Raw genomic sequence first — 72,089 nt, forward strand, 5'->3', positions numbered from 1 at the left:
TCAGGGTATGGCAGAGAGTACTCGCCTCCCTTTGGCTGGCTGCTTTTTCTTCTCACCACACAGCAGATTGGCCATTAATTTAGAGAATTTAACTGGCGTCTCTTCATATGTGGGGAATATGTGTGGAATGAGAGGCTAGGAAAGCGGAGACATAATTGAGAAGGAAGTGCTCTGGAGAACATGCAAGGACAGAACCAATAACAAATGCGTGATGCTTTCCTCACAAGACTTCCATGTATGTAAAAAGGCACAAACAAGATTTGTCTAATAGCAGAAATATGGAAACTATTGAAATGATCACAGAGAGTGATTAATCCATTAAAGAGAATGAAATGTTATGCAGCTCTGAAAAGAGATGGGGTGAATCCATATATGCAGATGTGGAAATGTGCCCAAGACAGGATAATAAATGAGAATTTTTAGAGCAGGATAACAAATGAAGCATTTTTCCATTTGAGAGAGAAAAACAGTGGGGTAAAGGGAGCAGCACCTGAGAGGCTGGAATAAGTACAACGTGAGAAGAGAGAAACTTTCACGAGGTCTTGTAGCAGCGGGACCAAACGTCCTGAATGTACCCACGGGAGTTGAATTCATGTTCAAAATCCTTGCATGGGTGTATTTCCCACCTCCATAATTATACAAATATAGATCTGGTGAAGTAGGATATTTACACTTCGCTATAATGAGACACTAGTGCACACATTAAAATGGCTACAATTAAAAATACTGATCATATCAAGTGTTGGTGAGGATATGGGGGAACTGGAATTCTCATACACTCTTGGTGGGAATACAAAATTGTACAATCACTTTGGTAAATAACTTGGCAGTCTCTTAAAAACCCGATCATATGCCTGTCACATGACTCAGGCATTCCACTGGTAGGTATTTAACCAAGAACAATGACAGCACATGTCCATACAAAGACTTGTATACAAATATATATGGCAGTTTTATTTCAAAGCATCAAAAATTGGACAGGTACTCAAATTTTTGTAAGTAGGTGAATGGATAAACAAACTGTAATATATCCATATAATAGGATACTACTCAGCAGTAAAAAAGGGAACTTTATAACATGAATGAATCTCAAAATAATTATGCTGTGAGAAAGAACCCAGACAAAAATAAATTACATACTATATTATTCCAATTATATAAAATTCTAGAAATTGCAAACTAATCATCAGGGACAGAGAACAGATTAGAGGCTGCCTCAGGACAGGGAGGAACATAGTAAGGAAGAAGGGAGGAATTGAAAAGACATGTGGTAACTTTGAGGGGGAATAGGAATTTTCACTATTGTGATTTTGGTGATGGTTTTATTTGTGTATACATATCTGAAAACTTGTCAAATTATATTTTGTATGTAGTTGATTGATTGTATGCCTACTATATCTCAATAAAGCTGTGTTTAAAGGTAAAAAATAGCAGAATTTAAGAGGATTCTAGATTATCTTTTGGCAGAGAATGGGACCACCATATACTTTTCCGTAAATTTATAAGTATAAAGTGGGGGTTTAGGATGAGGATGGAGGGCTACAGGATATTTTCAAAGTCTCTTAGAGATCTGAATCTGGATAGGTCAATCAAACAAAGAGGGCCTCAATGGATATCAAAGGCCCCAATTATTTTATTAAAATCCTGCCTTTGCTCTTACTGACATGTCTTTGAGTGAATGTCTGAGAACATTCTGCTTGTTATTGGATAATTACAAGCACGGTCTGAATTGGTACTTGAGGAAGGATGTGGCCATTGGATCTCTGAGGAACATTTTAAAGATTATTTATGACATGATTTCTTCAAGTTTGATAAATATAGAAAAGGAGCTTATAAGTTTTAGGAGCCCCTTCCTCTTCATAGGATTGCATTTTATCATACTCAGCTTTTTTGAGAAGGATTCTGTAATGTCTTACCACCAGTGGAGCCAGATGGTGTCTCAAAGCTTTGGTTGGGATAATTGGATCATTTCTTAATCTCAAACTCATTGTTTAGGAGCTTTACCGAAAGAATAGCCCCTCAACATATTAGCCTGTTTCAAAGCATCATCAGCAGAAAGCTGAGCTCTACTTAATTTTTTAATTTTTAATTTTTTCCAGAAAATTTCAGAGAGAAAAAGATCAGTTTCTTTCCTGTGTCATTTTTCCTCTTCCTCTAGATTGTTCTCTCAGAAATGGCATGAATTTGTTGCAACTTTTGTGATATCAGTGAGACCTCAAACACATGCTTGTAGCAAAGGTGATGTGGAATACAGCCTTGCAAAATTCCAAAAGTCAACGTGGCTTCCATAGTAGTGAGACTGTATTCTTTGATTTCGTGTCTGAGAGTTTCCCTAATGGGATCCCATACAGAAAAATAATGCGGAATTCAGGATCATGGTGTGTAAGGTTGGTAGCAATGGACAGTATTTACACAGGTTGCAGGACTGATAAATGGGACAGTTAAGCCATCTTGGTTACTTTGCACTTTTATCTCCAGAGATTTCACCTCTGCTAATCTTGTAAAAAAATGAATTAATTTTCATCGGAGCATAGAATGAAGGTTTAGTCATTGGCTACCAGTCTAAGTCAATTTCACAGCTTTTAGCCTTGCAGAGTGGCTTCTGAAAGTCCTTATTAAACATCTTGGCTCTCAACGAGAGAATATTTTCATTCCCTATTCACACCTTGAAGCAATGACGTACAGCTTTCTCAATGACCTCACAGCCAGAACAAATAGGGAAATAACTTCAAGGTGAAATTTTCAAAGAAGAGGAAATTCCTTGATGCACAAAGTCAACTTTATAAAGATTACTAGTATGTTAAGAAAGTCTGTCACAGTTTTACTTTTGCAAAAAATAATTGTGTTCTTGCTACCCCAGAAGACTTTAAGACACAAAATCTAGGCAAACAGCTTAACACTGGTGCTTTGCTGAAGTTCCAGCTCAGAGATGTGTCATCAAAGCCATATTTTGGATGTAGGTAGCTGAGGGTAATTGGCCCTTTGCCTTTTCAGGTTAGAAGCATAATGAACAGAGTAAAGGGGAGTGGGAGAAGCCTAAAGAAAAGACCAAAATCTGGCCTCGGGACAATTATAACAAAATGAAGCTTCTTCACTCTAAGACTGAGCATGGTACCTTGTCACTTTGTAGAGCTGAGCCAGTGTTACTGTAACAAAAGACATTTTCTTTCCCCCAAATTTCTTCCCAAATGTCAGACGACAGGAAATAACTTCTATGTGTGCTTTACAACACAGAGAACTTTATTTTCATATATACTTGCCCTAAAACCTTGCAACTAGTTTGAGGCAGATGCCATTGTTATCCTAGACAGGTTTGCATAGGAGAGATCAGGTTCAAGGCTGTTACGTTGTTAAGTCAGGGCACATAGGTGGAGAGTGGAAGAGCATAAACCCGAGTCTGTTTTTCTGATGCCAATCAGATATCTTGTTAGTTGTTTGGTTTAACAGTACATCACTCTGGATAAATAGGTTCACTTTTAGAACTGATTACAGCAATTGGATACCAAGTAACGAGTGTTTACTCTAAGAAGAAGTTCAGCATGATGGTAAAGTGAGTAGATTCTGGGGTCAAAATGCTTGAGTCCAAACCCAAGTTCTACCACGCACAGCTGTGTGATCTTGGGCAGTATTCTAACCTCTTTGTTAATTGTGTTATTTATTCCATAGAGTTGCAGTGAGAGTTTATGAGTTAACAAGCATAAAGCACTCAGAATTCTGCCTGGCACCTTTTAAAACCTGCATATTAGTTCTCTCCACAGCAGCAAACACCATTGTTACCATAATTGATACTTATTATTATAGTAAGGGAAAGCATTTATTACATTTCTTCCATCTCTGTGGGAATAAAAATTAGATCCGAATGACATGCTTTTATGTTGATTTGAATCCTGCCAGGAATACACTAGGCATTAGAGAGCTGCATTGGCCTAATAAATTCCTGTTTCCATTCCCAGCCAATACTTTAAGTATCAGGAAATGAATGTTCATTTTCTACGATGTCTTATTTACATCTCTCAACCGTATATCTAGGGATTATTGGACTCATTCACATTATTTTGAGTTCTATATTCCTTGGGAAGGGTGGCAGTAGGAGTGATTACTCAATTGTAAGGATACACACATATGTGCTCGCTACTAGGAATTTTTTTCTGTATTTATCTTCTGCCTGTCTCAGAGTTCAGTTCTAGATGTCCATTCTCTAGCTACATCTACTTCCTTAAGGTTCTCATCTAGTCACATGGCTTTTGTTATGTTAACAATCCCAAATTTATATCCAGGTCCGATTTTTCTTCTGAGCTCCAGACTTGTATGTCCACCTGCCTGCTCCACATCACCTCTTGGAAGTCCCACAGATGACTCGAACTAAGCGTAAATGAAACCACTCCCAATCATCCCTTCAAAACTTTGTGCAACTTCTCTCATTTTAGGTGGTAACATCTCCATTCTTCCAATTGTTCAGGCCCAAATTCTAGAGTCACTAGTGACTCCGCTCTTTCATACATACATCCAATCTGTTAAGAAATCCTATTGCTCTTTCTTCAAAATCTAGCTGGAATCTGACTACTTCTCAGCATCTCCATTACCACCGCTCTGGTCTGCATCACCATCCTCTTAGGTGGTTCATTGCAATACCCTACTAATCGGTCTTCATTACAATACCTACTACCTTATTTTCCTATAACTTATTTTCAATACAGCAAGTAAAATGATGTTTTAAAGTATGTCATATCGTGTCACTCTTCTACCCAAAACCTTGAAATGCCTTAGTGATGCTGTGTCATCTGACCACCTTTCACTACCTTATCTTCTTTTCTCCTCTTCTCCTTCTTCTTGTCTTTGTGTTTCCTGACAGTTCCTTAGCTGACCCAGGTGTTTCCATGTTTCCTGGACCTTTGCTGTCCTGGTTCTTCTGTAGGACACACTCCTGCCAGGGATGTCTGCTTGGCTGACTCTCTCACATCTGTAAGTAAAGTTGCCTCCCCTTCCTGATGAGGCCCACCTGACCACCCTAGCTAATACTGCCCCAGCTCTCTTTCTGCCTCCCCATTCTCTGGATTTCCATGTCTTCTTTTCCCATGGCACTGTTCCTAACAACACTCAGAGAGCCACAATCTCCATCCCAAACCCTTGGGGGTCCCAGATGCATATCAGAACTTTAGCCTTTTTCAGATTTTAGTAGAGAAGGCAATGCATATACCATATATTATAGCTCATCTTTAACAAAATAATGTAATCAAATACATGAATATTTCTGAAGCAAAATCTAGAAATGTTCATACTAACTAGAGTAAAGTCTATGTACAGCTGTATGGTCTGGACCAGTTTTACGGACAAATTCAGGATGAAATTCCTATTTTTAAACATTTTTAGATCTTGTTTTGCCATTAAAGATTTGTGGACCTGCATATAGCTGTTAGGTTCATCCCTGCACTGGAGGGCAGAGTTCATGGTCTCCAACTGGCCCATCTACATCAGGCCCTGAGAGCAGGGTCTGGCATCTAACACATGTTCGATGTGTGTTGCTTTAATTAATTAATTTCCCCAAGAAACACTTCCTTTTCTTCTTTCCAGATTTAACCAGCTAATCGTCGTTTGTTGAACATGTCTTATATGTGTGCGTTTCCATCTGGACCTTTCCCTTGACTGATTTTTCAGTTTTTCCCTTGTTCTCTTTTTACTCAAATAGTCCAGATTTCACAATGTAGATGTAATCTCACCCCCATGGGAGCCACCTGGCTCCAATTTGTGATGCCTTTTGTCCCTATCAACTGCTATAGCAGTTTTTAAAAAAGTATTTAAAAAAATATCATTTGCATTTAATCCTGATGTATCTCATTTCTTTTATTAATGATTTTTTGGATGAATTATCATCACGCTAGCTAAATTATAAGCTCTTTGAGTTCTTGTATTATTATTTGATAATAATATCAGAGAGTAAAGTAAAGCCTATGAGAGTAAAGGCTATGTTACCATCTTTGAGATTAAGAGTAAAGGTTATGTTACCATCACTGTGAGCAGGACAGTAGGTAAAATTCTTCTTTTACAGCAGTAGGCTCACCATGTCATAAATTATTACATTTTTCCATTTTTGTATGAGATACATGCTGAGGCTATAATGACTTATTAGATGCACTTGTTATCTTGACTACGGAGAAGGAATGAAAAAGAAAAAGAAGAAAATAGGCCATTGTAATTGAACTGATTGCTGCAATTGAACTGATTGAGCTGTGGGCATTAAGTTGAACCTTAGAGGACCAGGGATTTTTCCCCAAGGCAATGGTGGCAGAGACAGAAAAAAAAGAAAAAGTAGAAACCACTCAAAGGAGGAGGGTGAAAGGGAAGAAAGTAGCAAGCCGAGCTGGCAGCATGTGTCAGGCCCTCGAGGTGGCGGTGAGGGGGGGGTACGTCATTCAATAAGGCAAACTAAAGGCATTTTGGTGTGATTGAGGTGCAGGTTGGAAGGGAGGTGGGATAGTGTATTGAAAGAGAAAACTGGTCTTGGAGGGAGGCAGGAGCCAGATCACAAAATGTGTTCTACATCTTGTGAAGGAATTTAGGCTTATGATGAGGGGTATGGAGAATTATCCAGGCATTTTAAGCCAGGGTCTCTGAAGTGCTCAGATTTGCACTTTTGAGAAATGACTCTAGCTGCATTGTGAGGAACAGATTGGAGAGGCAAGGCTGAAAACAGAGGCCAGGTTTTGTTTTTTTCCCGTATTTAGGGCAATGGGTTCTCGGAGAGTCTGGACGTGGGTGTACTTGCTGTTCATCTCCTGGAGGATGAAAAACACATCTTAATGATTCTTCCAAGGGGACCTATGGTAACATATTTATTGATGAAAATATATTAGCTTTTATTTTATAATCGTTAGGAAATGGATTTCCTCAAAATAAAAGAAAAAAAATGCATCTGTGAGATATTTGAGTGGCAGGTATGTGTTCTGGCCAATGGGATGTGATGGAGGCTGAGCCGTCCCTCTGGGAACAGCCGTGGGACTCCAGAGGGCAGCGAAAGGACAGATCAGAGAGGTGATGGAAAGACTGACGGTGACACATGGCGTGTGAGCTCCAGGAGATTGGAGAATGTGGTGCCCCCCACACTCTTTCCTGGTGAAAGCAGCCTTCACAGACCCTTAAAGAAATGAATCTGTTAAACAGATGTCTTCGGCATGTCACTTTCAGACAAAGCTTCCTTTGCTAAAACCCCCTCTCAGAAAGGTTGAGAATGGATAAGTCTGGTGAGAGGAATAATTTGTCAAACTAATTTATTATAGCCCAAGGAGGTCTCTGCATAATTCAGGACTCCAGGGAACAGAAGGCTGTCATCTACGGTGGTAGTGACTCTCCTCCCACAGGCTGGGGCCTCTGTTTGCTTATTTGTTTTTGGTTTTGTTACATGGAAGAGGCTAACATTGTTCCCAGGGCTTTGGTTCTGTTCATAATAGTCCATTTTATGTACATTTTGAAAATGAGAAAATGGGAGCCCGTGTGTGGGAATGCAGGGTTCAAACAGGACTTGCCGAGGAAAATTGAATCCAGGAGTGAAAGCTACGGATAAAACAGGAACTGGATCAGGCTGCTGTGCTTCTGCTGCTGGGCTGCGAATCGTCTGTGGGGTCTTCAGGGAAAGGACAAGCTACCCTGGGCTTCTAAGGCAGCAGCTTATGCCTCTGTATACTCCCCGGAAGAGCTCACAAACCAAACCCAAGCACTAAGCACTAAGCACTCTGGGAGAAATTTATTTACTGCTTTTATAAAATAAGGAAGAGAAATCTCCCAGCAACCCCGCCCCCCCGCAACCCACTATGCAATTTAGCAATAACTAGATCAGAAAATTATCACCATTCTGATAGAAATGGTCATTTTTCAAGGGAAAGTGTATACATTTCTCTTTCTAATATAATGGGTATCTGGCCACACATTTCTGAAAGAATAACTTTTCCTGGTTTGGTCACAACTGTTTCTGTCAAACTACCACAAAGGGAAACAAACAAACAAACAAACAAAAACAAAACAAAAAAGAAGAAAGAACATCACAAAAGGAGAAAGAAAGGGAGAAGAACCCCTGAGGTTCGTCTGGTACGGGAGCCCCCCGGGGGAGCCCTGTTTCCAGGGTAGGGCTGTTCACTTTGCACCATGCCGCTACTCAGTCCCTTTCGCTGGCCTCAGTTTTCCAACGTGAATCTCACGATCTCCATATTAGCATTTCGGGATTTAAAAAATGAATGCTCTACTAAATATATTACAGAAGAATGTAACAATTTCCAAAATTGATAGAAATTCTAAAACAAATCTCTTTGTTCACTATCAGGACAAGAGACATCATGACAATGATCATGAAGCTATCTTTGGAGTGCGGTAGAAAGAGGTAAGGGCTCTGAGTCTGCTGCTTGTTAGCATAATTTTAAGAAAAATATCCCACCTTCACAGTTTCTTACTCTCACAGATGAAAATCTTGGGCTAGATGATTTCTGTTCTTTTTCAGATCTAAAATTCTGTATGTTAAATGGCTACAGTTAAAGTCAAGCAGAAAATATTTATATTGCCAGATTCTGGGAATTTCAGGATTGCTAGGATATGATCCTTTCTTTTGAGGAATCACCTTATACTACATGTGGTTCTCACGTGTGTAAGATGACTAGGATTTTTGCTCTTTGTGTCTGAAACACATTGATATAATCAATACAAAGGAGAGCTATAAGTAGATGCCAATCAATATGGTCCATTGGTGGATACGAGGCGCATAGATGTGTGGTTATACAAATTTATTCAGCCTGTGCTGTTGAACTACTAGAAGTGAGTTTTAGAGTAACTCAAGAGATATTAGTTTGTAGTGGCTTGTTTGGACATGTTTGCACAAACATGTACAAATTTTTATTCTTTAATTTGCCACAAGCTCTACCGATGTTGAATTGTCCTCACAACCACTCTGTCCACCCACACACATATTTTCTGAACAAAAATTCATTGAACTCAACCCTAGAAGGTCAAGTGTCTGACCAGAGGAGTCAGTAAGAGAAATTTTATGTACTTTCCTCCTGGTTCCCGAGTAGAGTGCTAACACAGGTGGGGAAGGACATTCTCATGCTCAGTCTGAGAGCTTTACCTTTTTCTTTCCTGACAAGCACAAGTGTGAGTAGCTGATGCCATTGTTGGTACCAGCTTGGCACAGTCATTGTCTAGTCTGTCAGCCATGGCTGTCAGTAGGTTATACAGCTGTAAGTTGAACCTCCTATGATGGCACATAATGTCTACACGACAATAAACTCTTGATACTGACCGACCTCTGTTATCCCACCCTTCAATTTTTAGGGTGTTCTGACTTCCATGAAAGAATATGGGGCATTTTCTCTGAAAATTCACTCTGGGAAACTGCTTCATACTCCATGTTACTTGTCTTTAAAAAATCCATTTCAGATACTATGCCAGGCCTTTGGACTCTCAACATTCCTCAGCCAGATGTTCAACAGCAAATATTTTCTCAGCTGGGAAAAAGAAGAAAAAAACAGTGAAACTTGTCAGCAGTGGTGGGAATTATCAGTATCAATGAGCACTTATTTTTTGCTTTTGCATGGGAGTCTGGCAGAAATATTTGAAATATGAATCTGGGTTCTATCCCTAATATACCTTAATAAATTCCAGCTCTGGAGTAGCAAACGAAAACTGATACTGGAGACTGCAGAGCGTGCAAAAATATGGAACATATTCAGAAGTTATTACTATTCATTTTACTTCCAATCATAGGTTCACTCAACCTCTATGTGATAAATGAAACTTCAGGGTATGTTTGCATTGACATTTATGGGTTCAGGAATAAATGACCTGACTTTTTTGGAGGGGCGCTTCCCAGAGGGCTTAAGGGTAACTGAAATATCTTTGGCCCAGAATATTTCTTAAGCAGCTTTGAAGCCAGAGAATTTAATTGAATTTGAAAACCCACTTAGGAATAAAAATCTGAAGGCACTTTGGGCATTGTATTATGGGGCTAAGCCAAATATTTCAAAAATATTTAACTTCAAATGAAATTTTCACTCATTTGACTAGTTAATTAAATATGATTTTTTTCCTCCTGAATTTCCCTGAGAAGGAAAGAATTCTTTGAATGCATGGTATTAAAAAGAATTCTAAATAAATTGGAACACAAGAGGCCTTTGGTTTGGGGCAACTTTGAAAAGTATCAGCTTTTTATCAAGGAAAGAATTATATTACTTTCTTTGATCTGCTCCTTCCCTCATTTGCCTTGAAGCTATTAGGGCACCCTTTTTGGTCTCTTCCAGCTTGGATGGTCACTTACTCTCCAGTGAATGTGACTTGGAAAGGAATTACAATGAGCCACTGCTTTGTCCCAAAGTCCTCAGATTCTAAAGGGTTCTCAAGTAAGATTTAGCAAAGCAGCACACTTCTGACTCAGAATATCTTTGGATTCAGACTTAGGTTTTTTCAATTATTGACTTGGAATCTCTTCAGACGTGGTTCGTCTTCTGAAACAAGTTCATCTTTGGTGACATGATAAGTTATCTCATAATTTAAAAAAAAAACAACACTAAGTTTTTATCTTAGAATCACTTTTAAGATACAGTGATCAAAACTGGCATACCAGGGCACTGTGGATCACCATTCATTTTTTTCTCAAATGATTCCTTTGATGGAAATTTTGGCATTTTAATTTTGAGAGTGTGGCATTGGAGTGTATACTTGAAATGTTGAGTGTTTAAATTTAAACCTTGGGAATCTGGGGGAAATAGTTAAAAAGCAGTCTCAACCTAGAAAACAATGATATAGCCATGCACTTCTTTTTGGTGGATGATAAAATCCTTCAAGGATCTTCTTTATAGTTTAATGATCTTGTTATTCTAAATATTTGGAAACAAATATGCTTGACTTCAATCACTAGGACTGATGTGCTCAAGATCCAAGGTAAGGAGGTAGAGTCTAGCACGTTACTTGCCTGGTCAAGTCATTCTTACAAGAAAAAATGAGTACAGGAAACTATTACTTTCTACTTCCAAAAGTATCTCTCTCACCCAGTAGGAAAAAAATTGATTTTGTTTTTATTTTATATTCGTTTCCCAAGACCCACACATTTTACATAATTTAAGTAGAAAAGTCAGAAAGCTTATTTGTTTAGAAAGGAATTGGCAAAATATTTGGGACTCTCTCATATTACCCATTCCTTAAGTAACAGCAGCATCTGTAACTTGATTGAAAAGATGTTTTTTGGCCAAAATTAAAGGATCTAAAGTCAGTAGAGTTGGATCAGAACAAACTTATATAACGCATGGATATTATAGTTGGACTGGAAGATAGCCAAACAATTCACATACAAATAATTGAACATTCAGTTGCTGTTCACATAAACCTGATGTAATAATGCCTTATTAGAGAGTCACTTTCTGCTTCCTCTGAACCCTTTTCCAAACACCTTTCAACTTCAGAATTGGTCCAGTGCAAAGAGCCAAAAGAACTAAGTGTCCTGCCAGAAAATCTCTTTGCATTTCTGTTACTGGAAACCAATAGACTTAAAACAAAGACATCTTCTAAGGGAAACTGTGAAGGACTTACCACCCAAATATTGGACCAAATGAATAAAACTCAGATAACATTTTGAATAAGGATTATTTTGCCTATCAACAATTATGAACATTCCAATTTACTCAAGGTGATGGAGAATTGATCGAGTTGATCTAAAAATGCATCACATATAAAGAACATGTGTAGATGTAGTATATACATATACTAGTACATAACACATATGATGTAAAATAGAGCTATCTGTAATTGTTAAATTTCAAACACGTTCTCCTAATATTAACTGGTCGCAAACTTTTATTGGACCAACCTGCCCAATTACTGGTATCACGTATGTGGCATTCAAAAACACAGGTCTTTTTTTCCTCTTCACTTCCTTCTTGGGTGTTTCTGATTCATTAGGATTGGAGAGGGTCTCCAGAAACTGTGTTTAAAAAAAAAAAAAAAAAGAATCTCTTGGTGTTTCTGAGGAGGAACCGAATTTTCCATCTCCTCACTTAGGCTACCTTAGCTTGGCACATTAGCTCCTTCAGAAATTAGTAAATAAAGTGAATATTCTGACACCAAATATTAAGATGGGCTATTTTTGCACTAATCCCCAGTATCTGCAATTACATTTGTAGGTGTTTCTAATGCAGACAAAAGAAAAGCCCCAAACAGTTAGAGTTACACTAAATGGGAAAGCCATTCCTGAAGCTATTGTGAACAGACTTCAGTCTTAGAAGTAGCTAGAAATCTTTTCTTAGAGAAATCAAGCTCAGAAACAAATTGCAAGCTGTCCCTCAAAGTGGAAATAGTAAGAAGAGATCAGTGTCCAGCTTTTTCAAGTGGGCACGGAATGAAAGTATTCCAGGATCAAGTACCAAAAGCTAGACTTTTGTTATTAACTTTTATTTCCTTTTGAAATTGTTTCTTTTGTATTTAAAGATTCTGTTTATTTATTTATTTGAGAGAGAGAGCATGTGCTTGTACAAGTGTGGTGGGGGGGAGGGGCAGAGAGAGGGAGAAACAGACCCCTTGCTCAGCTCAATGCAGGGCGCCATCCCAGGACCCTGAGATCCTGACCTGAGCCAAAGGCAGATGCTTAACCGAGTGAGCCACCCAAGGCACATCTTGAAATTCCATTTTCTTATTACAAAAGTAAATTCTGTGAAGAATCTATAGTAAGGTATGCTAAATAAAAATTAGTTTGAATATTTATATAAATAATGGTTTCACTTAAGGTCAGATATGTTTCAGTAAGTTGGGTTGGATGGGGTCCAACTTTATGTTTTTGTTTTAAAATCAGCATTAGTACAGTGTAATTACTCTGCAATAAAATGCACTTATTTAGAAAGTTAAAAATAAAGGTAAATTTTGGAAAATAGAAAAATTGTTTTAAAATTGGGGAAAATATTTAAAAAATCAAAAAGAAAATATCACCATATTCACAATCATTTAATATTTTGTAGTATTTTCTTCTGTTTTAAAATATGCTTGTCTGCATGTCAATGTTGAAATGCATATAGATATTTACAAAATTTTAAGCCCCATAATTGTGTGACTCACTCTAGCTGACACCATTGCTGTCTAAGATGTTGTTTTTAGTTGGAGCGATGACTCAATTAAATTCGACAATACAATAGCTACCATTTATATGTTGCCTATAGTAGACACTATGTGCTTGACACACATTGAAGCTTTCGCTCTTCAAAATAATGAGGTAGGCATTTTTTTGTTATTTCCCATTTAATTGATGAAAGGAAGGAGAGAGGGTTTGAGTGATTTTGCTACTACTTTGTAGCAGAAGCAGGATTCTAGGCCTGCTGGAAGGTTGTTGTTCTTACCAGCCATGAGAGCCCACTGGGGGCTGCGTGGACAGGACACAATTCCCTGTAACTCTCTGCTCCCGCATTTCTGTTTTTACATAAACATTTAAGTGACAGAAAATTAATTAGGTGGCTTTGAGGTTCTTTGCAGGCTTTGCTGTAGTATTGCAAAAGGAACCATTGATTTCAGTGTCCCTCTCAGCCCAAGTTTTTTTTTTTTTTTTATTTAACTTTATTTTTTATAAACATAGCCCAAGTTTTTTGTCTTGGTGTTTGGTTTTTCAACAGAAATAGTGAAGAAAGAGGATTTCACGAATAACTGAAGACTTACTTGAGGCAGATTTCATTTTCCTTTTTTTAGTAAAATAGCTCTGATTTTTGTTTCAGAGCTGAAAAAGGACTCTGAAATGGTCCCTGAAGAAGTCTTTGAGGCAAATTTCTAAATCCTTGCAAACAATCCAAGAAAATATCTTAGTTTTCTTTCAGATTAATTTAACAGTTGGATACCTAGTTCTGATAAATAGTCTATTTTAATTTAGGCTGTGAATACAGGCAAGAGGAATGCCTGACCTTCCAATAGGACTTGCCATGCATGTTAAGACAGTCTCCTAAGCCTTCGTGCTGGTTGCACTGAGCTAACAAAGCTCTTTCCCTGGGAAATCAACCATCTTAATTGCTCCAATTTCCACTGAAGGGTATCTGAAGTGACCAGACCCCAGAGGGACAGAGCCATAATGAAGAACATTTATTGCTATTCTTGTGTCCTCATTGTTCAGTGACACACAGAAGCATCTCTATTTTTTAGTATCATGTAATCAGCATCAAACTATTTTCTCTGGAAACCTTGACCCTATTATTATTAAATCATGTGCACACTGTTAAATGATTTGCAAGCTGTCCAACTTAGCTTCATTTTTTTTACATCTCTCCAGTAATTGTATTTCCATTTTATAACAACAAACTTCCCGTAGGTCAAAGAAAGCACCCTCTCAAGGAGGACAAATTCCCTTTACTTCACATTCAATTTAATGAAACGGGAAAGGAAATCACTGTTACTGAGCCATCATTCCCCGCGCTTGGTGATAGGGCAGCCAGCACTCGCGAGTGATGGAAACCTCTAGGCTGATGTCTGGTGTTAGATGATTTCAGACACACAAAGGAAATCCGCTTGTTTGGGGCTGCTGTAGAGGCAGCTGGCCTGCAGAGTTAAGCAACAGCATAAAGATCACGCTTGCCTAACGTCTGAATTTAAAAATGAAATGAAATAAAATAAAATTAAGGCAGAGGGAAACATCTGCCCAGCATGTGTTGTAATCTCTTTTATAAGCCTTGGACTCTTCCTAGAAATATCAGTTCATCAGGTGACACTACTAAGACCAGTATCACAGGAGAGAATGATAATGTGGGAAAATATAAGCAATAACGGTGGGACTCTCATCCCTTTCAAGGTAAAATCCTGTCGTCTAAGATACAGAAATCCAGCTTTCTTTTGGGTACATATCAAGATATCTGACTCAACAAACTCTTGACTTAGTCTTGGGTTTCTTCTAAATAGTTTATTTTATATCCTCAACGCATAGTTTTTTGTTTTGTTTTGTTTTGTTTTTAAATTTTCAATACCTTGCATGGTTCCTCGCACATAGTTCATATTCAATAGATGATGCTGGAGAGGCACGTAATCTGTTAAGTTTGCCTGATACTTTAGAAGAGCTTTGATCTTTTCTTAGATCTCTTTACTTCTTTTTTTTTTTTTCTTTTGTGGAAAATTTCCAACAATCTACGGTTTAGATTGTGTTTGGAAAAAAACAACAACAACTTTGATTTACTCTTATGTATTTTATTATGGAATATTTCAAACATAAAAGGAGCTAGAGAACAATATAATGGATATCCACATACCTACAAGGAAGCTCTAAAAAAATCTTAAAGTTTTGTCATATTTGTCTTAGAGATATTTTAAAAAGAAACAAAACGCTGAAGATGCAGCCGAAGCCCTCATCCCTCCACGAATCTGCTTTCCTCCACACCCATCTTCTGAAAAGGGAACATCTACTCAGAGTTTGATATATATCATTCTCGTTCATGGCTTATCAGTACATACTTACATTTTTTACTATGTAAGTTGTTTATATTTTACTATTTGGGTAATATATATTTTACTATGTACATGTTTATGTATAAAATCATTGGCAACACAGTGTACCTATGATTTTCAAATTTTCTCTTTACATTCAATATTATGTTTTCCAGATTTATTCATGCTTATTTATTTGATTAAAGATCATTGCTTCAACTCTGATATAGATTTTTTTTTAAATTTTCAGTGGATCATCAACCATTTGTCTAATTAAAACACAATACAGTGGATTATTAGAAAATATGATAAAAAAAGATGTACTAAAGGCAAGTCGCACTTTTCATTATTACATTTAACAGATAAAAATTACTCCAGGGGTACCTGGATGGCTCAGTCGGTTAAAGCCTCTGCCTTTGGCTCAGGTCATGATCCCAGGGTCCTGGGATCGAGCCCCACATCGGGCTTTCTGTTCCACGGGGAGACTGCTTTCTCCTCTCTCTCTGCCTGCTTCTCTGCCTACTTGTGATCTCTGTCAAATAAATAAATATAAAAAAAAACAGATAAAAATTACTCCATCAAGCTGCTATAAAAGTTTCTAAATGCTTCCTCCCAGTTTTAATACTATCTTGACACAGATTGGTGACAAATAGTTTGCCATCTGATATAGGTTCATAGACTGTGCTTTGAGTGACATTGGTCTTAAGCATCTACTTTCATATGTATACACACACACACACAATTATGCAGTTGTGCCCTTTGTTTATTCGCTCCTCTTTTGGTAAGTATTTGTTTCTAGCTTTTGCTGTCACAAACAGTGTGGCAATGACTATCCTGACCTATATATCACCTCTCCTTGTGCAGGAGGCGCTGTGTGCAAAATGCAACTGTTTGATCAGAAGAGACTATCTTCTTCTTCCTTAATGGTCTTTCTACATTTTTGCTTGCATTTCCCAAAAGAACTTTAAAATCTAAACAATGTTACAAACCTAAACTAAAAGCTAAAACTAAGCCCCTCATACCTCTTAAGCTGATAGTTAAAATCTTTTGACATGAGTTCAATTAGTTGCAGAAGATATGAATGCTATCTTGCAAATACAGACGGCCCCTGACATATGATGGTTTGACTTATAATTTTTTGACTTTATGATGGTGCAAAAGCACTATCTATACACTCAGTAGAAACCATACTTAGAATTTTGAATTTTGATCTTTTCCCTGTGAACACTATGCGGTAGTTACTCTCTTATGATGCTGGGCAACAGCAGCAAGGTGTAGCTCTCAGGCCACCGTGCAATCACAGGATAAACAACCAATATGCTTACAATCACTCTCTACCCATTCCATCCTTCTGGTTTTCATTAAAAACACTATTTTTATAGTATTCAATAAATTACATGAGATGTTCAATTTTTTGTACATTAGACTTTGTGTGTTTGTCCAACTGTAGGCTAATGTAAATGTTCTAAGCATGTTTAAGGTCGATCAGGGTAAGCTATGATATTTGGTAGGTTAGGTACTTTATTTTATTTTATTTTTTAATTTTTTTAAAAGATTTTATTTATTTATTTGTCAGGGACAGAGGGAGAGAGAGAGAGCAAGCACAGGCAGACAGAGATGCAGGCAGAGGCAGAGGGAGAAGCAGGCTCCCTGACGAGCAAGGAGCCCGATGTGGGACTCGATCCCAGGATCCTGGGATCATGACCTGAGCCAAAGGCAGCCGCCTAACCAACTGAGCCACCCAGGCGTCCCAGGTTAGGTACTTTAAATGTGTTTTGAACTAATGATATTTTCAACTTACAGTGGGTTTATTGGGATGTAGTCTCATTGTAAGTCTAGAAAGATCTGTACTGACATTTATTTTATTTTATTATTATCTTTTAATTTTTCAAAAAAGATTTTATTTATTTATTTGAGGGAGAGAACACAGAAGAAGAGTGAGAGGGAGAAGTAGGTTCCCCGCTAAGAAGGGAGCCCAATATGGGGCTCAATCCCAGGACCCTAGGATCCTGACCTGAGTCACAGGCAGGTGCTTAAGGACTGAGCCACCCAGGTGCCCCCGTACAGACATTTAAAAGCAAAGTTCATACAGTTTTTAAACTGTACTAAATGTAATAGAAACATCAGTAACATTGCCCTCTATTGGCTTTTTAAAGATACATGAGCAGGTTCTTCTTTAAGAATTGAAAATTTTGCACTGTAATTTTTCCTTTGCAAATTTGTATTTCCATCACATGTTTCTCAAATAATTTTATGTTACTATAACATACTGTTATATTTGAAAGTGTTTTATTGATCAGTCTGTCATAGTTTTCTTCAACAATAATATACAGGTACGTTTAACTTTCTTGTGACATTAGGCTCTAAAAATATTTTTGTACTGGGATGGCATTATAGTTAATTACTATTACATTAGTGCTCAAGACCACAAAATATGTTAAAAAAATTTGATAAAGGTAAAATTGTATTGGGAGTATATTTCTAAAAGAGATGGACTTTGTCAATTAGTTCATATAAATGAGTATTATATAAAGTTAAATGAAATAATTTTCAACATCAACTTAATCCCCATTATTCAAATAAATGTCTAGATAAGAACACGAGTCTTTTGCTGTAACAGAATTAACAGCATTATATATTTCTCCAAACTTCTTTTGTGTATAAACAAAAATTAAAATAATGATAAAGGATATTAATAATTAACAAGCTTCTTAAGCCAAAAATTTAATTAAGTTCTTCAGTTTCATTGAAAGTAAAGAATTAGACGCCATTTCACTTTTTTTTTAATTAAATAATCTGGTGTATTAACAAACTGAAAAACACATTGCTCCTTAAAAATATGTAAATGAGGTAGGGATGCAAAAAAATCTAGATTCTGTAATCTTAACTAAAATAGAATTTTAAAATAATATGGGTACATTGATTACAATTATGAAAATTATCTCTGCAATATTAAAGCAAGGAGAGACCATTGTATCTTGACGCTAGTTGGGGTTTTACGGTGAAAAGGGCTGGGATTTCTCTTTTTTGATGGTTCTGCTTATATTTCACCCCAGAGTTGGTCATATGTAATTAAAAAATGTAAAAGGCCATATGGAACTTTCCTTGAACAACTCTAGAAGAAAGGCAGTCCGAAAATGAGAGCAGTCATCAAGATATTATCACATTGTTAACACACACTAGGATGGTCATTAAATTCTGATAACCAGGTCTCCAGTTGGAGAATCGGTGTGCTGAGGTCTCTCTGAATCTTCTCGCAGGGGTCAGCACTGTAGTGGTGGCAAGGGTCAGCCTGGAATGAGGACTACCTTAGGTTCTGGGGGGCTACAGGTGGGGTAGAATATGTGCTATCACCCATGTGGTTCATGAAGGGAAGTCATCTCCCTTTCAAATACAAATGTTTCATCAAAGTTATCGATTTTCTCCATTTCTGGGAAGTATGCCAAAAAGGCTTTTCCAAGACTTAACAAATACGTGATTATATTTATTAATTTTTCACTTAAAGTTACCCTACCTAAACCAGTTACTCACGGAAAACCGAGAAAAATAAAAACTCTTTATTTTCGGTAACATTAGAGATTGCACGTGGTTTTGATGAAACCTTTCTATTTTATCATGCCTTCTAAATAATTTCATTAATATCCTGGAAATATAGGCACGATTCAAGACATAAGGGAACGAGAATGCTTACCAAGTTCTTCCTCATCACAGACAATGGCTACACCAGAGAGGACACATTTAATGGTGGATTGGCATTTGCCAACATGCTGTTCACTTATCTTTAATATTCTAATTTTCAGGAGATAAAACATAAAGTTTTGGCATGAGTATGTCTATGGATTAAATAAGGCAAAATTGTATGTAATTTTTTTACAACTTCCCTTTTCTTTGCTTTTATCCATCTATGCATGGAAGATAAAGGTTTTTCAGATAATATTAATTTATTAATTAAATTAAATTAAATTTTTTGTAGTTTCAAGTTTTTACTTAAATTCCAGTTAGTTAGGGTGCCTGGGTGGCTCAGTGGGTTACAGCCTCTGCCTTCAGCTTAGATCATGGTCCCAGGGTCCTGGAGGGAGCCCTACATAGGGCTTTCGGCTCGGTGGGGAGACTGCTTCCCCCGCACCCTTTCTGCCTGCCTCTCTGCCTGCTTATGATCTCTCTGTCAGATAAATAAATAAAATCTAAAATCAATCAATCAATTAATTAATTAATTCCAGTTAGTTAACATACAGTTTGATACTAGCCTCAGGTATAAAATTCAGTGTGGAAATTAATTTTCAAAACCTCTCCTTGTGTGTGTACTATTTAGAATGTCTTCACATCTCTCTAGAAGTTTGTATTCTGAAGACTGCTATTTGATTCAACTAACCATGGTCAAATTGCTCTTAAAAGTATTTGCATACCCTTGGGACGCCCAGGTGGTTCAGTTGTTAAACTTCTGCCTTCGGCTCAGGTCATGATCCCAGGGTTCTGGGATTGAGTCCCACACCGGGCTCCCTACTCAGTGGGGAGACTGCTTCTACCTCTCTTACTACCCCTGCTTGTGTTCCCTCTCTAGCTGTGTCTCCTCTTTCTGTCGAATAAATAAATAAAATCTTGAAAAAAAAAAAGTATTTGCATACCCTTACTATTGGTGTTTGAATGTTACCATTTCTCCACATGCCTGCCAAATCCTTGTATTGCCAGACTTTTCTTCATTTTGCTAATTGGATGGATGTGAAATGGGGATCACATATTGTTTTAATTTGTTTTTTTTTTATAATCACTTGAGATGTTTATCATCATTTGATATATATATACAATGGCTATTTGTGTTCTCTTTTCTCTAAATGATCTAGCCATATACTTTTTCCATGTTTGGGGTTTTCTTTTTCTTGTTGATTTTTAGGAGGTCTTGATATATTCTAGTCTTTTGTCATTTAACCAAAATCAGAACTGCACATATTCTTTTCTCTTGGTGGCTTCATTTTCCTTGTTTCTATTATGCATCACTGTATTAAGATCAGAAATTTTCATGGTTTACTTATCTTTCTTTCATAGGTTTTTGTTTGTTTAAAAAAACTTTTTAACCCCAAGGGTTATAATTTCTCCTAAAAATATTAAAGACTTATTTTTTACTTTCCAGTGTTTAATCTATCTGGAAATTATCTTTTCATATTGTGTGAAATAAAAATAATTGTTTTTTCCCTATGGATAACTTATTGTCCTGGCATCATTTGTAGCATACCCCTTTTCCATTGACTTATAAAGCCATTTCATTCTATGTTAAATTTCTGTCTATAACCATTGCTGGGTTCTCTACTCTCTTGTTTAAATACTGCCCTATGCTTAAAACTATTATTACATATTCTTAAGTTATTGAGGCATAACTTAAATACCATAAAATTCATTCTGTGCAGGTGTACATCTCAATGATTTTTAATAAATTTATACAGCTGTGCAACCATCACTACAACCTGGGTTTTAGAACATTTGCGTCATCCCCAGAAGTTTCGTTATGCCTGTTTGCAGCCAATCCCCACCCCATCACCAGTCCCTCCCTGGCAACCACAGATCTGCTTTCTGTCCCTTACAGATTTGCCATTTGTAGAGATTTCATATAAACAGATTCTTACAATATGTGGACTTTTATGACTTCGCATATGCAATGTCTTTGAAGCTCATCTACGTTGCAGCATGAAACCATGGTTCATAATTTTTAACAATGACTTGTATTCCATTGCAGAGATATACCACATTTGTTTATCAGTTTGTGAACTGATAGATGTTTAGATTGCTTTCACCTTTTAGATATTATGGATAATGCTGCTATAACATTCATTCATGGGTCTTTGGGTGGACATAATTTTCATTTTCATTGGGAGGATACCTAGGAAGTGAATGTCAGGTTTTAAAGTAAGTATAAAGTTAACTTAAAAAACAACAACAACAACAACACTGATAAACTGTTTTTTAAAGTGACTATACGGTTTTATATTCCAATCAATGATTTTATATTTATATAAAAATATCAATGATTTATATTTATGATTTTATATTCCAATCAATAATGCATGAGAGTTCCAGTTGTCCACATTCTTGTTAAAACTTTGTTTTGATGGTTGTTTGGATTAGTCAGTTTAGTGGGTATTTAGTGGTATTTCATTATGGCTTAAGTATCTCTGGTGACTAACGATATTGAGCATCTTTTCGTGTGCCTATTAGCCATTCATATATCTTCTTTGGTGATGTGTCTATTTAAGTTTTTTACCCATATTTTAATTGAATTGATGCCTTCTTAATACTGAATAATTGCAGGGTTTTTTTTGAAACAAATATATGATTTGCAAATATTTTATCCCAGTCTTTAATTTGTCTCTTCATTTTCTTAATGTTAACTTTAGAAGAACAAAAGATTTTTATTTTAATAACATCCTGTTTATTGGGGTGCCGGGTGGCTCAGTGGGGTAAGCCTCTGCCTTCTGCTCAGGTTGTGGTCTCAGGGTCCTGAGATTGAGCTCCACATTTGGCTGTCTGCTCAGCAGGGACCCTGCTTCTCCTCTCTGTCTCTGACTTCTTCTCTGCTTATGTGTGATCTCTGTCTGCCAAAAAAATAAATAAATAAAATCTTAAAAAGAAATCCCATTTATCGATTTTTTTGTTTTATGGATTGTGCAGTTTGTGTCACATTGAAGAATTTTTTTTGTCTGCTTTGAGGGCACAAAGATTTATTTATCTTATGTTTTCTTATAGAATTTTTATAGTTTTAGTTTAGTTTAGTATTTATTTATTTAATTATTAAATTCTAGTTAGTGGCCGTACAGGTCAATATTGGTTTCAGGAGTAGAGTTCAGTGGTTCATCATTTACATATAACACCCAGTGCTCATTCATCATAACAAGTGCCCCCCTTAACACCCATCTCCCATTTGTCGCATCCCTCACCCACCTCCCTCAATCAACCCTCAGTTTGTTCTCTGTAGTTAAGAGTGTCTCATTATTTGTTGCCCAGTTTTAGCTTTACAATTGTGTCTAAGACCCATGTTAAGTTAATCTTTGTAATGCTGTGAGGTAAAAATTTAAGTTAGTTTTTAAAGATTTTTCCTGTGGATATCTAATTGTTTCAGCATCATGTGTTGAAATGGCTCATTTCCTCCACCAAATTATCTTGGCACATTTTTGAAAAGCAACTGATTATTACAGTTAAGGAAGAAGACTAGAATGAACCATATGGTACCCAATTAGCGATGGAGACACTGTATCAGTATAAACACATTTACCTTAATATAAATACTGATGGATGGATCTATTTATCTATCTATCTCATTTACATTACACCATTATATATACACACACATATATAATGGTGTATATATGTGTATATATATGTGTATATATATGTATATGTATACACATATACACATATGTAAACATATACATTTACATGTATACATATGTATATGTGTATATATATGTATATTTATACATACATACATACATATATATATATATATATATATATAAAACTATAGGTTGTGTGTACATGGGTTAATAAACACACATATTTCCTAGCTTTGTCCTCTGAGAAGGTCTAGAAACAAGCAACATGCCCACTGACATCTAGATTTTGCTTTTTAATACTCTTCTCCAATGAAAGGAACCAGGGCTCCTTGGAGAAATGTTGGATCCTTGGCCTGGATCGGGAAAATACAAGACAAAACCAGAGATCTTGTGGGAAAGTAAGAAAGTCCTTGAAAGACAAAATGATGAGAATTTTTCAAAGTGACACAGGAGAGGATGTGAAAAGCTCCCAATGGCCAAAGCTGGGAAGATTTAAAGAACAAAATAAATAATGTAGTATCAGATTATAATCCAGGTTATAAACCAGATTATAATCCAGAGTTTAAGTAAATCCTCATGAGTTCATTCTGATATAAACAAATGATCAAATAAATATGAAAGATAAATATCCCATACCAAGGAGTTATGAATTATGAATAATTTATGTAGATAACTACCTTATGGAGGCAGTGCATAACTTCCCCCACCCCCTTAAGTGAGGACTGCGCATAGGGACTCCCTTCCAAAGAGTATAGTATGCACGAGGCTGGGGAGGCCCCAAAGAGTAATTTCACCCTAGAATAATCTGACAAGAATTACTGCAGCCAAGTGATGAAAGTCAAAATCCTCAGCCATGTCATGTTGCTAACATGTATCCTTGATATAATGGGATATGAAAAACACTTTACCTTTGTAGTCTTTCTTCCCCAACATGCATAATGGTCTAAACATGAGAAAAACATTAGACAATCTCAGTGTGAGGGACATTCTACAAAATACCTGACTAGTAATCCTCATAACTACCTAAGTCATAGAAGACAGCAAGGCAAGTTTGACAAAGGGTCCCAGTCTAGAGGAGTCTAGGGAGACATCCTGACTAAATGTGATGTGGTATCCTGAATGGGATTCTGGAACAGGAAAAGAACATTTCATACAAATGAAGGGAATCAAAATAAAAGTATGGACTTTAGCTAATAATATTGTACTAATATTGATTCATTAGTTGTGACAGAGGTACCATAATAAAGTAAGATTTTAACAATAGGGGGAACTGGGGGCAGGGTATCCTGAAACTCTCGGTACTATTTCTGAATCTAAGACTACTCTAAAACAAACAAAAATCTTTTTTTTTTTTTAAATTAAGATTTGTTTATTCACTTGACAGATACAGAGAGAGAGAGAATAAGCAGGCAGAGTGGCAGGCAGAGGGAGAGGGAGAGGGAGAAGCAGGTTCCCCTTGATCCCAGGACCCCGGGATCATGACCTAAACTGAAGGCCGTCGCTTAACGAACTGAGCCACTGAGGTGCTCTGAAACAAAAATCTTTAAGGCTTTTGAGGAAAGTCTTTTTTTTTCTCTGTCACTCTATCTTTTTAGTTTATTAATTTTGTTGGCTCTTCAAATAACCAACTTTTGGTTCTGTTGTTTTTCTTTATTGGTTTTATATTTTTCTGATTCATTGATTTCAGCACTGCTCTTTATTTGTTCTTTGTTTCTATTTAATTTAGGTTTCTCTTTTCTCTTTCCTTGAGGTATGGGCTTAGATAATTTCTTTTATTTCTATCTTTTTTTTTCTCTCTTTAATGTAAGTATTCAAATGACTAAATTTCCCTCTAAGCACTTCTTTAGGGGCATTCCCCAATTTTTATGTTGTGTTTTCTTTTTCAAGTAAGATTTTCTTATTTTCCCTGTGGTTACTGGTTTGACCTTTGGGTTATTTACAGATGGTCAATTTCCAAATACTTGAGATCTCTCAAATTTCTTTCTATGGTCACTTTTTAATTTAATTTTATTGTACTCAATGAATGTATTTTATATGATTTTAATTCTCTTAGATTTACCGAGACTTAGTGAATGGCTAAGACTATGGTCTATCCTGGGGAATGTTCTATTTATTCTTTTTTTTTTTTTAAAGATTTTATTTATTTATTTGACAGATAGAGATCACAAGTAGGCAGAAAGGCAGGCAGAGAGAGAGAGAGGAGGAAGCAGGCTCCCTGCTGAGCAGAGAGCCCAATATGGGGCTCGATCCCAGGACCCTGGGATCATGACCTGAGCCGAAGGCAGAGGCTTTAACCCACTGAGCCACCCAGGCTCCCCTGTTCTATTTATTCTTGAAAAGAATGAGTATTCTACTGTTTTGGGGTGGCGCATTCTATAAATGTTAGGTTGATTGATCGTGTTCAAATCTTCTATCCCAGTATTAAAATTCTGCCCAGTTCTATCAATTGTGAGAATGGGGTATTGAAATCACCTATAATTGTTGGACTGTCAGTTTTTCTTTTTAATTCTGTCTGTATTTGGCTGGTATATTTGGGGACTCTACTCTTAGGTGTGTGTACATGTATAGCTTCCATATATATTGACTCTTGTATCATAAAATGTCCTTCTCTAATAATTTTTTTTTTTTTTTTGGTCTTATACTCTATTTTGCCTGATGTCAGTATAGCCACCCCAGCCCTGTTATGGGTCCTGTATATTTAGTATATCTTTTCTCACCCTTTTACTTTCAACCTAACTGCATCTTTACACCCAAATTGTGTCACTTACAGACAACACAGCTGGATCTTGTTTTTTAATTCCGTCTGACCATCTCTGCCATCTCATACTTGAAAAGACATTGATATATCTGGATTTATCTCTATCATTTTGTTCTTTGTTTTCAACATCTCATGTCTTTTTTTGTCCCTTTGTTCTTCCTTTTACAGTTTTTGTATTGAATCAATATTTTACTATATTATTTTATTTTCTTCTTTTAAAAACTAATAGCTTTATTAGGGTTTAATTCATATATAATACGTTTCACCCACTTAAAATGTGCAATTCAGTACTTTTTAGTGTATTCACAGAGTTGGCCTACCATCACCACAGTAAATTTTATAACACTTCTGTCACCACCAAAGAACCCCCGTACTTATTAGCAGACACTTCCCACTTCCTCCTAAATCCCTCCCTGACCCAGCCCTAGGCAACCACTGATTTACTTTCCATCTGGAGGGATTTGCCTATTCTGGTAAGAGTGGGTATCTTTGTATTGTTTCTTAGGAGAAACATATTTAGTCTTTTATTTACCATTAAGCATGATGTTAGCTATGGGTTTTTCATATATGCCTTTAATCAGATTAAGGAAGTTCTCTTCTCTTCTTTCTTTGTGAGTATTTTTATCAGGAAAGATGTTAAGTTTGGCCAAATGATTTTTCTGCATCAATTGAGATAACCATGTGATTTTGTTTTGATGCCTGTTGTTATGATGTATTGCACTAATTAATTTTAGGAAGTCAAACCCTGCATTCCTGGAATGAATTCTACTTGGTAATGGTATACAGTCCTTTTTGTAGGTTGCTGGATTCAGGTTACTAGTATTTTATTGAGGGTTTTCTCATTTTATATTTATAGGAGATGTTAGTCTATAGATTTTTTTCTTGAGATACATTTTTCTGATTTTGGTATTAGGGTAATACCGACCACATAGAATGAGTTGAGAAGTAATCCTTACCTTTCTATTTGGAAGAGGTTGTGAAAAATTGGCATTAATTCTTTCTTGGTAGAAATCACCAAGGAAGACCTCTGGGCCTGGGCTTTTCATTATAGGGAGTTTTTATTTATTTATTTTTTCAATCTTTTTATTTATTATAGGTCTGTTTAGATATTCCTTTTGAGATAGTTTTGGTTGTTTTTGTTCTTCCTTGATTTTGTCAATTTCATCTAATTTATGTACTTCGTTGGCATATGGTTGGTCATAGTATTCCCTTATAAATCTTTTTTATTTCTGTAAGGTTGATAGTGATGTCTCCTCTTTCATTATTATTTTTTTAAACTCTACATTTTTGAGTTGTTTCCTTAATGGTTACACTAAGGATACTATACACATCTTAACTATCACAAGCTAGGTGAAGCTAAAGTTGAATTAATTCCAGTAAAATATAACAACAATTTCTGCTTACTTTATGCTGTTATTGTCATATATATTCTATGCATGTCATGAATCAAACAATACAGTGCTACCATTTTTGCCTGTTACAATCCATGGCTCTTTCATTTTTAGAGTTTCTCTCCACTTAAGATTGCAAACGCAGGTTAGCAGAGCAGAAGGTTTTCCCTGTTCATTACCTAATGAGTTTGCTGCTTTTATTGACAGCACTGCCATCCCTGAGTTATTGCCCTTTGCTCCAAATCAAGTCTGCTCCAGGGGACAGCAAAGAGGCAGGTTTTCCTGGCAAGCCCCGCCCTTGTAAAATTACCATGTCAGCTGACTCTGTGTGTGTGTGTGTGTGTGTGTGTGTGTGTGTGTGTGTGTGAGAGAGAGAGAGAGAGAGTGTATAGGAAGCATGTAAGGGAAAGAAGGCTGCAGACAGACTCCCCCTGTTCTTACACAAAGCTTTGTCATTTTTCATACATAAGTGTGGTCAGTTTTGTTGTTATTGGTCAACTTTTTACAGCTCCAAAATGTGTATTTTTCACAATTTTGTCCAGTTTTGTACTTGTTTTTTGGAGAGAGGATTCTCCAGCATTTTCATGCTATCACATCCAAAAGGCCATACTTGCTGTTTTACAAAGAGAATGCTTCTTATGAAAAAGTTAAATAATATGTAAAGAAATAAAGACTAAAAAAATCAATTCTTCTGTGTTTCAACTACAACTATTATTAACCCCAACTACTATTAACCTCAATGTGACTTTCCTTTCATGCTCTCTTAATGTATTACCATACAATTTTATATTAAGAGGAGCACACATTACAGAATGTTTTACAGCCCACTTTCTTTCTTTCAACAAGGTAGCGGATATTTCAGTGTCAGTGTGAATAGATTTATATCAGCCATTTTAATGCCTACACAGGAGTCCATTTTATGACATGGTGGTTCTAAATTTTATTACCCTGTCCCTTACTGAGGAATTTTAAGATGGTTTCTTCTTTTTTTTTTTTTTTCATTCTACAAACAACAATGTGATACATGTATATCTTAGCACATTTGTTTAGATATCTTCCCTAGCATAAATTTCTATGGAAAATATTACAGTTTTCAAGGTCATTCTGATTTAGGGAGTATTTTGTCATATCACCCTCCAATTTACAATCCCTCCGTCAATGCGTATGGGTAGCTATTTCTTTATATTTTCATAAGATCTGAGCATTATTCACTACTTTCACTTTTCCCAGACCAATAACTGGCATTGATAATCCCTAGTTTTGTTTACACTTACTTGATTACTAGTGCTTTCAAACATGTTTTCTTGTTTCTAATGAATATTTGTGTCTCTTTTTCTGTGTGAATTTCCCATTTCTATTCTTAGTCCATTTTTTTCCCTATTGTTTTTTGTTTGTTTGTTTGTTAGGTTCTTTGCCATTGGCTGTATTATCTTTTATGCTATCCCCATTATAAATCCATTTCCTATTTCATGCCTTCTACTTTATAACATATATTTCCTTTTATTGGCCTTTTACTTAAGAGCATTTTATTTCTGGGGGGCACCTGGATGAGTCAGTTGGTTGAGCATCTGGCTCTTGGTTTGGGCTCAGGTTGTGATCTCATGAGTGGTGAGATCCAACACTGTGTTAGGTTCCATGCTTACTGGGGAGTCCTCTGGACATTCTCTCTCCCTCTCCATTTGCCTCTCCCTCCTGCTCTCTCTCTCTTTCTTAAATAAATAAATAAATCTTTAAAAAGTTATTTTTAGGGGGGCGCCTACGTGGCTCAGTGGGTTAAAGCCTCTGCCTTCGGCTCAGGTCATGATCCCAGGGTCTTGGTATGGAGCTCTCGGCAGGGAGCCTGCTTCCTCCTCTCTCTCTCTGCCTGCTTCTCTGCCTACTTGTGATCTCTGTCAAATAAATAAATAAAATCTTTAAAAAAAAAAAGGTATTTTTGGGGAGAGAGTGGTTGGATTATGGACATTGGGGAGGGTATGTGCTATGGTGAGTGCTGTGAAGTGTGTAAACCTGGAGATTCACAGACCCGTACCCCTGGGGCTAATAATACCTTGCATGTTAATAAAAAAAATGAAAAAAAGTTATTTTTATGAGAGAGCACAAGTTATGGAGTCAGAATGTTAATGTTCCTATTCTAGCTCGTCTTCTTAGAAGCTATATGACAATGGATAACTCTGTGTATCAGTTTCTTCAGATGTAAAGTGTGAGTAATGCTAGTGACTACCTCATAGAAATTGTGTGAATGTCAAATGTTATAATAATTGTAAAGTGTTTAGAATATTACTTCTAAGTCTTGAGTAGTCTTAGCTTATTGTTATGTAATAAAAATCTATAATATTTTTTGACTTTCTGGTTTTCACAGCCAGGCTTACCCTAAGATTTTTTGGTCTAAATGTGCTTGGTCACTCTAATATATTTGCTTACACCATGTATCAGTACTTCTACAGGATTAACATTTATTTAATTATCCATTTGATCTATTTGCATTCATTTTCGTGAATGAATTGTATATTAAATGTTAACTTTTTTCAAATGGCTCATTTTGTGTGTGATCCATGGTAATTAAACAATTACCAGATAACTTAATAATTTGTTGCACAGTATACTTTATCTTAGTAATTTGAAATGATTGCTTTTTACTAGATTGAATTCCCACATATAGTTGAGCCTAACTCTGGACTTTCTCTTTTGTTCTAATTATATCTGTCTACTTCTTAATTGAGATCATATTCCTAATATTTAATTACTGAAACAATTTTAATACATTTACATCCATATGATCTTGTTTTCTCATTTGTAAAATTGTGAAAATAATTGTATTTATCTCAGAGAGTTGTTTGAAAATTATTATATGTTATGTAGAATAGTTATTAGATACTTGTAAATTTTTAAGTATATATTAACAGTTCTTGTAATCATTATTCTGGAAGAATGGTTTTATGTCTAGACTGATGGGTTATTACAATAAGACCATCCAGTGAGTCATACCTCCTGGTATTCATGTGCCCTTGCAATGTGAATTTCTCAGCTCTCATCAAGAGGTAGACTCTGTCTTCCCACCTCTTGGATCTGGGTGGGTCTGTGTCTTGATTTGAGCAAAATGGTAGAAGTGACTTTGTGTGATTTGTATGCCTGGCCCAAAGAGGCTTTAAGTTACCTGTTTTTACCAAATAGGAATTTTTGGATAACTTTCTGAGTAGGAATATTGAGGTACCTTGGGTAGCTGTCCTGGGTAACCACTAACATTTTGGACCATCCATTCCCAGAAGAGATCTCAGTTTCAGCAGCTGCATGAGTGACTCTAGGAGCGATGTGCAGAAAAACTATCCAATGCAGGGCAGCCCGAATTGCCAAATTATGAGCAAGTAAATGTCTTAAGCCTCAGTTTTAATTCCTTTGGAATGCCACAGTAGATAACTGATAACACAGACTTCAACTTCCCGTTCTATTTTTATTGCTTTTTATTTTATTTTTTATTAAATTATGTTTATTTTATTAAATTATCAAATATTTTAAATTATTAGTTTTTTACACAAAGTATTTTTAATTGGATTTGAAGATGTTTATTGCATTCTGTGTGTGGTGAAAAAAAAAATGAAACATACATATATTTAGTGCAAACTTGTGAAATACACCAAGCCTAACTGGGTAGGAAGCAGTCCCTGCCCCTCACCTCCTCTGAGACCTGAGTCAGGAGGCCCCACTGGGATGAAGTATTTCCTGCAACAGTGGGGCACCAAGTGGAACATTGACAAATTCTCCCCTTTCAGTATTGGCGGCAACTTGCCATTGTCTTTTAGTTCCTTAGCAATCCGGATCTCCAATAAGCTCCCCTTTTATAGACAGCTGAGGGTACGTGGACCGATTCAAGTAAGCTTTAAACCCCTGCAGAACTTCTTCAGCTTCTGATATAGCAAATGTCTCATATTTGACACCAGCACTATTTCTTATTTCCAGAATTTGCTGAATCTACATTTTGCTTCCTGTTTGTTTCCTTCCGTAAGGAGCACAACAGAAGCTTTATTTGTCAGTACTTCGAGCCTTCCCTCTAATTTGGGAGCTTTGGGGAAAATTGTCTGTAGTTTGTCAGATACTTCCATCCCCTTAATTATATTTAGTCCTCCTATGGGCTCTCCAGAAACAGAGCTGGGGCTAGGTGGGCCAATTGGAATAGGTTTTGAGTCTCTGAAACTTGGTCACGTGAGAAGATACCAAAACTGCTCAACTAAATACTATGTTTGTTAAGAATTTCTACCACCTGGGATGCCTGGGTGGCTCAGTGGGTTAAAGTGTCTGCCTTCAGCTCAGGTCAAGATCCCAGAGTCCTGGGATCGAGCCCCGCATCAGGCTCTCTGCTCAGCAGGGAGCCTGCTTCCCTTCCTCTCTCTGGCTGCCTCTCTGCCTACCTGTGATCTCTCTCTGTCAAATAAATAAATAAATAATCTTAAAAAAAAAAAAAGAATTTCCACCAGCTGCTTGCTGAAACTGCAGTGGGGCTCTTGAGGAGTTCTGTTCATGAAAAACATGCAAGGGGCGGCAGGAGTTCATCCCTTCAGGCGAAGCTTGAGATCTTCTTTAGGATGCTTGTTACCCCTGGGTGGGAAGGAGCCTCTAGATTCATGGCACTGAACTTTTTTGGCCAACCTGGTCATGTGCACCATTGATTAGGTCATTTTTCTGAGAAATCTTGGAAAACCAATTTCATATTTTTCAGATCCTTAAGGCTGGTGTCTAAATGTGGTATCTGTCTTGATAGGATAGGGACCCCAAGTGTGGGATGATGAGAGAGTGGGGGTTGGTGGCCTGGGTGTGAAAGGATTCACCTGAGGCAGAAAAAAAGGAGATAGATGTTTATTGAATACACCACAAGGGAGCCATGGGCAGGACAGCAGAGGAAAGACTGTGTGACATGAGGCCACAGGTCAGGGGGTGTAGTTAAAGTAGGAAGGTGAGGAGGTATGGGACATATGGAATTATCCCTTTTTTGGTGACTGTGCCTGGTTGGAAGTAGCCCAGTGGTGTGTTAGAGCCTATGGATATCTTGAGGTGGGTCCCCTGATGGACCTGTTGTCAGCCAGGGGGCTGCTGTGGGTCCTTTCTGTCTTCCATTGCTCAAACCCGTTGCCTGAAAGCAGCCTCTATGTTAAGGAAGAAGCTCAACTTCCAATTCCACAATCAAAACTTGAGGGTATGCTTCAGTTAACTCTGTTATCATGCCATTCATCTGAGCGCATGGCGGAGTCTGTGGTGCCCAAACATGGAACTCAAGGAGGGACTTGTCTCTGAGGAGCAGCTGTTCCTCCCAACAGCAGGACTCCACCAACCTCCCTCTGGGCCTTTCCTTCCATATCTCAATAACTAGAATTTTGCATTCTTTAAGAATATTCTTCTCTCTCTTCTCCATTTGGGTTTGAGTGTCTACTTTAATCATATTCTGGCAACATATATGTCTATGAAAATATAGAAAAAGATGAAAACCCACAATAATACCTACAATAAAAATGGACAAATTATTAGATTATCGGTGAGGATTTCTTTCCCTATGAATTAGATAGAGGACAGTGCTATATTTAGAAGAACAATGGCTCACTTGTGCTTCATCCCAGACATTCTGGTCCTCTGAAACTAAAAGATGGTCTTATCTTTCTTCAAGGCCTACTGCCAGCCCTTAGACCTATTCGGCTATGCCATCTAGAGACCTGGTATCAGTACTAAATAAATCATGTTATTCTGCACCAAGGTTTGTCAGTTTTTATTCATAATATAAATTCAGGTTGATTACACAAGACAAATGCAAGCCTCTGCCACTTCAGGACATATACCAGAATAAAATATGATAATCAGCATTTCCAAATCAGTAGCTATCATTTCATGTAGATAAATCTATTTAACTATGTTTCTCTACTATGTACCAAAAACGTTCTGAAGTCCAAGGTGTTAAGTCTATTCACACACAGTTTTTTTCTGATACTATGCCCTTTACTTAGTGTGTGACATATTTTATTTCAGAATTTAGGAAAAAGAATAACTAACAACCTTTAGGAGATCAAGAAGAAAATTAAGACCAACACAGAAATGAGTAGATTGAAATTTTCCTTAAAGTAGCTCCAAAATAAAGACAATCAGAAAGACTGATCTTTGACATGTCTAAAAAGAAAACTATAAAAAAGCAAAATTATCCAAAAAAGGCATCCAGATGGCCAACTGGTACATGTAAAGATCCTCAAAATCACTAATCTTCAGGGAAATGCAAATCAAAACTACAGTGAGATATTGCCTCAAACCTGTCAGAATGGCTAAAATCAAAGACACAAGAAACAACAAGTGTTGGTGAAGATGTGGAGAAAAATAAACTCTTGTGCACTGTTGAATGCAAACTAGTGTGGCCACTGTGGAAGACAGTATGGAGGTTCCTCAAAAGTTAAAAATAGAATTACCATATGATATATACCACTACTGGGTATTTACCCAAAGAATATGAAGCATTAATTCAAAAAGATATGCAGTTCTATGTTTATTGCAGCATTATTTATGACAGCCAGATTATGGAAGCTATCCAAGTGTCCATAAATATATGAGAGGATAATGAAGAGGTGGTTTGTATATACAATGGAGTATTACTCAGGCATAAAATAGAACGAAATCTTGTCACTTGCAATGACATGGATGGAGCCAGAGAGCATTATGCCAAGTGAACTAAGTCGGTTAGGGAAAGACAAAGATCTTATGATTTCACTCATACATGGAATTTAAGAAACAAAAGAAGCAAACAAGGAAAAAAGAGACAAAAAACCAAACTCTTCACTATAGAGAACAAACAGACTAGTGCTTACCAGAGGAGGTGGCTGGGGGATGGGTTAAATAGGTGATGGGGATTAAGAGCACACTTACCATGTTGAGCACTGAGTAATGTATAGAACTGCTGAATCACTATTTCAGGTGAAACTGGTATAACACTGTATGTTAATATACTGGAATTAAAATTTAAAAATAAGTTTAACTACAATGGAAAAAAACAAGCAAAATTAGTAATGATGAAGTTGTTTGTCAATAGCTGTAGCAAGGATAATCCAATAATTCAACCACAGGGCATGGCACTTCTTTTCTTCCGATCAAAAGGAAAATAAATTAGCTGGAATTAAATCCTCCAAGTCGAAAATTTCATATTTCATATTTCTCTAATTTTCAGTAGTACAGTTATCTTGTATAGGGAACTGTTATTTAAAATAATAGTGAGCTCAGTTCTGTTCTTTATGATAATTTTCACATTTCTTATTATTTTTCTAGAAATCAATCATGATGAAGTTCTTTTTGTGATTTATGTGAGGAAGTACTATCCCAGATTCTTCTCAATTGAAATGTAATGGTGAGGTTTTCCCCTCCATCTCAGTAAGAAAAATCTTTAGGGAACCACCATATAGTTTGATAATTTAATTTGATTTTCTACCATATATGCCTTTCCTAGCAGTGAATGAATGGCATGCTATTCTCCTTCCTCTGCTGTTTGTTTAACAACACAGGAAGAGCCATGACAGTAAGATAGGAGCCAAGGCAATTGCTGCAGTCCATCCAACTTATGGGTCTTGTTTCCCTCCCCCTCCAACGCTGCTCATGATTCATATATTCCAACATGTAAGTGTGCATCACATACATGGCATGGCACTTGTTTCTCAGGCCTCTGTGTGTGTGTGTGTTTCTGTCTGTGTATGAAATATTTTTAGTACATGAGTGTGTATCTAGACCAGCATAGAAAAACTCTGGAGAATTTTTACAACTTGAATTTGTATATCATTTTAGTTTGCAAAGTATATTTACATCAGTCATCTCATTTTACATTTTCCTACCTCACATGTGTTTGAGGGTGAAAAGCAGGAAGTCGTTGCCTCCTTCTATGGAGAAATAACTGCAAAGAAAGGAGGCTAAGTAACATGTCCAAGGTTACAGAGTAAAGCAGAAGCAGAGTTGGGACACCTGAATCCTTGACAAATGCCCTTTACCTAATATCATGCTGGCCCTAATGTATTTTCTTGATGCCGAATGGATGCTCCTCTCTTTACCTTTTCTTCTTTTTTTTTTTTTTGAGGTGTATTTCTCTAAGAAATGGCTAGCATTATAAAGGACTATATAAGGTTTAAATTTGATTAATATATAGCATATATACTGATATATATTATTATTTTGAGTACTGATACCTGTTAAAAATAAGGTTCTGGAATGACATTGGCTTATGCAGTTTTGAGAAGGAGTTTTGTAATAGCGTGTTGTACCTTTCCCTACAACACACACACACACACACACTAAACAGTTAATTAATAATAAATAATAAATAATAAATAAATAAATACTCAATGAACCAAGTACTTATCTAATTTGGGTTAAAGCAAAAAAAGCAGAATTTCTGTTGGCCCTACCCATGATTCAATTTTTTTTCATGGAAAAACTTTTGGATTTTATTTGATAATTTAAATGCTTTTTTGAAAATGTAGGTAAACACAATCTGTACTTGGAGCTGGATGACGGACATGCTTTTAACATAAGATGTTCATCCTAGAAGGTGATTTTTTCCAGAAAACATTTCAATATTGGGCCTCTTTGCTGCAGGTGGTTTCCACAGGAGTCCCTGAGAGACTAATTTCTTTATGAACAGGTTGCTACTACTTCCTGTGAAGTTTACAAAGCACCTTTCTCTTTGCTCAGTCATCAAGAATGAAGTCAAAGAGCTCAAAGTTCCTCCAGAAGCAGTGAGCCAGCATTGTCTCTTCCTTGCTCATGTGGCACTGCCACCAGTCAGACAGTCGGGAATATTAAGAATGGCTTCACTGGCCAGGACCCCCTTTTTTAACTTCAAGGGAATTTTTAAAAAAAATTTTGTAGGAAAGTTTCTTTCCTCTGTCAATTTCAACATAAAAATACATTGCTCCTGGCTGTGCAATGGGCTTGATGCCAGAGCGCTCTGGATTTCCAACAGCTAGCTCTATTTGTTGTTCCTGTGCCTGGGTAACTAAGGCGTCTTTAATGTCATCAACAGAGCAATGGCTGGGTGGCACAAAAATGACCTGTAGCTGGAGGTGACGGATCTTATAATATCTCTAAAATAGAACATTCCATTTCCCTTGACTTTTGCAAAACTGTCACTGGAGTTTTATTTTTCTTCATCTCTTCTACATCTTGCTGAAAGCTCCATCATTGACTGGTAGTGTCCAATGTGCAGGATGTGGCCATGGTCATCAGATAAGCCTCCTTTTACCAGGGAAAGGTAGCAATGTGTGTAAATGCTGACCACCAAATGCTTTTCCATTTCTGGACTGGCAAGGCAAACCCAGCAAGGTTCTGGAGGCTGAGGAAGTTGGGAGGCTGCTTTGGATGAAGAGATGACTCTGCCTGTAGAAGAATGCTTTCCTTTTCTGTTTCAATCTACCTGCCCCCTTAGCCATCTTCTAGAATAACAGAGTATTTACAGATGATTAAGGAGATAAAAATGTACATATAGCCTTTAGAAGATCATTGGTCACGTAAGCAGGAATGATTTTATCTTTTGTGTGTGGGTTGGTTATAATCATCTATTTAATTTTAACCATCCTTATTGTGAGCCAGCTTTGTGGAAGTGGGAGAGAGCCATCTGCTCAGAAAGGTGATTATGAATAACACATAATGAAGCCTCATCAGACCAGCACTGACTGGGACAGAATTACATGGTAATCTGGACAGAGCTTATAGATCAGGAAACAAGGCTTTGAATAGGTATTCTCCCACTTACTACCAGTGTGACTTCACAGAATGAGTCCTCCCTTCATCTGTAAAATGACAATTGTATCTACTTCCTAGAGTTTTTATGAGGATTAAATAAGAAAGAGCATGGATAGCCCTGTGAATGGCCCATCATCTACGTTCAATAAGTGTTAGAAGATATTTGTCAAGAACTTTATGAAGTAAGATTTCCTACTGATTCAAGCACTCATGGATATTTTTAAAAACATATCTGAGACTTTTGTTCTTTGCCATAAAACTTAATATAAACACTAATCATGAAAATATTTCCATCTGTTATAATGTTACTGATAGTCATTATATAATTTTCCAACCCTATATTTCTTACTTTTTTCCTAGTCCTTATTTCTAGATTTTCTGCCAAATTTCCCCAAATCATGACTTCTTCACTCCGAGAAAAATTAATTTTTTTACTCTTCTGTTCAGAGTCTCAGGGTCCTGATTCTCATAAACTTGATTTTCCACACCCTCCTTTGCCAATTGTTTTCTGGATAGATACAGCTAATGGGAGACAAAATTTAAAAAAAAAATGGAGGACAATGGAGAGAAACCAGGTTCCTTTGTTGCCTTCTTTCTTGGCTTTGGGCTACATTTTTAGTATAGACCAAGTCCCCATAATTCCTTCTCTTTCTAGCAGAACTTCTCTCTGTGGCCACAATTTTTATTGAGCCAAACCTTGCCATGATCCCAGTTGCCAACTGGCCTTGCTTCCACCAGTGGCTGTTCCTCTACGATTCCAGCTCCTGTCTGTCCATTCTGCATGCTCAAGCTTTTGCAGCATCATTGCCTCCTTTGTCTCCCCAACTCTAGAATAACTTTTGACTGACACTAATTTCTGGGTATTGATGTGAAACCCTGGGTGTCCTCACCATTCTCTGATTGTCTTGTAGGTCTTCCTCTTCCATTGTAACTAGTGATCAGTACTATTAAACTACTTGGTCTGGGTTCTCCTTCTTTTAGACAGGACAGGTTCAATCATGGTAATACTACAACTGTTTTCTAAGCAACTGACCTAGTGTAGACATCTGATTTTTAGATTTTTTTTTGTTTATAGAATTTTCTTGAATTCCAGAGGACATTTTAAAAAAGTAAATATAGAATTATGAGGGTTTTTTTTTTTTGAGAAAGTTAAAAAAATGCCTGCTCCAGACTTTGACAATGAATTTATTAGCAAATATCTAAATAGTAGAAATTTTGTGTCCAAGATCTATGAGTGAAAAAAGTCCAATGAATTCCAAAACAGGGGCACATTCCCAGAAAAAGAAGAAAAGACTATTTTCATCATTTCTTCCCGTTAGTATTATAGCTCTTGATATTTTGGAATTTGAAGTAGAAATAATTTAATTAGTTTCAAGTTTATCCTAAATTAAAGAGTGTGCAATTCTAAACTAAACCTCAAAATTTATGCAGTAAGAGTTTTTTTCCCTATGCTTTTCATGCCTATAGTACCCACAAATTGAATAAGCAAAAGAAAAAATACTAATCAAATACTAGGAGGAAAAAAACGACTAATATTAGAAAACAAATTCTTTGCTTAGTTACAGAGAATATGATAAAGTCAGCCTGATATTTCCAACTTTTTGCTTAAGTCAATGCAAAAGAATTGACCTAGATCATTTGTAATTCAAGGGAAAAAATTCTGCTCCAAATAAAAAAGGTGGATTGAGTTATGAAGTTTAAGAAAAGCATATTAACCTAACATCTCAAGTAAAACACAACCAGATTCTCTTGAGCAACCACAAGGCTATATAAATAAGCTTTCCTCTTTGGGCAGGTGAGTTGCATTCAAAACGAAAGAGAACACAGGACAGTCAGTGCATCCTGAGACATACACCTTTTTTAAATTGTCTAAGTTGGTTCTTTTCTGTTTTCCATGATCATGGGGAAAATACCAATAAGTCAGGGTTATGGAACTTGTCTAAAGTTGTAGAATATCTACTCTGTTGGATTTATGTGACCACAGTGTTAATATAAATAAATAAATTTATTAAATTGACCATTTTAGGCAAGTGTACACTGAGGTAAGGTAAGAATTACCTGAGTTGATGCAGCTGGTGTTGAGCAAATGTTATTGATCTTGAAAAAAATCACAATTTGCCAACAATAATAAAACTCTAATTTTAAAAAAAAAGGCTATTCAGAAAGGAAACCAACATTAATGAGAGCATTCCTTAAAACTGTTTCTCAAAGTAATAACTTGTAAAATAAGTCAATTAGGAAAAATGTAGTGTTTTAATGGTACATAAAGAGTTTGTGAAAGAAGAAACTAGGTCCAGGATTTAGACAGCTGTGGATTCCATCATTATAAAAATGTAATATAGTAATGGAAAAACATGGTTAAAGGTTGATGCAATTATAAAAGGAACTAGGAAACATCATATGACAAGTAAGTTAATACAACACTTATTTATTTTTTAATTTAATAGACTATTTTTTAGCAGTTTTAGTTTACAGAAAATATGGAGAATTCCCATATACTCATTCTCTCCCCTGAGTGTAGTTTTCCTTACTATTAAATCTTACATTAGTGTGAACATTTGTTACAACTGATGAGCCCATATTGATGCATTATTATTAACTGAAGTTCATAATTTATATTAGAGTTCACTCTTTGTGCTGTGTATTCTATGGGTTTTGACAAATGTATAAGTGTATTATGTGTACACATTACAGTATCATACAGAATAATTTCACTGCTCCAAAAATTCCCTGTGCCCTGTCTACTCATCCCTCCCTCCTCCTCTTCCAACTTCTGGCAACCACTGATTTTTTTATAACCTTCATAGTTTCCTCTGTTCCAGAATGTTCTATAGTGGGAATTACATGGTATGTAGCCTTCTCAGATTGAATTCTTTCACTTACCAATATGCATTTAAGTTTTCTCGATGTCTTCTCATGGCTTGATTGCTCCATATTTTTATTGGTGAGAAATATTCCATTGTATGGATATACCAGAGCTTCCTTATCCATTCCCCTATCGAAGGACATCTTACTTGCTTCCAGGTTTTAGCAATTATGAATAAAACTGTTATAAACAGTCAGGTGCAGATTTTTGAGTGGACATAAGTTATAATTCATTTGGATATTTCTGGGATTTTTAATATTTATGAAAGTTTTATGAAAACCTCATGCTATAAATTAAAATTTTCAACTATAAAATAAATTTATAAAGCTATAAATTAAAAGTTTCAACTACACTGACAAATTTCAAGAAAATAAATAAATATATATATATATATATATATATATATATATATATACACAAATTTACCCAAAGAAGAATTGGAAGGTCTGAGTGGTCCTATACTTACTAGAAGAGTGTATCAGTAGTCAAAAATCTTTACACTAAGAAAATTCCAAGCAGAGAATCTCTATCAACAAGTTTAAACCAGTGTTCAAGTAAATTTTTGCAAACTTCCTCATACTTTTTTAGGACAGTAAAAGCTTATTTATGAAGCTAGTGTAATTTTAAGGCCAAAATGCAACAAAGATAGTAAAGAAAGAAAAACATGAGCAAAATTTATTTAAGAAACATGATGCAAAAATCGTAAGTAATATGCTAGCAAAAAGAATTTGGAACATACAAAAAGTATAAATGGTATAATCCATGTGACAAAGTTGCTTTTACTTCTGGAAGATAAAGTATTAATATGGAAACGTTAATATAATTTATCATATTGTAAAATTAAAGATCATAAAATACCCCAACAATTGCCCACACAGCATTTATTAAAATACAATGTGCATTGATGTTGATGTTCTTGACAAATTAGAAACAGAAGGGAACTTCCTTAATGTGACTGAAAATCAACAGTGAACTTTATATACAGTTAGAACAACACATCGAGAAGCTTTGCTTCTGAATTCAGGAAGAAGACCTAGATTCCAAGCACTACTTCTATTATTTAATTTTTTACCAGTTTTTCTAACTAGTGCAGTATGACAAGAAAAAGAAGTAAGTGTGTAAAGATTGGAAAGAATAAAGAAATAAAAACTAATTTTCAAATCATGTAACTGTGGATAAGGAATAACGAAAACACTTGCAAATAATCATTCAAATTAGTAGAAGAGTAAGAAAAAGTTGCCAAATAAAAATCTGCGTAGTAAAATAGTGTTCTCAAATAACATTAATAAATAGTAAGAATACAAACAAAAAGGTTTGAAGATAACATTTATAACACCAAACATACAAGTTACATAAAAACATATCTGACAGAATATGTTCAAGAACTTTGAGAGATATTTTAAAATTTATTGAAAGATATTAAACAATACCTAAATGAATTAAAAAATAAATTATATTAATTGATTTTACCTCTAAAAGAGTCTAGTCAAAATCACAGCATTTTCTTTCCATAGAAATTAATAACCTGATTCTAAAATTTATATGTAAATTCAAGAGGGTACATAAATCAAGACAGTCTTGAAATAGAAGAATCAAAACTAAGACTTGCTTTATTAGATATTAAGATTTATTACGGATCTATAATAATTAAGGTAATGTGGTATAGGTGCAGAGATAGACTAATGAAATAAAATGGACAGCCTAAAAGCAGATGTATAGGTATACAGACATATATGTGACCGAGATGGCATGGAAGATTAACGGAGGATGAGCAATGTCTTCCATAAATACTGTTCAGATCAAATGTATCCATATGAACAACAAATCAAAATGCTACTTTATGCACACATAAAATCAAGTCTGGGTTGATTAAAGACCTAAATGCAAAAGACAAAATTATCAACACAGGAAAATATCTTCATGATGTCAGGTAGCAAATGATCTATATCCATTGACTTCAGTTGGAGTATAAAATATGAAAACACATAATAGTAGTCCACTAATAATATTCATAGAACTGAGTATGTCATTCTTTGATATTTTAATATGTAAATATTATGCTATATACTTAACCATTCTTTTATTAAGAAAATATAAACACTTCAAGTGTAAAACGACATAGCAGCAAGCAACAATATTTGCTCAGCATTGCACAATGAGAAATAGAAAATTTGCATAAAGGCCTTTTATATGCATTATAGTAAACTTTCAGTATAGGAATACCTAATAGACTTTAAACATTCTTTGCCATTTACTTAATGTAACTGTTTCTATTTTGTTATTCAAATAATATTACAAGTTGACCATTTATTTCTAAATATAAAAATAAAAATGTGCGAGAAGAACAGGAGATAATTAAACTGCCAGAATGTGTATGTGCGCCTTTGAGAATTATTTTTCTATTTTGCTTCATCAAATGTGATTTGTTTTAAAGGCTACCTTGACTTCCAAAAAGCTGCTAATGCTCAAGTTATTTCCTCCAATGTAATCCTTTCATTTCATAAAATGTTGGATTGTATAGCAAAAATTTTAGAGACACTTATTTGTATAATCTGTTCAGTTTAATAATGTAAAAGTTGCATTCCTAAGAAAATGTGTGTTATGGAAAATCATTTAGTGGGGAAGGGGGGGAAGGTCTAATGACTTTCGATCCTATAGTAACGAAGTGGTTTTTTACTCTAGGAATGTCAACAATAACAGTGTTTTTCGAGTTGTTATGTACTGAATGTTTCTTGTTTCCCTCAAATTCACACACTGAAGCCATATCCCCGATGCGACTGTATCTGGAGACACAGCCAGTGAAGAGGTGATAAAAGTTGAATTAGGTCATGAGGGTGGGACCCTCATCCTATAGAGCTCATGACCTTCTAAGAAGGGGAGACACTGTCATGTAAGGACACAAAGAAAAGGCAATCTTCTGCAAGCTAGGAAAAGTTCTTACCAGGAACTAATCAGCTAGAACCTTGACTTTGGACTTCCCAGCCTTCAGAACTATGAGAAAATAAAATTCTGTTGAAGCCACCCAGTCTATGGAATTTTGTTAAGACAGCCCAAATTACTAATACAAGACCTAAAAATGAGTAGCTATAAAATCTAACCCTCTCTCCCTAAATGTAACATTTGTGACACTTGGTATTTATTTGTTCCATAATAATAGCCTTTCCTTTCTGCTACCATTCGTAAACAATTAGCAGAGTTTCTTATGAACAGTATTTATCTCATCCTTGTTTTTTCAACCAGCTTTTGCCATTTAAAGAATCATCCAAAAGTTAATGAATTAAAACATCCCTTCATTTTGTTCTCAATCTTGTGGGTCAGCGTGATCACAGCTGGGAGTTCTATTCTTCTAGTTCTTCCAGTCTAAGCTGGGATCCCCCATATGTTAGCAGCCACCCGAATGTCTGCTGGGCAGATCTCTCTCTGGAGGGTGGCTAGTCATCAGCTGGGACAACAAAAGTGACTGGGCTGCCTATCTCTCCCCCTCTGTCACACTAGCCTGGACTGACTGATGACAACTGCAGGGCTGCAAGACACCAGATCAGTCCCAAGCTCAGAACTTGAACTGTGTTCCTTCCTTCAACTCAGTCTGTTGGTTAAATCAAGTCAAAAGACAAGACCAGGGCTGCCTGGGTGGCTCAGTGGGTTAAGCCTCTGCCTTCAGCTCAGGTCATGATCTCAGGGTCCTGGGATCGAGTCCCGCATCGGGCTCTCTGCTAGGCAGGGAGCCTGCTTCCTCCTCTCTCTCTCTCTTTCTCTCTCCTTGTGATCTCTCTCTGTCAAAAAAAAAAAAAAAAAAAAAAAAAAAGAATAGACCAGAGTCTTGGCAGTACAGAGAAAAAAAGCAGAGCAATGTGGCTGTTTTTGCAATCTACACTAGTCAAACAATGCCTATGGATATTTAAACAGCATAGTTGTATTTCTGAGGCAGGGATGGCTCTCCATCCCCACTGCTGTGGCAGAGATAACCAACAGTAATCTAAGGCAATGAAGACTGTCTTTTCAAGTAGTTGATGGCATGACAGTCTATTCAAGTTATAAAAATCTTCCAGAAACATAAAATCGTAACTCCTGGGGGATGGCAGTCCTTTCCATTCCTTTGCGACTTAACCCTACCTATACCTGAAACTCAGAGGAAGCTCAGAGGAAGTTTTTAAAAATCTATATACCATTATTTTCCTTGTTACATGAAGTAATCTCTTAAATAGGTTGACCTAGGTTAGTGAGAATTTCCAGAAACCTTCCATAATCAGCACAATAGAAATATAAGTTTTGAGGCTGAAACAATAAAGCAATGTAATTTTTCCTCCCCAAAACCTTGCAAATGTCCATGTGGCTGTGTTTCTCTCTGCCCTTGGCTGAAATCTCAAAGAAGCTCTTAGACAATAAAAGCCTTGTAGGCTCTTTGACCCTGAAAACAGTTTTTAGATCAATAATTAGTATGTTCAGTTCCAAGTAGTAATACAGACTCCAAATTTTGTTCTAGGTTAAATCTTCTATCCTTGCATTAATTAGGACAGATCAAGTTGTGCTGTGGTAACAGACAGACCCAACACAAGTTCTGGATTTTTGTTTGTTTTTTCTTTGTTTATCCTAAGTCTTTCTAGTACCAAAGCAGTAACTCCTCAGTAATAACTCAGTAATCAAAGCTGTCTCTCTTGGGGTGGTGCCATGTTGACAAGGGACCTCCTTGCTGCTGGGAAAGAAGGAATAACAGAGTCACACAGAGGGTTCTTATTGTTACAGTTTGAAAGTGACACATGGCATTTTCAGTCCAATTTCAGTTATACATAGTCACAGGCCCCGTGTAATTGAAAGGGGCTGGAAAATGTGTCTTCATTTTCCTGAAAAAGGAAATAGAGGGATGTTGGTGAGTTCTAGTGCTGGGTGCCCTACCTCTCTTCTTAGCTCTCACCTGCTGGGAATAGGAAATGTAGAATTCTTTTCTTTTTTATTGCCTCGTATGTCTGTCCCTGCTTCTCTACCCCATACATCAAAGCAAAGATGACATTGTTCCCCCCAAATGGAATGGAGAAGAGAAGGGAAAGTAAGGGACAGTAAAGGTGTTTCTTTTCTGGTACTGTTGTGAGCTGGTGTAACACTTTCTGGCTTGGTTAGTGTTTTACAATGGATTCTTCTTCTGTGGGCTGCATGGGTTCTTTGGAGGTTCTCCCGTTACTGCAGATTGCTCATTGGTAGTTCTTTGACATTTTCTCACTGACTATTTAAAACTCCTTGTTTCCACCTGTGTCTGGGTCTCTATCACACTTCCTGGACAAAATCACTTTTAGACATAAGGTCACGTCTTCCCAGTTCAAAGGAAAAACACACACATTGAACTTGTCGATAGAAAATGTTCCCTCAATGAAGCCATCTTCTCAGTTACCACTGTCCACCTTACCCACTTCTAGGCTTTTAAATTCCTCCGGCCTGGTGCAGACACCAGTCTTGTATCACCCAGGCTTCAAGAAATATAAATCAAGTCTTGGGCACTTGGGTGGCTCAGTGGGTTAAGCCTCTGCCTTCAGCTCAAGTCATGATCTCAGGGTCCTGGGATCGAGTACCTCATTGGGCTCTCTGCTCAGTGGGGAGCTTGCTTCCCCCTCCTGCCCTCTGCCTGCCTCTCTGCCTACTCGTGATCTCTCTCTGTCAAACAAATAAAATCTTAAAAAAAGAATATAAATCAAGTCTTCTGATTTGTCCTCATAGAGTCACTGGGTGAATGAATGGGGTGACCCCAGGTCCTGGCACCTTGACCCAGCCTAACCCAAAAGAATTGCTGAACATTCTTGGTTGTCTTGAGAAGGAATTCAGGACAGATGCACAACACAGTGGAAGAGTAACACAAGTGGGAAAGTTTATTAAAGCAAAAAATACACTCAAGATATGATGGAGGCTAGCAAAAGAAAGAAAAAGAGACAGAGAGAGGGAGAGAGAGAGAGGGAGGTATCTCTGAGGTTTGGGTTTCTATCTTTTATCTGCAGTTCTTAACTAGCAGGGGGAATACTCACTACTTGGAGCAATAAGCAGGGGTTTTCCCTTTTTCTTCCTAATTCAGTCAGGAGTTTCCTGTCATGGCACCCGCCGTCTTGGGCCTGTCTGGTTTGATTGTGCTTCTTGTGGAGTGCTGCTGGGACAGACCTCAGACCTTGCCTATTTGGTCATGACTTCCTTCTTCCTGACCTCCAGGTTTCCTGTTAGAACCTGACTGCCTACTCTAGCATTAGAATCTCTTTTAATTGGTCTTCATTCTCCCATACTTCTATTTCACTATATTTCATGGTGTATCATATAGCTATTATAAAAATAGTTTTATTACTCCCTTCTTAAGACTTTGGTTTACATGATTGAGATTATCTCTGAAATGAAAGAACGCACATACACAAAATTCTTCCAGCAGCTTCCCGTTGGACTTAGAAGAAAATTTAAAGTACTTACCTGCCCTTAAGGGTTTTGTCTGATTAAGTTCTTGTCTTTCAACCTTAATTAATATCAGTGGTTTCCAAACATTTTGTACATTAGATTTACATGATGTGCTTTAAGAAATCCTGATGCCCTGTTTTTTTTTTTTTTTTCACTTTACATTAGACTGTCTGAGGGTAGCAGACATTATTTTTTAAAGATACCCACATTATTCTAGCGTGTAGCAAAGTTTGGCCGCTACCATTTTACACCATTCTCCCTTGCTTACTATGCTCTCTTTCCACTGGCTTTCTTTACATTTCTTGCAAGTTTTGTGGTATAATAAACAATGTGTATCGTCTTTGTTCTCAGTTCCTGGCAGGGAGCTTCAAAGACCCTTGGAGTTTCCTAAGTGACAGGAGTGTCTTCATTGTGCTACTGAGGTGAGTCAAAGTGGGGTCCTAGAAAGCTTTAGGAACACATTGCTTACTGGAAAGAACAACCACCTGATTAGAAATTTGGAACTTTAATCCAGCCCAGCAGCAGTGGGGGAAAGGGAGGTTAGAAAATGAGTTCAGTCATGTGGCCAATGATTAATCAACCATGTCTATGTAATGAAACCCTCTTTTTTTTTAATTACTTTGATGATGATGATGAGTGACAGTAAACTTTTTTTAACTATCAATCAACTGTTTTGTTGGGAAAATCAATATTAACATATGTTCTCCCAAATGATGCTAAAACAACAACAACCAACAAAAATACTGGTAAACAGAAAAGCCCCTTTCATTGCATTTATATATTTTCTGATGGCAAACTATTGAAAGTTGCCATGGATGGTGATATCTTCACAAGGCAATATGAATATGGAACTGCTCTCCCAAAGCACAGAAGCCTTTTAGTTTGGCATGTCTACAAGGCCGTGTTCCATGCAATGAACTCCCTATGCCATTGGGATAGGAAGCCTTTCTCTTTTTTTAAAAAAGTTTTAAAATTGTATTTATGTTAAAAAAAAAAGTGTTTTTTTTTTAAAGTTTTTATTTACTTATTTGAGAGAGAGAGAATGAGAGAGAGAGAGAGCAGGAGAAGGGGGAGGGTCAGAGGAAGAAGCAGACTCCCCGCTGAGCTGGGAGCCTGATGTGGGACTCCATCTGGGACTCCAGGATCGTGACCTGAGCTGAAGGCAGTTGCTTAACCAACTGAGCCACCCAGGTGCCCTAAAAATAACTTTTTAAAAAGATTTTATCTATTTATTAATAGACAGCTAGAGAGAGAGAGAGAGAGAGAGAGAGAGAACAAGTGGGGTGAGGGGCAGAGGGAAAGGGTACAGCACAGTCCTCACTGAGCAGGGAGCCTGATGCAGGGCTCCATCCTGGGACTGTAGGATCATGACCTGGGCCGAAGGCAGACACTTTACCAACTGAGCTACCCAGGTGCCCCCTGTTCCCCCCCCCCCCTTTTTTTTTAAGAGAGAGAGAATGAGAGAGAAGAAAATGAGAGAACAGCTGGGAGGGGCAGAGGGAGAGAGAGAATCAAGCAAAAATGAAGAGTCAGACCTTAACTGACTGAGCCACTCAGGTACCCCATTATTCTTTTCTTTTTTTAGAGAGAGAGAGAGAGAAAGAGGGTATTCTCGCTGAATGACTTATAAAATGTTCATATTTATATATTGTATCTTGATGCTTTTTGGCTCTAACCCTTTCCTAAACACACTCTAAACACCAATGAAATCACATAGTAATAGTATTATGTTATAAAATGTTCACTTAAATCAGAGGTCATCAAACTCTGGCCTGCTGGCCTAATCTGCAAGCCCCCACATCTATTTTTTAAATAAAGTTTTATTGTAACTTAGTCATGCCTAAATTTTTTTTTTTTGTTATTGCCCACAGTTGCTTTCCTGCTATAATGGTGGAGTCAAGTAGCTGTGATAGAGACTGTATGGTCCACAAAGCCTGAAATATTTACCATCTTGTCTTTTACAAAAAAAGTTTGTTGACTTTGGTTTACATAATTGAGATTATCTCTGAAATGAAAGAATGCACATACACAAAATTTTCTTAGAATGCTCTTGATACCAGAGACTCTATTTGTGGATCCCAGGCTTAGAAGTCTTCATCTGTTTCCTTGAAAGAACTGAGCATGGAATGCTCACGGTGGACCAAGGTCTGAATCAACCAATAAAGTTTAGTTCTGTAGGAATCTGTCTTCTGATGCTCCCCCGACTGCTGGTTGGACCACTGCAGAACATTTAACCACATTCTTCCATTTATGGGCCTGGGGCTATTAGTAGCTTATAAATGTCTCAAGGGCAGTCATATTATGTTTCCCCTGTTTATCCCTAACATCAAATACAGTATTGGGCAAATTGCAGGAATTTGATCAGCATTTGTTGAATAGATTGTACAAGATAGCAACACTGAGCTAGGACTTGCCAAGACACAGGGAGCTGCTTTGGAGAGCTGGCCAGAGTCACCCGTCAGGGCAGGGCAGGCATGGACACCTCTGGGGACCAAACCCCGGTAGTTAGCAAGTCTGTGCTAAGAGTTGATCTTGCAAATGCAGCCAGCCCAGAGCTACAGCCAGCAGAGCTGGATCTGCTCTGATGGAAGATTTTGTTGGTGGGAATTGCTTTAATAAAGCCAGGACTGTGCTGTTGAAAGTCTCCAGCAGCTCATTCTTTGTTGTGGAACAGTGGCTGGACTCCTCACTAGGAAGAGAGAGTCGTCTGCCCCTTAGCTCTACATACATGAATTGCTCACACGATGTCATCCTTGTTATTAGATGTAGTTATCCTTCAGTTAGAACAAAGGAAATGAGAACACTGTAAGGGGTGGCATTCGTTATGTAACACTATCAGGACAGCATTTGGGTGATATGTGAACTATCCCAAAGATCAAAACCAAAGTTTGCCAATTATTATCTTACATAGTATAGTGGATGCTTCAAAGTTCCTCTGAGGTGGATGGATCAAGTGACACTGTACAGTGTTACGGGGGTATAAGTGGGCTCAGAGGCTCGTAGGACCTGCTTTATCTCAAGCATATTAGTGAAGCTAAGATTCAGAAAAAGAAAATCTTAGGATCCCAAATCCACATGACTTTCCTCTAGTCAATGTTGCATCTCTAAAAGCAAAACTACCGTTTGAGAAATGAAAGATGATTTTCCTTAAATTTTGTCCCCAAGTCTGAGAGGTGTGGTTCATAGGCTGGCAGGGAGAAAACACTGGTGTGAAGATCCTTGTGAAATGCAATGAGCTTATTTAATATCATCTCTTGCAGGAGACTTTCAGGGCAGATACTTGTGACATGCATCCAGAAAAATCCTTCAGAATTTCCCTTTTACATTTAGCTCCACACGAATTTATAATAGACTTTGTGCTGAATGCATAGTAGTAATAGGATGAGATTTTGGCTTCTATTTTTCAAAAATTTTGAACTGAAAAATATACTGATTTGAGAATCTTGCCTTAAACCTGAATTTTTTTTTTTTTTTTTTAAGATCAGAGGAAAATTGACATTATTTGTAGGCAAAAAGTGAAGTGACTTTCCGGACATCAAAGCTGTTTAAAGTGTTTTGAAAATACAATTATGCTATTCATTTGTTTTCCCTTTAGAATCAGTGTATCATGCATGCCAGCTAGGGCACTTTGCCTTGGATGGAATGCTAAAGAGTAATCTCAGTTGAAATAGGTTGAAATCCCTCATTAGACTAAACAGCAGCATGAGGGAAATTGGTTTCTTTTAATCTTCCACATAAGGAGGCTATCTCTTTATATGCAAATACAGAATTTTGCATATTGATTGTATTTTTTGATGATTGAACATACACATTTATAGGCTAAATGCCATTCTTTAAAAAGAGGGTGCATAGTAAATATCAATTTCCATAATTTCCCTTAACAAGTTCCTACTCCATCCTGCCAAACACTCTTAAGAGTTCAATTCATGTCTTCTTTCTCATTCTAATAGCTCTGTTTTCTTACACTAATTTTATACTTCTGTAAATGCATAAATAATTCTTAGCATTGAAACCAGACAGCAAGGAAACTGCTTTCTTTCAGGTCCACGGTAAATTCTCACCCTGTACTTGGGGAGTTGGGTAACCAAATTGCCGCTTAACCTGGGGAACTTTCATGGTTACAGTGATTCAAGTTTGCACCCAAGGGCACCCAAGGGCATCCAAGGGCATGCCTTTGGTCCCAGGCAAGATAGATGGTTGGTAATTTGGAGGGCTGATCTTGGCACCTAGTTTTTTATATACTTTTAAATTTGTATGTAATTTCAAACTGTTAAAGAAGCTGAATGTATGTGTGTGTGTGTTTATCCGGATTAGTAATTGTGAAATTTCTCCCCATTTGTTTAATTAAAGTAACTGGCATATCAGATTTAGACTAAGTTAAAGAAGGCTTTTGTCTTTATCTGGATGCTCACTTTATAGTAGGGATCCATATTATAACTACCAATATAATTAATGCACTAAAATCCATTTCTTGGGACTTGGATCTTAGCGATCTTTTCCAATAGATGATAATTATTGTATTTTCATTTTAAAACCTATTGTTGGTCATGTTTACTATTCACTTGAAGCTGACTCTTTAGTTAGGAATGACCACCTCAAACAGTACATTGTTCCTGTGGGAAACAACATCTGCTTGAGTGTGATTCACTTTTAGATGTGGCTTGTGGTGAGAATCTGGGACTTTATTCTTTTGCTTACAGCTAAAGAAGCTGGGGTTCACCCACAAATAGACTTCCCATGAAAGATCCTGTCAGAAAGAAGAGAGAAAACAATCTTAAAGCAGTAGTCTCCAGTGTTGACAGAAAAATAGAGAAAAAGGAAAAAAAGATCGTCTGAAAGCAAAGGAGAGTAGAGACAGGAAGAATACAGAAAAATGTAGGCCAGGTGATGGGTAAAAGAAGGAAAGCACTTTCAGAAAAACAGCTTCTATATCATTAGAAACCCAGTGTACTCTGTTTCAAAACCACCTACCCAAGAACTTTTCTATTTCTAAAATCACCCCTATTCTTTCTTCATAATCACTCCTTCCTTATGCTACTTAGTTTTATGCCACAACATACATAGCAGTTTAAACAGATACTACAGAAGAGAGAGAGATGAATACAAGGAGACAGAATAAATACTTTGGGTTGAGCACTGAGAAAAATGTCATAACGATAAATGTATTAGGTACATGTTATATATGAGGAAGAATAAATTTAAACCAAAGATTGAAAAATTCTAAATAGTTGGATTGATAATAAATGAATGACATAGTTCATGGAGTCTTACTGCATTTTTAATTTTTCTGAAATTCCAACATTCTATTGGCATATCTGAGCAGAATGCATGTAGCTGGAAGCAAGTTGATTTATGTGTGGAGGGTTACTACGAATATGTACACAATTTACATTTAAATGAAAAGTCTGTCAATAGTAAAATATCCTAATAAAATCGTCTCTCTCAAATATGCCAAGATGGATTGAATGTCATATATTATCTTTCTCTTCTCTTCTCTTCACTTCTCCTCTCTTCTCTTTTCTTTTCTTTCTCTTTCTTTCTTTTCTTAAACTGTTTTATCTAAGGATCATCCCATCTCCATTCCTTCCTTCATATCTCCTGTCCTCCCTCCCTTCTTCCTTCTTTCTTTTTGGATAATCCTTACCACCTCCCTTTTAGGTTTTGTGATACTTCTTTTTTATGCCATCACTGAAATGTTATAGAACAGAATGTCACGAAAAGATTAGCAGTTGATACATGGTATGCTGTCGTAGTGCAACGCCTACTTTGAGGATTTGTATAGAAAGTTTGGTCAGTGTCATAATGCTCAGAATGTTCCTATTCTTGGACAATAAATGTTATCTGAAGGTGTGATTCAGATTTTTAAACCATGAGAACAGTTTTCTCATTACCTCTTGATCACCGTTGTTATAGTTCCGTGCTTTTATTCCAGACTGGTCATTCTTTCTTAGGCTACCACAGAACATGGAAATTGCAGGTCATATACACTCAGACCTTCCATTATTCTTTGCAAGAGGTTTGGCCTAGAATGAGAATTTAAAATCACAGATGACTCCACAGCTTTACAAAATCCATTTATTAAATCTTCCTCTCTAAGGTCACTGTGCTGGGGCCTATAGAGGAAATATTGATTGGTTTCAATTTAAGGTCAGATTATAAGCATGGAGGTAGTCTCTGCTTCACATTCTGCAGAGAAAAGTCCCACTCACCCATGGAAAAGGAAGTTACAAGTTTGGAAGGTCAGTTACCTCATAACCACTAGGGGAGGGTGAGGAGGTGGGATGGGGGAGTGGTTGTAGCCAGGAGGAAGATAACAATGAGCTATGTGTTTCCTTCTTTTAAATTTCCACCACAGGCTACTGACAGGAAAGTCACCTTAATATTGTGTTGCACAAGCTTTAATAATTCTGAGACTCATATTTTTAAATTCTGCACAGAATGAGCAATACATCTCTAGTACCTTAAAACTTACTATAATATACTTTCACATATTTTATTTGATCATCACAAGAATATTTGAAGATTTTATTTATTTACTAGTGAGAGAGAGAGAGTTCAAATGGGGAATGGCAGAGGGAGAGGGAGAAACAGGCTCCCTGTTGACAAGGGAGCCTGACATGGAGCTCAGTCCCAGGACCCTGGGATAGTGACCTGAGCTGAAGGCAGATGTTTAAGTGATTAAGCTACCCAGGCACTCCCACCATCATCACAAGAATTTTATGAGTTATCTCTTGTCCGCTTTTGTGGGGGAGGAAAGAAGACTTTGAGGAGCTGTGATATCTCAATTCAGTACAGTAAATCAACAAATGTTCATTGGCAACTACCATGTGTCAGGTATGCTGCTAATCAGTAAGGTTAGAGCCAGGAAAGGGACTAAAATTTTAGAATTCTGAGTGTCCTTTCCTATCCTGTCTTAGGATACCTCAATTTCTTATGTGTATAGTTGATAGAATTCTTTCTTCTTCCCTATTAAAATATATTTACAGTCAATGTTACTTTCATTTCCGATGGTGTCATTTCACTTATTAGAATGTAAACTCCCCAAGAACAAGGTTGATTTTTGCTTTTTGTTGTTGTTTATTTTATTTTATAGCATCTATAGAACAGTTTTCCTCATATAAATTGTACAATATAAAATCACTGTGATATATGAAGTTCTCTAAATATAATCATTAACCTGTGGGTAATTAAAAAGTAAATCATAATTTTTAGGGGAGGGGATGAAAATTAGCTTGAGCTGCTTTTTTCTCATGCACATAATTATTTTAATTTATTGACATTCAGTACTGAAACATAAATAGGTAGAAGTAACAGATTTGTCACAATATGTAGAACAAATAAAGTCATAAAAATACAGTTAAATTATTTTGAATATTCAGGTTTGTGGTTTGATCTTGTAGATACAGTGTGTGTGTGTGTGTGTGTGTGTGTGTGTGTGTGTATCTGTGTGAAGGAAGAGAATATAATACTAATTAAATGCAGAAATTGAATCAAAGAGAACTAGGGACAGGGAAGCTGTAGCATTTTTTCATCCAGAACAATGTCAATTCCACCAGCAAAGCTTTATTAAAGAGTTCAGTTATCTGTATGAGCTGATGAGCCCCACCTTCCTTTTCACTTTCCTTTCCAAATTGCACAGCTGAAAAGCATTATTAATGGAAACACCCTGTTAAGTCAGTGATTCATACACCCTGTTAGTTTTTGTTGCTAAAGTGTCATTTTAACTGTTAACCCTTTGGGAAAACTAATAGGACATTCCAAACATAACCCCCAAATTTTCATTTGTTTATACTCCGTTGCAAAAATTTTCTGAGCTACATGTAATTATTGCACCTAAAAGGGATCCTAACAAAAGTTCAGCTATTTCCTGGCCACCCTCTTCATTTCAGCCTGTTGTACACTTAGAGCTGGGAAGCTGGACTCCAGAACATTTACCAATAGAATTTGGGGTTGGAGAAGCCTAAAGTAAAAACTCTGAATAAGTGTGTGTGTGTGTCTGTGTATGTGTTGGGATCAAAGGCTAGGAAGGGAAGAAGATAGGGAAGCAGTCAAAACTTATTAAGTAAGAACTCATTTAAAATAATTAAATTCTTTAAGAAATAAAATGAAAATAGAATTTGAATATTCTGCTGTAGTTACAAGAATAAACTAGATCCATGTACCAACAGGGATAAATTAGATGAAAAATAATATTGAGTAAAAGTCTAACTTGCACAAAACTATTTAGCAACGATGTCCTCTAAGTAAAATTCAAAAATAACAAAATTGTATATGGATACATGGATGTGTGGCGTGATTATTTTTCAAATGCCTGGATATTCTGGTTAATTGTTTTCTGGGGAGAAAGAGGAATAGGGAATAAAACTGGACAAAGATTAATTTAATTTTAATATTTTATTTTCTTTAGTGAGGAAAAAAGATTAGTGTCAAATGTGGCAGATTCCATTATGAGTGGTTGTTCCATTGGTGCCAGTTGCTCTACTCTTTTCTATTTAAATAGAAATAGAAAGAAGAAATGAATTTTTATCCTTCAACACCATTCATGTATTGAGAAAACCAATGGTAACAAAAGTTTGCAGGTTTAAGACATACATTACAAAAAGGGGTAACTGATATCATTTTAACTTTTTAAAGATTTATTTATTTATTGGGGTGGATGGGCAGAGGGAGAGCACCGTCAAGCAGATTCCCCGCTGGACATGGAGCCAGACGCGGGGCTCCATCTCATAATCCATGAGATCATGACCTGAGCCCAAAGCAAGCGTTAGATAGTTAACTAACTGAGCCACCCAGGCGCCCCAACTCATCTCATGTTTAGGTGTTCTGCTGATAACACTTAAGTAATTTAAAGAGTGACAATATTATCTTTAAAAGTGTTCACCACATTCCTTACTCTTTGAAGCCCCCTGATTACATGAAAACTCTAAAGTTGTATTAACCAAGATTTTCCAAATCACTTTACATTCAGTGCTGATGCATTAGCTCAGAGGTGTTTTCTTTGAGTTTTCCATTACTGAGAAAAGAAAATTGATAATGCTTATCTGTTTTCATATTTTATCTCATTATTTCATTCACCATTCATGCAGTTGTGAAATTGGCACTAAATTTAGGCAGAAAAAGAGATCCTCCTTTGGATCTTTGTTCTGGGAAGAGTGAGGGTTGGGTGTACTTCTGCCTCCACGGGTCAAGTCTTAGTTTCTGAATTAGGCCAGCAACTGAACCCTGGGAGAGCTGTATGAGGGGGGAACTCTGAGGTCTTATTTCTCCTTTATGTTCTGTTTCCTGGGTTGATAAGTTAAACCCTCAAACTTAAAAAAAAGTTTTAAATTTCATAAATTGTTTCATTTAGAAAGACTTCTATCATTCAAACATGCAAAAGGATGCTAGACGAAGTAAAAATGGGACTCTTCTTGTTTCCCATTATTTGCCTCTCTGGGATCTTTTCTGCAATTTTATTTGCCATTAATTATTCTGCAGGTGGAACATTTTGTGTTCACAGGGAAGATATTTTTTAAGAAGGTAAAACATTTTTTCCATACTTTCCCATACCATTTTCCTTCCTCCCCTCTGCCCTCTCATCCTCAAAGCAAAAGTCTTTGTTCTTAGTTGACTCCTATCATTTGACATTATTCTACCCTAGGATATTTGTATTTCTAAGAGCTTGTGCTTTAAGACAGAATCTTCTATATCCAAAAGATACTATTTATGAAGGTAAACGGCTGGGCAATAAGGTCAAATTCTGAGTACTGGAGCTTCTCAGAAACTGCTCAAAATGCCACCCTAAATCTGGAAATATCTTTCTCCTTTTGACCAGAAAAATTTGTTAAAGATGGTACATCAAATTTTACCTTAGGAACCGATGATATTTATTGAAGCTAAGACCTCACTGGAGAAGAAAAGACATTTACCTTGCAGCATTTTCAATATTTTATAAGAAAAAGTGTAAGTAGTATGAACATTTAAAAATTAAAAACCTTAAATAATTTGTGATTCTTAACTTCCTTCATACTGCCACCAATAGATGAACATTGGTTCAGCTTTTTCATTGCTCATCAAATAGTGTAAGCACAATCCATACACATTCAACAACTTGATGTAATATATAGGGGAGTGATGTATTTTTATAAGCTGGCAGGTCTCCAGTTTCCCAGGAGATTTTTGAAGGATGTTAAGAAACATAGCAAGTTTTGATAGAAAAAATCAATGAGCCAGCTGGAGACTTACTCTATTTAAAGAGAACCACAGTTTTTTGTTTGTTTGTTTGTTTGTTTTTTGTTAAAAATATTGCTAAGATTGTGCTTTAAGCACTTAAATACTTTGAACGGAAAGGACAAACTTTTTACATACTTTTTATATCTGTGTTAATGTATATTACAGGAAAATGGAAGTAGCTAAATGTAGTTAGTGAAAAAAGTGTCTTGACAATTTCAAATACTTACACAGGGATGAATATCTGAAAACAAGAGGAAAGTTAATAAAGTCAATTAGCTAAGTTTTGAGGTTATGCTGGTAATAAATAGTACATGTTGCCTGTCACCCTGCTTCGCCTTTCCTCAACAATGTTCCTTCTGTGTTGACCATCTCCAGAATCCTTCCAACTGGAATAAATCCATATATAATAACAATACCCAAAATATCCACTGCTAGACATTTTGTAAGTAGAAATCATTCTAGTTTATAATGGTAGTTTGTGGAATATATTAATTACCCATGCATTTCCCAGTGTGTGTTCCATAGAGCTTTAGAATTGAGAGCAACTCCATAAATACAAGGGCTTTGGGGCCAAAGGAATGTGGAAAATAGTTTATATTATGTTTTTCCCTTGGAAATTCATAATGAACTTTTGTATAATTTAAGAACTGAGTTCTGGGGTATAGAAACTTGTTTAACTCATTTAATTACTGATTTCCCAAACAATAGAACTGTTTCATTTAATGTTATGGAGCTAGTGTTCCAAGACCCATAATTTAGGAAGCAGTGGATTAACCCAATATTTATATGTGAATTACTTTGAGGTTAATTTTTCAGGCTATTTTTCTTAACTTGCACTTTGCTTTTTTCTCTCCTTATATTTGTAAATTACCTCCAATGTGGTAAAATTATTTCTAGTGAAACATAATTGAAAGCAGATACCTCAGTTTCAATGTTAACTAAGCTACCATGTGCAGAAAGTTTAAAAGAAGAATCAATAGAATCAAAAGAAGAATCAATAACATCATCAAAAACAAGCATTTCTACTAAAAAAAAACTCTCCATTGGTGCATTTTAAAAATTCAGGATAACAGTATTTGAAATTTTAAATCCTTTATGTTGGTAAATATGAGATACTTAGAAAAAATGAAAAATAACTGGAAACTAATGTATTACTAATTATAGCTTAGGAAAGTTTTTAGGAAGAAGTAACTGCTTTTTTCTTGAATTTCCTAACCAGTGTGTTATTATAATCAAAAATCATTACCAGGAAAAAACAATATGGAAAACATTAGCTTGGCCTTACTCAAAGTTAAATGATTTTTATAATTCCAATTTGCCATCTGTTAAGAGATAAAGAACCTGGAAAATCATGAAAAATAATTTAAAGGATAATAATAGTGTGATAAAGTAGATAAATGGGTTCCATATTAGTACAAATGGGAAGAAAAGAGAGCTTAATAAAAATAATGAAAAAAACAAGAGTAAATGAAGACATACCTAAAATTTTTAAATTAATGTAAAATGTGAGCTGCACCCTTAATTCATTAAATGCAGAACATGTAAAATAAAGCAGCTCTCTTTGACTCTTGAAGTATTAGTATCAAAAAAGACATTTTACATAATGATCACTACAGAGTGAAAATGTAAATAAGTTCAAGAAAGATTTTTAAATATTCATGAATAACTTTTGTGATTTTAAGAATGTTATAGCTACCTCAAATAACTATTTGAAATAGATAACATTTGAATAAATAAGAACCCCAACTTTCTGAGACAGTATAGTCAAGTATTTGAATATAGCCTCTGGAGTATAACTGTGTTGTTTGTCATCACAGCTTCTCCACTAAGGTGTGATAGTGGGATGTTACTTAATTTCTCTAAAGCTCATTATTTTCATCTGTAAAATGGGTATACAGAACCTATCTCATTGGATTATTGTAAAGTTCTTAGCACTTTGCTAAGTACACGGGAAGTAGATAAAAATGCTAGCTATTATTTTACTATTATAATATGCATTACTGGTAACAATTCACTGAACTTTTGAGGACAAAAAAGTCCCCAAACACTCTTCAGGTCTATTCTAAAAGACCTGATATTGAGATTGGAGAAAACTGGCAAAATCTATTACATTTTTAACCTCTTATGTAATATTCCCGATGGTACAATTTTGAAATTACATAACTATTTTGAAGTTTATTATATGCCTAAATCTTTCTCAGTTGTGTTTGGTGATATTCTATGCCCATAATTTTGTCAACTCAAGTATTTATTATAAGAAACATTGCTGGATATTTTAACTTAACTTTTATTACTTTGCAAATATTTACTTGCCTTTACACTGGAAGAGAACCCTCTGTGTTTTAGTGATCAAATTCTTTCATTTTTAATTTTGTCTGGTATGATGGTAGAAGAAGAAATTTGCTTTTTCTTAGCCATTGAAGTTTTCTGACTGTATTTACTGTAAGTAATGAACTTTAATTACTTTTGCAATTACAGCTTATTTGATTGAATTTTCCACTGACTGCACAAAACATCTGTCCTACTGGGACCATGCACAGTCTCTGATCTGGGTACAATATGCTGTTAAAATATAGTAACATCTGCAGTCCATTAATTTCTGAAGCAATAAACAAGTTGGGCTTCCAAATGGGTTCAGCCAAGTTTATACTTGGGAATTCTGTTTCTTTGTTTTCCACCTAAGTGGACTGGGACAGCACATGCTTTCTGCTTTTAGTCTTTACTTAGCATTTGATAAAGCAATATCAACAATTGACAGAGGATTTGATTTTGTACTTCACTTTATTCTGACTGCACTATTCTCAGAGATAATAGAAATAACAGTGGTGTGAAGGTACTTCATTATGATTTCACTGGCATCAGTATGCTGTTACTGAATTGCAAAGTGATGTGAAGATATTCTGTGCTAATAGCACTTTTATGTGGACTTCTTTGAAGATTGAGTCTAAGCGCACTTAAAAGATGGGAAAGAGGCTCCTAGCATAGCAAGTTTTCAATTTTGTCTGAAAGTAAAATGAAAGAGTATTATTACCATTATCCTTGTTTTTGATCTTTGCAGAAATATTCTAATATTTTTTTCAGAAAATTTTCAAAAATTTTTTTTCTAACAAAATCTAGAGATACTTTTTTGTACCCTTCTGTTTTAAAAAAACCAGAGGAGGCCTAAAGAAATTATAGAGAAGGACGAATGTTGGCATTAGGGAGCTCAATGCAGCTCTTACTAAAGGATGTTTATTCCTCACACAGATTTTGAGCCCACCATACCATTTCACATTGACAGCAGTAAGAACAAGAGAATGGTCAAGAGTCGAGGAGGGACGAAATGCCTTCCTGAAATCATTCCCTGAGAAGAAGCTTTCTGCAGTCCAGAGCAACAATAAGGCCTTGAGGAAGACTCTTGGCAATGCCATCATCACATTGGGACCCGCTGAGTCCAAACTGCCAGATTCATGTGGAAGGTTCTTTCCTCCTCCCAATCACAGACATGGATGAAAACACACTGATGGGGAAAAATTGAGTCCCTTGAGGAAATCTGATGCACTCTATCTACCACTTTTGCACATCTTAAATGGGTTTTAAACATCCCAAAATGACTACAATGTGTTCATTTCCTGTGGTGGATTTACAGTGTGTGACAGGAAATCCATTTCTTTTCCTGTAGATGCTAAATTCATTACCTTGACACAGAATTCAAACTCACTTTTTGCACTTGCTGCCATAGCAACCAGTATCAGGCATTTTTTTTTTTCCTGCCTTGCCTTCTACTGGAAACATGGTGCAGCAAGAACAGTACTCCATTTAAAAAATTAATTTTAAGGCACCTCACACTGTTATACCAACATTCTCTTCACACAGTCACCTCTGTAGACTACATACTTCATAAATCTATCATTGAATTACAGACCACAGAATCCTAAACCAGCAGAAAGTGGCATTCTTTAAGGTCTCCTCATAATGAGATCTACTTTTATTCTTTTTCTAATCTATTCCCAGTAATGGGAGATATTTGAAATAATGGGTGTAATGTACCCCCTCCCCACCCTGGCACCATCTAACAAAATACTCTTCAGAGCAGTGATAGTTATTGGAGGCAAGCCCTCAACAAGTACTAGAGTTAAATGATTTAAATGCTGCTATGACTTGGAATAATGTCATGTTTCAATTCCATAAGAGCTAGAGTGTCATCTGCTTTCTGCTTCAAAAGAGAGAAGAACACCACAAACTCATCATGCATGCCAAGATATTGTCTTGGTTTCCTAAATGGCAGAGGGGATAATTATAAGAAGCAAAACAGTTGATTGTTTTCCCTGTCCTGAATGTCAGTAGCATTGGTCTGGTATGGTAGCTGAAGAGGAAGAGAGAGAACACCCGATGTGCTTGCCTGAGTCTTGGGAGGTCTTGTTTTCTAGGGTCCAACATGAAATATATTCACACACATCCCATTGCTAGAGTTTAGGGCATGCCTCTCCAACGGCACAGAGAAAGTCATGCAAACACTGGCAAGGTGTGTCATTGCCAGGCTAGTGACCAAACAGTAGCAGTCGTCAGAGCTGCATGTGTTAAGGGTTCAAATCGTACAGTTGAGGTAGTTTAATTTACTCTATTTAGCTTTTTTTTTTTTTTTTAGATGTATTATCCAGAAACTACCTGAAGTGGGAGAGGGCTCTAAGAAGAAAACACCATTAAGTTATAAAGCTCAAAGCAGATGTATCAAAGAGCTGAAGAACATGTGATGGTGTATAATCTTTTTTTACTTCTTTCTCTGGTTAGTTCATATTCCCTCTTGTCTTTCCTCACAACTGATGTATTTTTCATTTAGGAATTATCTCATTTTCCTCCATTTTCTTGGGTCTGCAATAAATCCAGGTCTGTACTATGAGATTCCATGATTACCTATTTCCATTTCTTTCTTCCTTGAATTCTCTCCCTTATTAAACATTATTTTGCTTACTCAGTAAATGAGGGTTGAAGTCTTGGCAATGTATTGCAGTAAGAAAAAGTCACGGACAATTCAAATGATGCAAATGCTATTTAAAAGGTAAAATATTTTAAGTTTTGCCTTGGAATGATATCCAGCTATCCACGGTTTACTAAGGCATTGTGTTGTTTAGGGAATATTCCATTGAAATGATATGATAAAAACTGTGAACCATGCTATATAAGGCAAATACAAAATCAAAGCAAAATATGATCAGAGTAAACTCAGGATTAGTGAGAGCTTGAGGAGCTGTAGGCTAGGTAGATATAACAGTAGGTACAAAACTATAGCACCTTTCCTCAGGCAGCTGGTCTAATGCACAAGAATTGCAACAGTAAAGATTTGTATAATGTACACTCAATTATATGTGCTGGCAGGAGGAAAGGGAAACTAAGACCTACTGGTGGGGTCTCTTTGACAAGGGTATGATACATGTGAAATTAAGGCTTTAGGGAATTGAATGAAGAGGATTCAATTTATTGGTCTGAGGATATCTGAATGGGCCAAATATTGAGGGGCTCTACTAGAGTAGTGGTTGTGAAGTGGGGAGTAAAGCAAAGATTAGTTATTTTAAGGAAAACAGAAGTTGATGGAACTGAACAATTACTTAAATTTAAAACACACTTGGTAATTTTAAAGACAGTATTTGTCGTAGATAAGAGAAACTAGCTGTAGTTGATGTCTTTGGTTTTCTTTGAAAAGCACCACTTTTTGCCATTCTTCCAGAAGAAGTACCTTTCACCCTCCCTTGAGAACCTTCTCCTCGACTCCAAACAAGTAGTTTTGGCAGAAGCTCTGCTGGACTTGCTTCCACATCCTGCCCTGGAGGTGGTCACACCACCTACACTTGTCCAATGGGGGGTTCTCAACTCCTAGCTAGTTTGATTTAAACGGTGAGTACATGACACAAGTTAGGCCTTCTCTCTCTGTTGTTGGAGTTGCAAGGATGGAACCTCAGAGCTGCTGGTGGCCATGGTTTCCTGGCAGAGATGAAACTTGGGAGAATAACCCACAAGCAGAGGGCAGTCAAGGTGAGATGCACCTGCATGTAACATTCACATGGAGAAAAAGAGAAAAGGAGACAGAGAGGGACTAAGAGAGACAGAGACAGTACTTTCAGAATTTGAAATTTTTAAAAAAGATTTATTTATTTAAAGAAAGAGCACATGTGAGCAAGGGGAGGGGCAAAGGGGGAAGGAGAGGGAGAATATGAAACAGACTCCCCATTAAGTGTGGAGCCCATGGAGGGTCTCGACCTCACGCCTCTGAGATCATGACCTAAGCTGAAAGCAAGAGTCAGACGCTTAACCCACTGAGCCACCCAGATGCTCCTACAGCACTTGAACTTTTGATTGTGGCCCCAAAGTCTGTAAAACTGTCTCAATTTCTGCATTTCTTCCTCAATTCAGTGAATTGCCTTGTATATGCCCAATGACCTCTGTTGTTTTTGTAAGATACTTTGAGTTGTGCTTCTGTCACTTATAACCAGAATTCTTACCAGGATACTTCCCAATAAGTTGAGAGAACATTATTAGAAAAACTAAAAACTTAAGTTTTGATTATTAATTGGAAGTGATTCATCTGTAAGTACGTCAGTCTGACTTGAAACTTATAAACAGTTTATGTTTAGGGCAGTGCTTATAAGGAAATAGACAAAGTAAAGGCCTTGACTTTATCACTCCACTCTATTATCAAAAATGTCTGGGAGTGGTGGTGGTGGTGGTGGTACAGAAAATGACTTCTAGAAGAAATATATCAGAAATAACTATTAAATATTTCATAAGATTTGGTAACTCCACAACTAAAAGTACTGTTTTGGTTAAGGTTATTTCTATTGAGCTGTGTTATGCTCCAGAAACTTATTTAAATATTGCAAACATTACACAGAGCCTCTAATGAGAAATGGTTGGGTCAGGAACCAGGCTAGTGCGGAGCCAGGAACTGTCCACAGGCCTGACTAGTGGAATGGTGGTGATTAAAGTATTATTCTATCGATTTCCTGTGCTTGGAGATTTAAATAAGTCTTTATTTTCTAAAGGACTTTAATAAAGATAAAAGCATTGTTTATGACAAGTAGTCATACATTGTAGGTTGCTATAAGAATATTGAAGCTGAGTGATGTTAATTTAAAGTCTGGTAATGCATAAGAAGTTGCAATGTGAACTGAGTGATAGCAAAGCCTTTAGGATTTGATTTTGATCAGTGAATATACAGTAGGAACATGACTTAAATCTTGGTAACAAATTTCAGAATGATACAATACAATCTAAAACATTGTCATCTTTTGGCTACTTGAAGCAGTTTATAATTTCTTGATCATTTTAGTCCCATTTTATTTTGAAAGTTTTTATGGGCCCTAACCTATTATTTTCCCCAATCAATTTTATATCTTTGAAGTTCATGAGCTAAAAGTGGTGATGAAAGATGTTTTTTAGGGCACCTGGGTGGCTCAGCTGGTAAAGCAACTGCCTTTGGCTCAGGTCATGATCCTGATATCTCAGGATCAAGCCCTACATGGGGGTGGGTGGGCTCCCAGATCAGTGGGAGAGTCTGCTTCTCCCTATGACCCTCCCTGTCTCATGCCTTTTCTCTCTCTTATTCTGTCTCTCTCAAATAAAAAAATAAAATCTTAAAAAAAAAGAAAGATGTTTTCTGGAGGCAAGGATTCTATTAAATTATGGTACTGCCCATCTATGGATGATATAAGAAGAATTACTTTAAGTGAATCGATAAGTAAATATTTTAAGTTATTCTCAGTTTCAATTTCTTTTTTTATAAAAAAATTTTTCATTTATTTATTTATTTGGCAAAGAGAGAGAGAGAGAGAGAGAGAGTGAGCACATGCTAGAGAGCACAAGCTCTGAGTAGGGATCCCAATGTGGGGCTCCATCCCAGGACCCTAGGATCATGCCCGGAGCTGAAGGAAAACACTTAACTGACTGATCACCCAGGTACCCCTATTCTCAGCTGCAATTTCAATTTTGGTAAACAGTAATGGATATAACCTAATTAAACAACAGCTATTTGGAGTTCTCAATAATTTTTAAGGGCATAAAGGGGTCCTAAAACCAGTAGGCATGAGAACTATTGCTGCTTTACAAAGAATTAATGTAGTCTTACTTATAAATATGGAAAAGTATTGAGTTAAGCACATTGACCAATCGATGACAATTTTCATGATCAAGTCCGGGAAGGTCCAAGAATGGTCTTGGTAGTGAAAGGAGTAATGCTTTATTGAACTGTATGAGAAAGCTCTCACTCCTCAGCAGTCACCAATTTGAAGCATGCCTATTTTATATTACATGAACTATATGACATTTAAAAGAATCTCTGCCCTTCCACCCAAGTTGTTATATTCAGTGTTGGAATATCCACTGGGAAGAATTCTAGTGTGATAATTATAGCTGACACATGGACTAGTCTAAGCAGCATCAACTGCTGTATTGCCTTGATCACCTAAAGAATTAAAATAGATAATAGCCTGAAACTGGCAAATAACTGTATTTAACTTAGATTTTAAACATGAGAAAAATGCCTGTCATATCTATATCCCAATAGAAATGTGGTGTTTATGGCTTTCATCTGCACAAGAAATTCATCTGGAACCAATTATCTGGAAATGCTCAGGAAGAATATATACAGGAAAACAAACTAAATTTCTTCATATGCCTCTCAAGATAATTGGTTTATGGCAGAAAATGCTTGAGAGATCATATTCACACAGATCACCCAGTGGAATGAAATATTTCTCTAATTCATTACAAATCAGTCGTGCTCTGAAAACGGATCATTGGTCAGAAGAGTGTCTGCAGGGGAGAGGGTAACTGAGCCTAGTGGCCTCAGTGGCCTTCTCCTTGTGAAGCTGGGTCTTGCATCCCATCAGACACATGTTAATGTACACCCGTGTTACGTCTTTGTGTGATGTTGCAAGCACCTCCCTCTGATTAATGTCAGTTTTCCTGAGCCTTAAAATTATTTTGGATAGTCAAGCAGACAGTTTACAAAATAATGGGGTCAAAGTATCAAGGTCATGAAAAACAAAAGCTGAAGAACTGTTCCAGATGAAGGAGACCAAGGAGACATGACAACCAAATGTAATGTTTGGTCTTGAATTGGATCCTGGGTCAGTAAAAGGGTCATTATTGTGGCAGTTAGCAAAATTTGAATAACGTTTATAAATTAGAACTATGTTAACTAATTAGTACTGTATTAATATTAATTTCCTTGTTTGGGTAATTGTGCCGTGGGAGTCTGGGTGAAGGGAATATGGAAATTATTTATATAATTTTTGTAACTTGCTTGTAAGTTTGAAATTATTTAACTTTTAAAATATGATATTTTAGATAAAAAACATTACAACTATGGAGACATTTACTAAAGAATCTATATCTTAGTTTGTGTAGTTATTGAGAATGCAGACTGGGACAACAGCCTTCTTGGGTTTGAATCTCTATTTTATTACCTGCTAACTGTGTAACTTCCAAACGAATCAATCTCTAAATGCTTCTATTTCCTTATCTGTAAGATGGAGACAATAATACTTCTTACTTTGTAGTATGGTTGTGAATATTGATTGAACTAAGGTCCTTAGAGTTCTGAGAAAATTGCCCGATTCAATACATATTTGTTAGAATCCTGAAACCTCTTTGTGTAGTGACAATTGTCATATAGGGAATACTAGAATATAATATGATATTGTAATACTATCTCCAGATGAGAAACTGTATATCTCTTTGCTATACAGGAGCTTAGACAAATTCATTGAGGAAGAAGCAGATAGGTTTAATGTTGAAATGTTTGACGTTGCAACACAGGAGCCTGACAAAGGTGAAGAGGTCAGGAGGTCAGGGGAAACCATTAATGTGGCTTTTCTAAGAGGTTTGAATTTTTGGCAAGGCAACTCACTATTAGCTCAAGACAGAATATATTTCTGAGAAATATTGTCGTATACAAGACATGAACTCTCATTTAGCATGTAGGCCCAAGAAAAGTTTGAGTTTTGTTTCCCGAAAATCTTATTTTTTGCATATGCATCTGCTTTGATCTGTCTTAGTGCAGCACACAGAGGGGAGAATGTGGTTAAGATTAGCATTAGAAACCTCAACATTCCAATGCAGCAAGGCCTGCAGGAATGGGGAAAGAGTCATGGAAGCCATTAGCTGTGGGAGGATATGCTGTGGGAAAACCGGACCTGGGATCATAAAATACAGTTGGACTGGCACAGGGTAGTTTGATGAATACAATTTCTACCCTGTGGCTTTGCTATTAAGACCAGCTGTGGTGCATTGGACTCACCAAGTTTTATACTCCCAAATTTTGCTCATTCTGTGAACCTAGCACTTCTATGAAAAGCTTTGAAATTAAACATTAGGCTATGAAATTAACGTAATGAATGTCTGACTGTAACAAAAATATAAGAGTTAGGTGATTGAAACTGAAAAAAGGGTCTAGATAATTTACCTGGCTCATTCCTTTACTCTCAGTGTTAAAATCTTCACCTATTCTCCAAAGACAGATGGCACTCTCATCACCATGTCAGCCAAGGTCCAGCCAGGAAGTAGGACTCACTAAATATTTTAAACAAAGGAGAAACCTCAGGAGGGAGAGAAGGACATGGAAGTTGGTGTTAGTAGAACCCGGAATTAAGGGCTATCTCTTGTGACTAAAGACACAGGACCATTAAGGTAGGGGGTGTCTGGCAGGGAGCTAGAGCCATGTAAAATGCTGTCTGAGGAATAGAAAAAGAAGGAGAAATTCTCTATTTTTCCCCCTCCTCCCAACCTTAGTCATCTACCGGTGCTTCTGAGGGGCCAACATGTCAGAAAGCCAGTTAGCAAGGGAGCCTGGGAAATGTAGTTTGCAAGAACAGGGTGCAGTTGCATCTCTGTGCAGACAGAAAAAGCCCTCCATGATGCCTCTGACCATGCCTGAAACAGAGAATGGAAGTTGAGTCCCTGTTCTGGCATAGGCACTGTGCTAGGAGAGACTTGCCCACAAAGGTGTTGTGCCTTTAAATTTTCAGAGCCATTCTGTGAACTGGTTACTTTAATCTCAACTTTATAGATGAAGAAACAGTGTCCTAAGGAGGTTCAGGTCTATGTGGGGTTACAGAGCCAGAAAGGAAAGGAGGCCACCTAGTTCTAAACATACTCATTTTCCTTTCCTCTGTATCTGGTCAGCATTTCAAAGCTCATTTTCTATCGTGCTGGACTGTAGAGTTTAAAACACAGGAACTAAAAGCAACAACAGAATTCACCCAGCTTAACTTTCAAGACGAGAAAGCTGAGGTATGGAAACATTTGCTTAAAGTCACATATCTAGTGCAAGAATGGGACTAATAATGTAAGATTTCCTTAAGAAGCTGAGTAATTCCATCAATATTTAACTTGGATGTCATCTGGTGCTCTTGCTTTCACACAAAGTCACTGAGAAATCCTGGAGGGGATGGGTTGAAGAGCTCAGGTAGAAGGAATTTGTCTTGAAAAGGAAGTGTCTGCCTGTTGTACATGCTTGGTCATCTTTACTTCCTCTGACATAGGGGACTAGACAGTCTGCTAGGATTGCAAGGTGAAGGGATAATGTGGGACCATGAGAAGGGGGTTCTACATATTTGACCATCTGGCGAAGGAGTGGAAAGTGAATCCCACTAGGAGTGAATACAGTGACTGTAATATATAATGGAGAGTTGAAGACCCACTCACACCTGCTGAGGTTAAAGGGATCAATGTGAGACGTTGGCAGTGAACATGCCTATAAACTTCCTTTGGTAGTGCCTCTGGTCTAGAGAAGAAATAAGAAAGTGAGTGCTTAAACTGAATCAGCCTTGCAGAATGGTCTGGCCAATGAAGCACATTGATTAGAGAGTTTTCCTTAATGAGTGCTTTCCTAACAAAGGCTAGGGAAGCCATTGGACTCAGAGAAGAGTAGCATCAAAAGAAAGGGTCTCCTTGGGGTTAAAATTTAGATTTAGTGATAGAAAGATATCAGAAGAAGTCAATGGATAGAAGGATAAGTTCAGAGAATCTGATTTCTAAGGTTAAAGTTTTAGGACTGTGTGGTCCAGTACAGTAGTCACTAGTTATATGCAGCTCCTCCAAACTGAGATGTAAGCACAAGTGAGAAGTGCTGTTAATGTACAATACGGACTGATTGTGAAAACTTAGTAGGAAAAAAAGATTGCAAAATATCTCAGTATTTTAAAATATTTATCCCATGTTGAAATAATAATATTTGGGACATTTTTCAAATAAATTTATTATTAAAGTTAATGTCATCTGTTACATCTTACTTTTACATCTTACTAAAACAGGTAAAATTACAAATGCAGCTTGCATTTCTTTTCAAGCGAATGGCCCTATTAAAGCTATTGTATGGTCAGGTTTAAGACAGAGCTTTTCAAAAATGAGGTCTTACATCAGTTAATGGGAATGTGGGGCATAATAAACCAATATATTGAAATAAGTAGAAAAATTATCACAGTATAAAAAATAAAGGGTAAACAACATTTTAATGTGTATTCAGAGAAATGATCACTGGGGGATGGACAAAATGGGTGAAGCAGAATGGGGGAAAAAAGAATGATGATTATTGCTTAGTATTAGTGGAGTGATTTTCCTAGCTTTCTGCCGAAGTCTTGATATCAATCTCAGTTCTAGGTAGATTAATGCACAGATTAGGAAATGCACTCAACAATATTCTCAGTCTATTTGTATTAAGTTAATCTTAGCCTCACAATCACGAGTTTGCAGCATGGACATAATTACTTGTCAGCTGTCAAATAGTATTGAATAAACAGATTGAATGTGTGCAGAAATTCAGAGAGATTCCTCACTTAAACTACTTCTAGTACTATTAACAAGCATTGCCCACTCAAAGTAGAAATTGGGAGGTAAATGCAACCATTCTTTAGTTGCATTTAAATTTAAATTTTAAAGAATTTGAATGTGGTTTAAAAATAAGACCCTTTCATGTATGGTAAAATGATCTTTGACAAGGGTGGCAAGACTACACAATGAGGAAGGATCAGACTCTTCAACAAATGGTGCTGGGCAAACTGCATATCCACATGTAAAAAAATAAAGTAAGACCCTTACCTTATTCCATGTACAAATATTAAGTCAAAATAGACCTAGATTAAAGACCTAAATGTAAGACCTCAAACTACAAAACTCCCAGAAGAAAACATACAAGTGCTCTATTATATTGGATTTTACAGTAGTTTCTTAGATATGACAACAAAAGCAACTGGCAACAAAAGTAAAAATAGATAAATGGAACTACATCAAACTTAAAAACTTGTGCACATCAAAAGAAACAATTGACAGAGTAAAAGCCATCTAATGGAATGAGAAAAAAATATTTGTAAATCTTATGTGTGATTAAGGATTAATATTCAGAAAAGATAAAGAACTTCAATGAGCAAAGGATTTGAAGAAACATTTCTCTGAAGAAAACATACCAATGGTCAACAAGGCAAGAAAAGATGCTCGAAATCACTAATTATTAGGGATACGCAAAACATGATGAGTTATTCTCTCATACCTATCAAGATGGCTAGCAAAAAGGCCAAAAAAAAAAAAAAAAACCACCCAAAATAAAAATAAACCAAACAGAAAAACCACCAGAAAATAGCAAGTCTTGGCAAAGATGTGAAGAAATTGGAACATTGTGCAGTGTTGGTTGAAATATAAAATGGTGCAGCCCTATGGAAAATAGTATGGAAATTCCTCAAAAAATTAAAAATACAATTATCCCGTGATCCAGCATTCCCATTTCTGGGTATGTACCAGAAAGAATTGAAAGCAGGATCTCAAGAGTTATTTGCATACCCATATTTTTTTTTTTTTAATTTTTTTTTTTTAAGATTTTATTTATTTATTTGCCAGAGAGAGAGAGAGAGAGCACAGGCAGACAGAATGGCAGGCAGAGGCAGAGGGAGAAGCAGGCTCCCCGATGAGCAAGGAGCCTGATGTGGGACTCGATCCCAGGACTCTGGGATCATGACCTGAGCCGAAGGCAGCTGCTTAACCAACTGAGCCACCCAGGCGTCCCTGCATACCCATATTTAATGGAGCATTAATCACAATAGTCAAGAAGTGGAAACAACCTAGGTGTCCATCAACAGATGAATGGATAAACAAAATGCATTATATACATGCAATGGAATATTATTCAGCCTTGAAAAAGAAGGATATCCTGTCACATGTTACAACACCAATGACCTTTGAGAATGTTATATACCAAGTGAAATAAGTGAGTCACCAAAAGACAAATATTATATGATTCCACTTACATGAGGTACCTAAAGTAATCAAACTCCTAGACATAGAAGGTAGAATGATTTGTCAAGAGTGAAGAGGAGGAGGAAATGGAGAGTTGTTGTTTAATGGGTATGAATTTCAATTTTGCAAGATGGAAAAGCTATAGGAATCTGTTGTACAATGATATGAATACAGTTAACACTGCTGAACTGTCCACTTAAAAATGGTTGAAATGATAAATTTTGCTTAGTGGCCTTTTTTTTTAACCATAATTAAAAAAAAAACTTGGTTATATGGTATCAATTTCTCTAATGAGTGAAAAAAATGATGAAGTGTTGGGAAAGCATAGAACTTTGAGCAACTGACCCGTTAACACAGTAATTCCATCTTTGTAAGAAATCCTGGTAGTTTTTTAAAATGATTCTCAACATTAAAACATGTAATTTTAATACTTAAGTGCAGGTTATTCGAGGTAGTATTTGAGAAAGCCACTTGAAATTGTTATGAGCAGTATAAGTGTCATTACAAAGTGTTTATAACTTATTCCATAGATCAAAAATAAATGTATTTTCCCCTTCAACAACCGGTGAAATTTCTTATAGTTTCTGTCCAGCATGTTTCTCCTTAAAGCACTCAAAAATCATACACCCAGGGATTTCATTTAATTGTGTTCAAAAAGTTCCATGTTTCTTTCAATACCGAATCTATACCAAGAGATGCAGTGCTCATTACCAACAGTCTCTGCGAATGAAGATGTGTATTGCTGGATATGCAGGTACAAATAGTTTCATTTATACAACATGTAGTTGAAATGTGTCAGCATTGATCTAAATAAACTTTGCTGATCTATATCTGGCTTGCAGAATATTCATTATGTACTAAAACTTACATCTTCATCAATAGATTTTCAGTGATAAACAGAACAAGTAAGGACCTAGTACTTTCCCCTCATACACATGTCACACATACTAGGACCCCTAATTCATGCACTACATATTAATGACATTTGTAGAAACATAAAGCAAAATACTGGTTAGCACACAAACATAACAGTAATTGTTCTTATGCATTATACATTGATGATAATGTGCAAAATATGCTGATGTATCTTGTGTGCAGGTCTTTTGGTCTTCTTTCCAATACTCTCTCTCTCTCTCTCAAATTGACTTTGCTAATAGTCTTATAAACTTCTCAGCAATAGTAGGTTTATACTTGTTTGTGCTATGAGGCGTATGATTCTGAATGTTGTCTCTGTTGTTTTAGTTTCTTCTCTGCCTCTGGCAAGCAAATTCATCTATTCTTTACTGGAAACCATTATTTGTTCCTCATTCTAGAAAAACTCAATTGACTTAGCAAAGAGGTCACTGTGCTTTTTTTGAAAGCAATGTAAAAGCTTTTATGGTTTTATAACTTTATTTGAGGTACTTTCAAGAGGAAATGCACTGAAACTAATTGCTCTCCAGTTCAATAAAATTGAATTTTCAGATATTCATTACTATGTAGGGTATTCTTATTTTGTCCTTTTAATTTAGGTGAAATGATTACACTTGCAGATTCACTTGTCTTTCACACAGAGGTTCATGTCAGATGTTATCCTGGAGTTTGGTTTATTGTAAGTAACCTTCCTGGTTGTGGAAATTTGTTCATTATTTTTGTCACCTTTCTGACTTAATAAACAACTTCCCAGTCATTGAGGCATTTTTTTTTCTGAATTTGAGGTATGTTAC

At 36.4% G+C, this 72,089-nt stretch overlaps 2 pseudogenes; both read right to left on the reverse strand.

Moving 5' to 3' along the window:
- Positions 1-7,859: 7,859 nt before the first annotated feature.
- LOC116868193 lies at positions 7,860-31,510 on the reverse strand (annotated as a pseudogene).
- Positions 31,511-35,572: 4,062 nt separating this feature from the next.
- Positions 35,573-37,409, reverse strand: LOC116868194 (annotated as a pseudogene).
- Positions 37,410-72,089: the final 34,680 nt, after the last annotated feature.

This window comes from Lontra canadensis, unplaced genomic scaffold (assembly GCF_010015895.1).
Source record: "Lontra canadensis isolate GAN:19392208 unplaced genomic scaffold, GSC_riverotter_1.0 scaffold14, whole genome shotgun sequence".
Taxonomy (NCBI): domain Eukaryota; kingdom Metazoa; phylum Chordata; class Mammalia; order Carnivora; family Mustelidae; genus Lontra; species Lontra canadensis.